Raw genomic sequence first — 72089 nt, forward strand, 5'->3', positions numbered from 1 at the left:
TACGTTGTTAAATTGTTGCTGTACTCAATGATTTCCCATTGTCAAATTGTTAAGCATACTGTTTGCAATATTGCAATGTAAATGAACTGTATTCCACAGAATAAGTTATTTGGCGATCAATCAGCCTTCCCAGAAACCACACAATCCCCCCCCCCCGGGCCCTAGAAGCGGGGTTGCTAGACATCCATTTAGCTTTCTCTCTCGCTCATAATGAAGAAATTCTGCAAACAGATGCACTGTCTGTTATTCCAAATTGTTGTCTCAAGTCATTATAAAGTCAGCTAGCAGGTATTTCCCACTTCCCTCGAAAAGGGAGGAATTCTCATTTTTCCATGCTGCGTCGTATTAACAAGCGCCATCTTGTTTCTTCTTTTATCTTTATCAAGTCTTTCAAGTCTGAGTAAAGCGGCGCAATTGAGTACTTAATTATAAATAGAAGTCCATCTGTACTTTTCAAAAAAATAGGTTTCTTGGTGAGCCTTGGCATAGAAAAACAATTGGAGATATTAAGAAGAGAAAAAAGGACATATCAATCACCTCCGTAATCCAAACACCATGATGAAAATCTCTTTTGAAGTCTGAGCTTATACACCAGGGAATGTGCCGTTTTCTGGTTTTTTCTCAGTCTTCTTCAGTCCAGACTATGTCTGTTTATTGTCCAAATCTAATTATTTTATCAAACAGATATTTCCGGCTTATTAGAGTGACTTCGGAGAGTGCCAGCTGATTTGTGCTCTGGGACCCAGTGTCCTGCCACTTGCACTTTGATGCAAGCTGACAATCTTGGACAATCTGCAGGTCCACGAGACAGTCCTCCCCCACCCCGGGGAGTCTGCCAGGGCTAATTACCCCCATATCAACCCTGAATTACCGGCACGGCTGGGGTCCGATTGTGTGGGAGTCAGCCATTTCTCACCGCCAGAAACAGGAAGCCAGGCTTTGTAGTTTTTACCTAGCAGTTCATAAGCTGGCTGAGAGGGAATGGGAACAGCAAAAGAAATGATGGAAAGCCCAGAGTCCCCTCCAGACTGTTGCTATTTTGAAGGAGGGAATAAATTCCATACTGGCAAATTTAGCTTTTTGAAATTAAAGTGAATTAAAGTGCTCTTGTGCAACAAGCAAACTTTTAAAAAATGGAATAAGGAGTGTGTGTGGGGGGGGGGATACATTCAAACGCGTGGAATAATAATTGCTAGTCATAATTGCTGGTAAATCATAAAATCTCTCTCCAACCAAATAAGGGTGAATGCTCAATAAACAAACGGCATTATATAACCTCTCCACAAGCTTTGTGAAGAACAAATTCTCAATAACCACTTTGCTTGAAGGCACCCAAAGTAGACCATTTAAATAAATTTCACTGATTAATATTAATCTATTTTCTCCTAAATTCAGTGTTATTTTTCTAGAAAAGATGTGCTGGAACACATCATAAATGCCTCTGTTGTTTCCTTACAATGGCAATGGCACCCACCAGGGAGGTGCCCAAACTGAGTTCTGGCAAGTTCTGGCTGGACAACCAACCAAAAGCCCTTCCCAAAATCAGTACCCTTCATATGAAACAACACAAACAATACAAAAGGTGGGAGAATCAAGAGTTCCTTTAATTCTTTCTTCTCCTTAGTTGTTCTCTGCTGTTCAGTTCTGGCTTCAGAACAATGATATAGCATTTAGGGGCAAAGATGCAACCCAATAACCCAGCACTGGAGACCAAGATGGAGAAGATCTCCACAGCCACCATGTATTTCCCTTTTGTGCTCAGAAAAGTTGGGATAAAGGACAACCAAACACTGCAAAATAGCAACATGCTGAAAGTAATAAACTTGGCTTCATTAAAGCTATCAGGTAGCCTGCGGGCTATAAAGGCCACAATGAAGCTGATAAAAGCCAGGAGACCCATGTATCCCAGGCCACAATAAAACATAGCAATGGACCCCTCATTACATTGCAGAATGATTTCTTCAGTTACTGAGTGCATGTCTAAATCAGGGAATGGTTGAGAGGTTGATAACCACACAATACAAATACTTACTTGGATAACACAACAGAAAAGGACAATGGAATGAGACAGTCTTTTCCCTACCCACTTCCTCATACAGGAACCTGGTTCGGTGGCCATGAAAGCTACAACCACAGTGTTGGTTTTGGCCAACACACAAGAAATGGCCACTGAGAAGATGATGCCAAAAGTTGGTTGTCGGAGGAGGCAAGTCACTTTGCCAGGTTGACCAAAGAATAGGAAAGAAGAGAGAAAGCAGAGTAGGAGGGAGACAAGGAGAATGTACGTGAGGTCCCGGTTGTTTGCTTTGACAATGGGGGTGTTTCTATGCTTAATGAATATTGCTAGCACAAAAGTTGTGACTAGAGAAAAAGAAATAGCAATTGAGGCTAAGCTGATCCCTAATGGTTCTTCATAAGAAAGAAAGTTCAGAGTTTTGGCAACACATCTGTTTTTGTTCTTGTTTGGATACTGATCTTCTGGGCACATGAAACAGTCGTCCATATCTGAAAGGGGGGAAAAATAGAACAAGTTCACATTCCAGTGGCAATTTATTTAAGATTCATGGTGAATTTCTCTGCCTCTCACATGGTAGCTACTGCTCCTATTATTTTGAATCCATTTGTTCAAGGGTTAGCGTATTGGAATAGAATGTATCTATTATAGTGATGTACAGCATGTAAGAGTTGTATTAACAAATGGAATACTGGGAGTGACGGGAAGCTGCATAACATCCTTTTTGGTGCATTCTGGCACTCCAACCATGAAATTAGGCAAAAATCAATTTATCAAAAGGTGATGAATAACTTCATTGCCTAACAGACATTTATTCTTTCTTTATGTTCATAACATACCACTCTGGTTTGAAATCTTCCCTTCTGGGCATGGGACACAATCATAGCAGCAAAATTTCCCCTCTTCCTTCCTTTTCTTCTGATTGCCAGGGTGACAGTAGTCATTGCACACAGAAATAGGCACCACCTGTCCACAAACAGAGAAGATGTTTTAAAATAATAATATAAAAAGTTCTGCTGTTCAAACAAAGAAATTACGTAAATACTCAGTAATGCACCCTAAATGGCCTCGGCCCAGTATACCGGAAGAAGCTTTTCCACCTGCATCGTTCTGCCCGGACACTGAGGTCCAGTTCCGACGGCCTTCTGGCGTTTCCCCCTCACCGCGAGGTGTGAGGTTACAGGGAACCAGGCAGAGGGCCTTCTGGTGGTGCTGCCTGGTGGGACGCCCTCCCATTAGATGTCAAGGAAATTAGCAACTATCTGACTTTTAAAAGACCAGATGTCTGACCAGAAGTCAGCCCTGTTTAGGGAAGTTTTTAATGTTTGATGTTTTATTCTGTTTTTAATCTGTTGGGAGCCGCCCAGAGTGGCTGGGGAAACCCAGCCGGATGGGCAGGCTATAAATAAATTATCATCATCATCATCATCACCACCACCACCACCACCACCATCATCAGGATATAGCCTTGATATTGCCCTCTTCCTCTTCAGGGGTAACGAACTTTTTCCCAGTGGTCATACGCAAAAATGCGGGGTTTGCATACTAACTGCAAAATTGGACAATGAATGTAATGCTTACCTTTGTAACTTGCAGTGCAGCTAAGTACACATGCATACACCAATGAGAGGGGGCATGACCTGGTAGGTATTTGAGGACCAAACAGATCTGGTCTGCATTAGCCTCTGGTACTGAGGTTCTCCACACACAATGTCAGAAAGTGTAGCTTCAAGCCCTGCCTGGATATGCAAGGGACTGACATTCTTTCCCCATTCAAAGCTTTGTTCTGGTGACCACAACCCAGTAGAAATTGTGATGGCCAACTTGTGGCATCATAACAATTTTGTTCTGAAATTTGTAGAACCCTTCCATATTTAAGAAAGACACAGCACCAACACTTCACCTGCCAAAAATACAGCATTGTTTTGGCAAGGCAAAATGTTGCATCTGAATTTTGGATGTGGAGGGCAGTAAGATTCTCTAGGTAAAGGTAAAGGTAAAGGACCCCTGGATGGTTAAGTTCAGTCAAGGTGCCTATGGGGTGCAGCGGTCATCTCACTTCAGAGCGCATGGAAACGCCGTTTACCTTCCCCTCACAGTGGTACCTATTTATCTAGGAACGCAGGTGGTGCTGTTGTCTAAACCAAAGAGCCTCTTGGGCTTGCTAATCAGGAAGTAGGCAGTTCAAATCCATGTGATGGGGTGAGCTCCCATTGCTTTGTCCCAGCTTCTTCCAACCTAGCAGTTCAAAAGCATACCAGTGCAAGTAAATGAATAGATACTGCTGTGGTGGGAAGGTGAACAGCATTTCTGTGTGCTCTGGCACTTGTCACGTTCCTCCATGCACCTGTAGCAGTTTAGTCATGCTGGCCAAATGAGTCAGAAAGCTGTCTTTGGACAAACTCTGGCTCCCTTGGCGTGCAGCAAGATGAGTGCCCCACCCTGTATTTGCCTTTGACTGGACTTAACCTTCCAGGTGTCCTTTATCCTTTTCACCTATTTATCTATTGCACTGGCATGCTTTCGAACAGCTAGGTTGGCAGAAGCTGGAATGGAGCAACAGGAGCTCACCCCGTCATGGGGATTCAAACTGCTGACCTTCCAACTGGCAAGCCCAAGAGGCTCAGTGGTTCAGACCACAGTGCTGCCTGCGTCCCCTTTCATATTCTCCATGGTCCTATCCAGTAGAAACAGAAATGATTGTACAGAAAAGGGGATTTTCATGTACCCAAATGACGCATCTGGAAAATGAAGGGAAGCCAAAGAATATCCTAGAATCCAAACCTGGTGAATACCATTGTACCACACAATCATGTCCTCATGAATGATGAATTCTTTTCCTTCAAGAGCCTCAGGATCCACCCATCCAACTTTCACTTGACGGAAGGACTTGTTTGGGAATGTGACAAAATTCATGATGTCAAATCCACCCCCTATTTCTCTTTTATCATTAAATGAAACTGTTTCTTTAGCTGAGTTATTAAAATAAATTCTTTGAAGAAAAGAGTGGAGCTAATTGAAAGAGAAAGAGACAGCATAATAACTTAGTGAACATTTACAAAAACCCACCCTAACCAATATTGTTTAAATAGCTTCATCCAACAAAGATCAATACATAAAAAAGCTATTTTGCAACAACCAAGGAAAAATATATGCTGCAAATGTAAAATGTTTTAAACATTGGTTGAAAACTAAAAATAAAAATTAAAAATCCAGGCCCAATATACTCAGAAAACTTCATCTGTGAATGAAAAATACAACACTATTGCGGGCATTCAATACTAGTTCTACTCATAGTAGAACTCTTGAATTTAATGGACATAACTAAATTAAGTTTGTTAACTTTACTGGGTCTACTCTGAGTAGGACAATTCCAAAATATCAGATGCTCACAATAACTCAGAGTAGGACTTTCATTGGGGCTCCCCGTGTTCTGTACAACAATATTATTGTTAAGTTACTGCGTTCATTATCTGTACTTTCTGGAAATGAGTCAAGGCATTCTTATTTTCCATGTGATTTTCCAGATTGATGAAAAGATCTCTGCCTAGGTGTTCATTTTCTGTTGTTTTTAAGCCTTAACTCTGCTTTTCTTCTTCTAATTTAAAAATCATTGTAGCTTTTTTTAAAAAAAATGATCATCTTGGGAAGGCAGTGCACAAATCCATTATTATTATTATTATCATTACATTAGTTAGTTGTGAGTGGCTATCCATATGTAGTAGCGCCTTGCACAAATTAGTTCATTAAAATAAGGTTTCCTTTCCATGACATTACCTGCCAAGGCTGTGGCTCTTGAAGTTCAAATCTTTTATAGCGCAACATTATCCGGTCCTTCATTCTAGTAGAGTAAATGGCTTGCAAAGCATGAGCCACAACGTAGACAGCATTGTAGATACTGTAGCTGTGGCCAGCCACACTCATTTCAAACAGTGGCTCAGGAAGGCTCTCCAATCTCTCCTCACCAGTACATGTTTCATTTACTTTGGTTCGCTCATGAAGAGTCGGAAATGTACAGTCAAATGCTTGCTCCCAGAAGTCCTTGAGGAAACCATTTCCTGAGGTCCAGTAAGGCTTTGCAACTTCAAGAAAATGCTTGAACCCTGTAAGTTCTTTTGAATGACTTGAGAATGCAATGGTGCCTTGAAAGAACTGGAGATCCCATCCTCTTTGAAAGCCTACTAATACAAAATCAGTCTGGGTTGTCAAGATCCACACTTTTCTTAACGACATGATTTCATTATTTATAGGATCCCGCATAACTATAATTACGGTCAGCCACGTCAGTGTCAAAGATTCTCCATAGATGATAAATGTACTGGCTTTATCATCTGTGAATGGTATATAAATATTTGAGGCTAGGTCAAGAACATCACCAATTTCATTGAAATGGGGTACGTGTGGGATTTGCCGTGTGAAGGCTGAGCACATTCCATTCTGGTAAAACAAGGACTCCATTGTCCGTAAGAAATGTTCTCCACTGTTATCATTCACAGTAAAGAGTCCAATCCATGTCCATCCAAAATGCTTCAACAATGTGATAATCCCCATGTACTCTTGGGTTTCATTGGGCACCATGTGGTACAAAGACGTAACCTGTCTTTTATTGCTCTCCTTTGAAGGAAATGAACCATATGTCAGCTAAAAATAAATGATGAAATAGGGTAGAGATGTGTTAGGGCTGTTATATGTGAGAATGTGCTTGTTTGTCAATGAAATATTTCTTGAAGTTGTTTGTAGGTTCTGTGAGTATTATACTAGGAGTATTTCAGCTAAACTTTCTAGAGATATGGAAGCAGTATACCATTTCTAGGAATTGTCATCCCTCAGGAATTGTAGAGGGAGTGGTTTCTTCAATTCCGCTTTTTATCAACAGTTGTTCAGATATTGTATTCAGGGATCAATGGAACCCCAAACCCCAATAACTCAGAGTCCCTCAATATGAACCTTTTTTGCTTCCATCTGCAGCATGGGAATGGCAGACAAATGACACAGGAACAGTGTTATCTATGGAAATTCCCATGTCTCCAATACATTCCTACCTGTGGAATGCTGTACAAGTCTAAGATGTCTGCCATATGGAAAGATGTGTCAGAGCCAAGTCCTCCAATGATGGCTATGAGGTTTTTCTGGGTGTCACATTTGTAGTTGGGGACAAATCTATGCAACTTGAAGAGCAGACCTAGAGTGCTACAATAGGTCATCCTTGCATCATAGTAGCTGTCATGGATGTGGAACCCAAGTGTGACATTGGGTAAAATCTTTGGATTCTCATTGATCTCTCTCACAGCAAATGCCACAGCAATGGTGTGCTGGTAGAATTTTGTCAGCATTCTGCAAACAAAGCAATTTAATTTACCATTTCAGAAGAAAAGTTTACAATGCAGGAAATAAACATATTATTTATGAGCTAAGAGACACCTTCCTCCTTAAAACACATATAATATAGGCTGCATGAGTGCATTTATATTCTGCATAGTATTTTGACACCTCTTGGAGACTGACTTTCTGCTGCAAACCACAATCCCCTGGAAACAAGTGGGGTTTACTCAGGAATAGGCATATATGTAACTGCATCATATTTGTTACACTTATTCCCATTTATTCCCAATAAATTAATCTGACTTTTTAAAAAGACCCATTCATTTTAGTGGGAGGAAACTTACAGTGCAAGCCTATTAATTTTAAATCAGATGACCTATGATGATGGATGAGTAATATGTAAGATGGCAGTTTTAGTCTGAATACAATCCTTAATCTTTAAGATACCAGAAGGTTCTTCCCTATCTGTTAGGATATTTCCGTTCCACCTTAAAAGGGAGCAGGCTTTGTGAGTCACAGAGTCTGCACATTTCCTGTTCACAGGATGTTTATGTTTTCTATTGCTTTCGTTTCTCTCTCGGTGCCTCAACACTGAAGCAGGCAGTCATGTTTTTCTCTGTTCTGACTAACGCAGAATAAACTTATAAACAATGCTCTCCTGCGTGCATCTTTCGCTGTGCATTATCTGCTGATAAGAGCATGCATCAGCCCTGGAATGTGGCAAGCTATTTTCTGGAGCTCGTGTTGCTAATTGCTGATACTGCGTGTCTACGGGAGATCGATGGACGTCCGGAGGCGACATGGGGCCATGATGGACTTTGTCTCCCTGGCAGTATCCCAACAGTTTTTGGTTAATGATTGGCTATTGAGTGATAGCAATTAATTTCAATGGTTCTACTCTGAATACCACCCAGTGTTTATGTTTCCCCCTTCAATTTTTTGTTACTAGCTGCTTGGGTTCAAGAAACATGAAGTGTGTGTCTGTGTGTGTGCAACAAATAAGCATCCTGCAAAATATCTAAGAATGATGCACAAAAATCAGTGTGTGTGTGTGTGCGCACACACACAGAGAGAGAGAGAGAGAGAGAGAGAGAGAGAGAGAGAGAGAGAAATGAAGTGTCTACTGTCACCTTGAAGACTAATGAACCTAATATGGATACGCTTTTGTTGATTACAATCAATTTCATTAGTTCCAAGAAGTGTTACTCTCAGATATCTCTCCTTGTTTTAGTTTACTACTAAAAATCAGCTTCTAGTTGACTTTCAAAGCATAACAAGTACACTAAAAAAGCAATTAAGCTCAATAAACACAACAGCAACAACAATGACATATCAGCAGTATAAATACACTAAATGCCTGAGAATATACTGAAATAAAGTCCATATGTACTGCCTGAAAGCTTAGCAGAATGCACAAAATTCAAAATGTGATTGAGAATGAGGAGCTGGCCAACAGGATTTCTGTCAGTTATCAAGACAATTCCCCTGTGAACTGACCAAGCCCAGAAGATGGAGAGTGGGGATTGATCCTTACTGTGGAACCTCAAACATTTTCTGTGAAGGGTGCTCCTTGAAAAGAATTTCAGAGAAAACGTAAAATATCTGAGAAGTAATTGCACCAATGATGAGGTCACCTGGCTGGTACCACTCATGGGGAACAAGGAGAAGATTGGTCACATCATCTAGTCTGCACACCATGGGAGGAAGCAGAAACAGCAACACCAATAGTGGCAACATACTGTCAACAAGGTTTCACTCTAAATACAGTCCTTCCTTTCCCCATCCATACCACCTGCCTTAGTTAAATAGGTTTTGTTGAATGATGTCTGACTGTGTCAATACAGCTGCAGAAGAATCATTTATCAGTTGTATTTTTACTATTAAATGATTGACTCTGAACATCTTGATTAACTGCTGAGATTACAAACACTTTGATATGACATTTGACCAGTATTATAGGGGTGGGCAGAAGAAACATCAGGAAGGCTGCTAACAAATCTCTGTCTGCCTTATGCTCCTATGTCCAAGGGGGATTATTTATAAGCACTTTCAGGCTTACTTGTTGATTGTTTCATGATGCCTTCTGGGCAGTCTCTTGGGCTATGCCCATTTTTTGTGATTTAGATAATTGCAGGGGGAGAAAATCACTTATTCAGAGATTGGATCCTGAGTGGCCCTTTTGATAGAAAACATGTTGGTCCATATGCCACCTCTGTTCTTTAGTGGCACAGAAAGTTGTGGATTGGTTACAATTTTCTCCAAAGGGCAAATGCCAAAGGGAAAGTCAGAGTGAGGCCATTTTCTTTGGAGAAACAAAGCATTGCTAAATGCTAAAAATAATGTCTACAGAGGTACCTCGGCTTAAGAACTTAATTCATTCTGGAGGTCCATTCTTAACCTGAAACTGTTCTTAACCTGAGGTACCACTTTAGCTAATGGGGCCTCCCACTGCTGCCGCCATGCCGCCGCTGCACAATTTCTGTTCTCATCCTGAAGCAAAGTTCTTAATCCAAGGTAACATTTCTGGGTTAGCGGAGTCTGTAACCTGAAGCATATGTAACCTGAAGCGTATGTAACCCGAGGTACCACTATATATATATATAGTGGTACCTCGGGTTACATATAATATATGAAGAAAAAGTAGTTGAGGTTTTAAAAAGACTTCCAAACATTCCCATTGTACGTTATCTGTTTTCAGCCTGTAACCTGAAGCGTCTGTAACCTGAAATGTCTGTAACCCGAGGTACCACTGTACTGCCAAAGCCATGTTCAGCTACAATTTATCCATGCAACAAATCACTGGCTAAAAAAAGTATGGAATTGACTATAGGGGGTAAAATTGTAGATTTAATCTCAAAGAATGTCTAGGGTTGGCTTGACATTGAGCACCTATGAAATTTATTTCATTGTCATTTCTAACTTATTAAAAATAAATAAATGAAACACTAAGTGACCTATTTGTTTTATGGTAGCATATACAGAATGCAAACAAACAAGCAAATGCTATGTTAGAAACCCACTTGTAAGCAGTGGCCAGAAGGCTTTAAAATCAGCACATGCATGAGTGGGAAACTGCCTGGGTAGACTGACATGATCACCATGGGCTGATGAAAGAGTTCACTCCCTTCCCATGTAGTTTGGCTCCAATTAATATCACACACATGTGCACACAGATATATATACACTTATTTATGACAAATAAAAAGGATTCAAAGTGTTTGCTGTGATGTATAACATGACATTTTCTTTTAAATTTAAATCCACCGAGAATAGTGCTGCCATTTGCTGACCGAAGACTTTCTATATTAGTCTAAACCTGCATTCATGTTTTAGAACATAATTTGTACCAAATTCTTCTCCACATAAGTAATTCAAAGGTCATTGGCAGGGCAGCTGTGAAAACGCTGGTTGTTGTTCATCATTTTGCTGAGGCCTTTGACTACTTAAGCAAACTATGGGTAGGGGGGTATTATTTTTGTTTGTTACCATGTTATGCATGTATGTGTTTTTAAATTGTAAACCACCCTGTGATCCTCGGCTGAGTGGCATAGAAATTTGACAAATAAAATAAATATAAATAAATTGGTGAGGAAGGAAAGCAATAGAGAACGTCAAATACTTGTTTGACTGCTTTGCTGGACAGCCATCAACTCACTATTGAATGCTAATGCAATGCTTTGTGGGGAGACAACTATGGACGCAATCCAACACCTAGTTATTGTTGTTTTTAATCATAAGCACCACATCTTTAAAAGCAGAGGGATGGAGAAACTGGGTGTAATCCATGGGAAGAAAGGGACAAACTTGGTTTGAACTTGGTTGTTTGGTAGAAAAAAATGGATAAACTATATATATATATATATATATATATATATATATATATATATATAAAATTTTCCATTAATAACATTCCAATTGGTAACAAATCAAATCAAATTAAATCATGCTACGTCATAATGCAAACAATAAAGCCAATTATGCATTCCAAATTTTAAAAAAATTAATAGGACTTCCTTTTTTTCCTCAAAGCAAAATTATGTACAACATAAATTATACATATAAAACCAAAAAGGAAAAGAAAAAACAAAACAAAAACACCCATAATATTCACAATACATAACAAAACATACATAGATTTTGACTTCCTTTCACTGTTTTGGGACTTCAAATTTTCAATCTTTTTCATTGTTGTGTTATATTTATATTACTTCTAGCTTTGTACCTATTACAACCATTTCTTCATTTCTTTGACCCCGCAAAACTCCACTCATTACATACAGTGGTACCTCAGGTTAAGAACTTAATTCGTTCCAGAGGTCCGTTCTTAACCTGAAACTGTTCTTAACCTGAAGCACCATGCGATTTCTGTTCTCATTCTGAAGTAAAGTTCTTAACCCGAGGTACTATTTCTGGGTTAGTGGACTTTGGCAACCTGAAGCATTTGTAACCCGAAGCATCTGTACCCCCAGGTACCACTGTACCGATATTTTTGTTCCATAACAATGTTTTTTTCATGTACTCTTTAAAATCCCTAATAAAAACCCAGATCAGGGCTATACACCTTAGAAAGGCTTTCTTCCTGGGTGTTGTTGAACTACAACTCCCATCATCCCTAGCTAGCTGGACCAGTGGTTGGGGATGATGGGAGTTGTGGTCCAACAACATATGGGGACCCAGCATTGAGAAAGGCTGTCTGAGAGCTAGAGAAGGTGGTACATGGGAGTTGAGGTAGATTGCAGGTTGCTGCCAGAGAATTTTGTGAATGCTTCTGGGATTCCATTCAACAGGCACTATTAATGTGCATTGAAGCAAGGTGAAACTACATCAGAGAGGCAACTAACAACACAGCTATGTCAGCAAAAAAGAGCAGCAGATCCCTAATTGGTTTGTGGCTGGCATTAAGAATATGGAGCTTGTTTTCACTGCAAAGTGCAAGGTTCTTATGAACTGCAAGTGTGCACTGGGAAAGAAAAGGAGCAACGCCTAGCAGAATGTGAGATAACGTTCCAATGACTACTGGTTAAAGCTGTGTCAGAGTCTTCAACTCAACAGGGACAACACTGTTCAGAGGCAACACTGTCATAGAAAGGAACTGAATCAGCATTAGAAGCAATAGGAAAACTGCACCACTGAAAACCTTGCCTAGAGAGATCATCACAGACTGCAGCAAGCAGATGAAGAGATGGGCAGAGATCTATCAAAAACTGTACTTCCTCATGGGAAAACAAAGTTTCTCACACAGCAATTGAAAACATCTAGACTCTGTCTTGGAAGACCTGGATGTCCCCCTTGCCCTTGAAGAGCTGAATCTATGCACATTTGAAAGATGAAGCCTATCACACTCAGAAGTGAGCACCATGAAGGAATTAATCAATAATAATAATAATAATTATTATTATTTATTTATTTATTTATTTATTTATTTATTTATACCCTGCCCATCTGACTGGGTTTCAAATACCACCAGCAAATGCGCCATGGAAAAGGTGACTAGCAAGCAGACTATGTTCCTCTGGCTTAGAGTTAATGAAAGAAAGCAAAGCAGCTAGTCATAAAGAGTTTATTGGACCCCCACCCCCACCAATCTGCCAGGCTGTGTCAATTTGTAGGCCAAATAGGCAAGTGGTTGTCACTTTCCAGAGGTCCACAGTGACACTCCTGTTCATTTGCGGAAGTTTCATTTTTTGTGGGCCTCATGACAGATCTCTGTAAAGGGAAATGAATATTAGAAATCTTTGATAACTCCCAAACAATGGATTACTATCTATCTTTAAATTGTGCAAATATTATTCCACATACAAGAACAATTACCTCCAATAAGTCACTTTTGGTGATATATTTTATTTTCACAGACTCAGTTTTCTGGCTGGCTTATTTTATTTAACGTGCTTTTTTCTATGCTGAGACCCAATAAAACTTTCTTTTTCTCCCTACTAAGTAGGACCACATGAAACTTTGGCTATGATAAAGTAAACATGATTTTCTTTTGCAATCTGATAGAAACACTTCAACTCAGAACTGGCAATTATCTCTTGTGTAATTATCCAATTAATCATAAACATTTCTGCCTCTCTTCTCCATCCCAGGGGAGTGAAAATAGCCACATGCAAACTATGAAGCAAAACTGGAGGAAGCATTCTCCAGACCCTGTACCATTCACAGCTCATGCTGGATCCAAGGCTCTCTCAGACTGATCACTGATTTCCTTACCCTAAGTGGACCACATTTTCGCATGCATTTCAGTGAGACTTTCCTCATCAAGAATACTTGAATGATAATGTGCAAGTTTCCTATTGCTCAGTGTTCTATTATGGATCCACTTCCAATTCTGCACCAATATTATCAGTCTGGGGACTTCATCATTGGTGGCATCATGTCTCAGATTTATATATCTTCAAGTATATTAACCTTCCGTAAACCTCCCTCTCCTGAATTTTTTGATGACATTTTGTAAGGAATTGTGGTTTTTATATATTAAATATATGTTTAATAAGTATATTTCTGCATTTGACATATGATGATTAAGAAGATGGCAATGATTTCTACTAGACTTCTCTCGTTCTTAGTAGTTTAGATGCTTATTGGGGGTGGGGTGGAAGATCTTGAGGTGTACCTCAAAATTCTTTGTGCAAGTTATGCCAACATTAGATTCAGAATTTCAATTTATTAGGTAGGTCAAATTTGCCATACTCATTATGAAATTATCACTAGACAGCAGACACAATATTATTTAATTTCACTTTGTTAAGGTTTTGGAGCTATTACCCATGTGAAACTTTGAATTTGAGAATCCATATTTGACATTTCTGAAACCTGCCATGAATGGTTTATCACTAAGATTTGGAACTGACCTTGTTACCAGCTTTGGGCAGGGCTGTATGAATGGATGACCAGGCATTTTCAATACATTAAACAGTATAATATATTATTACTATCATCATTAGGTATAGTAATAACAACAATGATAGTAGAGTTGGCAGGAACAACTACTTACATTCTGCAACATAAAGTTCATTCCTACTTGAAATATGGCCCTAGGTCACATTCTGTTGTGGTATATGCACAAAATATACAAATACCAACATAACATTGTATTGGTAGAAACCTTTCTATTTCCTAAACTGTTGCCATATTGGTGATCACAATTAAAATAATAAAATTGTGGGGGAAAGTAAATTTTTTGTGATTTCTCCCATGCTCATTACATATTTCACTGGATTGAATCTGTTCAATAAAGGATTCATTGGCAGTATTGTGTGATTTTTGACAAATAGACAGGGAAATATGTTGATACTGAGTTTTCAGGAAACAATAGCAGGGGAAACAGAGTGTTGTGCTTGTATCTGCGCAAAGAGGTTGTTACTTATCAACATCAAAGCCAGTGCATTTTTTTCTAAAAAAAATATTAAGGGGTACTGTCATTTTCCTATTCATATTGAAATACTGCCACTCAATGAGGCTGAAATTAGATTCACAAAATGTTTAGGGGTATGCGTACCCCTGCATACCACGAGAGAAAAAAGCATTGATCAAAGCTATGTACAGGAAATCCAAATGTTCACATCTATCTATCTAATCTGATCAAATTTCCATGGACTATGGGCATACAATCTATTTTTCTGGGCATGCACTGTTATACAATATATTTTGCTTTTCTTTCAGGCCAATGACACAACTATATCAGCATGTGCTGGCCTTGACGTTTGCTGTGAAGGAGATAAATGAGAATCCACATATCCTACCCAATGTCACACTCGGCTTCCACATCTATAACAACCATTTCATTGCAAGTTGGACCTATCAAGCCTCTCTTGAACTTCTATCCAAGCAAGGCAGATTTATCCCTAATTACAAGTGTGATGCTGAAACTATTCCAATAGCTGCCATTGGGGGATCAAACTCAGACTCCTGTCTCCAGATGGCCACCATCCTGTGCAGATACAAGATGCCCCAGGTAAGATGTGTGCCTAGAGCATGGATGGTGGTCTTTGATGATATCCCTTCAGGCTGAATATTGGTACTTGTACCTGAGCATCTTTTAAAATAGGAGATAAATCACAAACCTCAAGGATAAAACAATTTTGGCCTCAAGAGAACAGGGATATTTTGATACTGGCTGAAGCAGTTATTTAAAAAGAATAGGTCATTGGTAATATTTTAATGTATTTCCATGGATACTGAAAAGGGGCTTTTAATATATATGCAAACCTATGTGGAATACCTAGGGGAAACAAGGTAAAACCAAGGTTAAAAAGATAACGGCTGTTCAATTTCCCATGACAGGGTGAGCTCTCATTGCTTTTCCCAACTTTCTCCAATCTAGCAGTCTGAAAGCATAGCAGTGCAAGTAGAAAAATAAGGGAATCAATTCTGCACTGAACACCGTATTAAAAATTAGTATAATTACCTGCACTAATAATGTAGCTGTTTTTTAAGTTTCCACACTCAGCAAAACAAGAGTGGAAACTATCAGCCAACCTCCAACTGCCACCCCTCCTAACTAAGACTAACACACAAACACACACTTTTAAAGGGAGTTAACAAAACAACAAGACAATGATTCAACATGTCTGTGACCTTAATGGGAACCACAGGATTTTGCAGATGTTACATTATATTGCATAGGTTCTCTTTTCCCCAGTACAATTTATTCTTTGTAAAATACATTTTCTAAAAGATAAAGTACAAATACTAACAGTTCCAAAAAGGAATGAAATGGTGGATTATCCCTACTGATAACTACTAATCAAATTTACTTAAATTTACTTTAAAAATGAAATTTGGTTTTCTGTTGAATTGGTGCTTCTTAGCACATTTTTTCAGCACTTTTCTTTTATACGTAGCTCAACTTTTGTTGCCCTTCCTTTTAGCTAATCTATGGCTCTTCTCCCATGATGGAAAACAATGTGCAAACACTTTTCTCCCAATGGATGTCCCCAGATGGGACACATCAGTACAATGGGATACTCCACCTTCTGCTGCATTTCAGCTGGATGTGGATTGGGGTGCTTTCTCTGAGTGATGACACTGGAGAGAGATTTGTACAAAATGTTCTTCCCATGTTTGCACAGAGTGGCATCTGCTTTGATTTTATAGAAAGATTTCCTCAAGTTAAGTTTTCTGGAGAGTTCAGTCAAATGGTGGCTGATGGTTCTGAAATAATCCACATTGTTAAGGAAAGCACTGCCAGCGCTGTGGTGGTTCATGGTGAAATTTTTACCATTATGGTAATGAGAATGGTGCCAAAGCTTGCAGAAGCAGATGATGTACCATTTAAAGCCACATCGAAAATCTGGATAATGACTGCACAGATGGATTTCACATCATTTCCCATTCAAAGAGGATGGGAAATAGATATCCTCCATGGGGCTCTATCCTTGGCAGTTTACTCAAAGGATCTTTTAGGATTCCAGAAATTTATTCAGATGAGAAACCCTACCATAGAAAGAGAGGATGGGTTTCTGAAGATTTTCTGGGAAGAAGCATTCATCTGTTCATTCCCCCATACTCATTTGGATAAGAACCATGAGACATTCTGCACTGGACAGGAGAAGATTGACACCCTTCCTGGGACTGTTTTAGAAATGAGCATGACTGCACAAAGCTACAGTGTCTACAATGCTCTATATACTGTGGCACATGCTTTGCATACCATGCAATGCTCCAAATTCAAACACAGAGCAATGGCAGATGGAATAATGGGGAACCAGCTAAACCAACATACATGGCAGGTAATGCTCTGATTCAATCAATGCAAAAGTTATATAAATATATACACATTGAGCTAATGGTGGGGTCTCCTCTTGTAGATTTTTAAATTATATCTTCAGAGGCCAAGCACATGTATTCCTGCTCAGTGTACCTCCATGTCATCATATATGCAGGAAACTAAAGGTTTGTCTCATCGTGCATGTCCCAAAATGTGTCTCTTGTTCCTTGATTTCTCTCTACTGTCTTTCTTCAGTCTTCCTCTCCATGCAACCTTCTCAGACTTCTCTTTTCATGATCTATCCTGGAATGCCTTTCTCTTTGTGGTCTCCTTCCTTCCAAGCCCATTCTGTAGCATTCCATGCTGATCATATCCCCATCTCCAACACAAACCTTTTATGCCGGCTCCCTCAGCCTGAAAGCAAAATTAGCACCACAACCCCATAGTCACCTTTGAATGGACTCAGCTGTCCAGGGGTCCTTTACCTTTATCTTACCTTTTTACAAAAGTATCCCAGGCTCCAACCTGGTATTCCCCTATCAGCTTTCCTGCTACACATTCTTTCAGAAGATTAAAACAGGTGCACTTCCATCTTCCCTTTGTGTCATCCATTGGGCCATGCCACATTGATCTTGATCATTCACCTAGCTGAAGCACCATCCCAAATTACAAACCAGCAGATAAATCAAAAGACCTGCATCAGTATCTGCCCCCCCCCGCCTTGGACAACAGGTGTGTGGTAGGTAGCTATAGTTTAGGGGAAACTGCATCACAAGCCAAAACGGGTGGCGTGACGTGGAGAGAACAGATGTTCACAGTCATCACTGTGCTTGAAGATGACAGTGGATTGAATGTGTGTTGGCAAACTGAGACTTATATGGAACAATACTAATGTGTTGGGGAATCATTCTATCAGAAACAACTGGATATTTCTAGAGGGTTCCAGAACTTTCTTTTATATATGGGAGTGACACTCTGAGCTTATTTTGTGTCAGCTGCAAGTGCCAATAAAAATATGAAGTATCAGCCTGTAGTTTGCAGACACCTGATGGCAGACGTCTAACCGAAAGGTGCTGCCTGTAAAAGCTACTGGAGGACTGTTCCTGTTATTTACGATATACTCGAGATAAGATAGTGTGTTTTTTGAAAGTGTGCTGTTAATTGCTGTTTATTTTAACAGTTGAAAACTATTCTTTGTTACTGTGATGCTTTTACCCAGTTGGGGAATAAAGAACTTTTGACCGAGACTTCACAGTTTTGGTGAGTCATCTTCAAAACAACTTTTGTCATTGTTCACCGTTTCCAAGAGAAAGAAGACAAACTCTGTTAAACAGTTTGAAAGAAGTTTTACCTACACACAAGAATCTTCACAGCAAAAGGGTGTGGTAGCCTCTAATATAATGCACTGTAGGTCAACTGGTCATTCCATATAATGATGTGTCAGCTTTTAAACAAATCATGAACCAAGCTCTCAGGTGTGAAATATAATCTCACTCATGTCATAAGGAATTCGTTTGTAGATCATCATTATCTTTCCCCACCCCCAATTTAGCTCCAGCACTTTCTGAGAAGTGTCTCCTTCAACAATAGTGCCGGAGAAGAGATTTCCTTTGACCAAAAGGGAGCATTAGTAGTTGGATTTGATATTATCAACTGGGTCACATTCCAAAATGAGTCCTTTCTTAGAGTCAAAGTTGGAAAAATGGACCCACAGATTCCCCTAGAAAAGGGGCTCACAATTAATGATGATGCTATTGTATGGCCCAGCAGCTTTAACCAGGTAAATTCCATTTTAGAGCTTATCCAGTCATTTCCCCAGTGTTTAATCTGCTCTCTTCTCAGATCAGTATAGACTTGGCTAGAAAATCCATTGAAATTGCACTTCTCTGGGCGTCATTTCACCAACCTAAAAATATACATTCCAAATGAGTTATGGCAACTGTGATAGGGAATAATTACAGATTAACACAGGCCTGATAACATCTGGGAACATGAACTCATGAACTGAAATGCATAGTCGAAGTTTGATGAAGCCAAATAATTATTGATTCATTACGATGTTACTAATATTCTAAATAATAGTAATTTTAAAAAGAATCATACATTGTGTATACCTTCACTCACAGTAGTTGCTTGTAAGAATTTCGGGGCCAAGACTCATCTTTTCCACCAACTTCATACAGGTGTGAGTAATTTGTTGGAGTGGTGTTTTCATTTATTTGTTTTAACTGGGTGTTAGTCCAGGAAAGTAAGACAAATCAAGAGATGATGTGGTAAATAGCTGAGGCAGTAGTGAGTGAAGGGCACACTTTCATCACCTTACATTAGCTTTCACTGGGTCACTGGGTGAGCCCTGTTGGCTTGGCATGCAAACTGGGGAAAACATTGAGCCAGTGAGTCTACCTGCTTCTCACAAGAAGGAAGTATTCCTTCAAATTCTTCACTCCAAGGCTGCAGGCATTGCCTGTAAACAGGTCCAGGAGAGTGGAGTGACCTGATCCCTCCTGCCTTAGAGAACTTTCTGTCCAGACTCTATTTTGATTGCCAAATTCAGTTTGATTTGCACATCATTATATTCAATAGATATAAACTTTCTCCCAAAATACTGTGTTTTAAGTCTTCTCTTTAAGATGTGTTGGTAAAGGCAGTGTTACCAATGGTATAATTGATTCTGCCTGCAGCTGCATGAAAAGTGCTATCAGGGGCTGGAGGTGGCATTTTCCTATATTGTTATGCTATTTCTGAACTGTAGATTTCACCTTCTTTGTTGTGCCAGCAAGATGCAATCGCTGAAACCATTATCTTCTTTTATTTTTGTACAGACACCACCTCTTTCTTTGTGTAATGAGAAATGCGCTTTAGGTTACACCCGGGCCAAGAAGGAAGGGAAACCTTCTTGCTGCTATGATTGTCATCCATGTCCAGAAGGGAAGATCTCAAACCAGAGGGGTAGGAGATGTACTGGGGTTCCTTTAAAAATGATATCAGGCTCTGTAAATTAGTACAAGAACCATGAATCTTCCTTGATAAATGATGATTGGGCAGTGCAGATATATTAACAATGGCCATGTATGCTCTCAGCTATGCACCACCATTAACAGGGGGAAAGTGATCACAGCCCAGGAAAGGGCCATGAAAGCCCTTCACATGGATCCAAGATGTTAATTGTTGGGGATCATAACCAAAAGTGGCTGCTCCATATAAGGTTATGTCCTTTACTTACCTATGAGTCATAATTCAAGGCTTTTCAATTTTATGCATTATTTCTGCCAAGCATGACAGAGAAGATTTCCATGTATAGAAACCTGTCTTTTCCTTTCCAGACATGGATGACTGTTTTGAATGCCCTGGCGACCAGTATCCAAACAATGATCAGGATGGATGCCTTCCAAAACAAATAACCTTCTTGTCTTATGGAGAAGCTTTGGGGATAATTTTGGCCACTTTGGCTCTTTCCTTAGCTTTTCTCACTGCTTTGGTGCTCGGAATCTTCTTGAAGAAACGGAATACTCCCATAGTCAAAGCCAACAACCGGAACCTCACCTACACTCTCCTCATCTCCCTCTTGCTTTCCTTCCTTTGTGTTTTGGTATTCATTGGCCAACCTGATGCACTGACCTGCCTCTTTCGACAAACTGCTTTTGGCATGATCTTCTCAGTGGCAGTTTCTTGCATATTGGCCAAAACCAGCATTGTTGTTCTAGCTTTCATGGCCACCAAGCCAGGATCCAAGATGAGGAGATGGGTGGGAAAACCATTGTCCACCTCCATCGTCCTTTCCTGCTTTCTTCTTCAAACCACCATTTGTACTTTGTGGCTGTCAACCTCTCCCCCATTCCCAGATTTAGACATGCATACCATGATGAAGGAAATTGTACTGTTCTGTAATGAGGGGTCAGTCCTCATGTTTTATTGTGTACTAGGCTACATGGGCTTCTTGGCTATTGTCAGCTTTACCGTGGCTTTTCTAGCTTGGAGGTTGCCTGACAGCTTTAATGAAGCCAAGTTTATCACCTTCAGTATGTTGATCTTTTGCAGTGTTTGGCTGACCTTCATCCCATCCTACCTGAGCACAAAAGGAAAATATATGTTGGCTGTGGAGATCTTCTCCATCTTGGCCTCCAGTTTTGGGTTATTAGGCTGCATCTTTTTCCCCAAATGCTATGTTATTGTAGTGAGGCCCGAGCTGAACACCAGGGGACAGTTAGCTAGAAGAAACTAATAATCAGCATAACCAAATTATCTAAATCACATTACCTTTATATTTCATTGATTGGTGAAGAGTGGCACACCCTCACAGCTTACAAAAGCAATGGGACCTCTGAATGGTTGAATCAGCCATGTGTTCCATTAAGTCAGGAATGATGATGCCATGAAAGTTGGGAAATAGTGTATCAAAGTGTCTCTTGGAAGAGTGTTAGCCAGCAATTTTCTTTACTTCTAGTAAGGTTCGATTCCAATAAATCATAATTCTCCAAAAGAACTTTCATGTTTCTTGTATTGTTGCTTTCAAGAGATTTACTGCCCCTTTTGTGTTATATTGTTTGTTTAAAAAGAGGATTAGATAAATTCATGGAAAACAAAGCTATCTGTTGCTAGCTTTGTAGCTTTATTCACAAACAGAGTATTTCTGTCCTTCCCCATCTTTAAGTTGTGAATAGATTATTCCAAGTCTAGGAATAATTACTTAAATTGGTTTTATATTTTCTTTTTATGTACTCAGTTTTCAGAATGACATTTTTCTTTAACTTATTTTTCTTCCCTTTAATGAAACACATTACAGCTTTCTTCCTTTCATTACTATGTAGGACAAACTGAGACATTAACTATGATAAGGTAAATATGATTTTATTTTGGAATGTCATAAAAACCCTCAGTTCAGGAGTAGCATTTATCTCTCTTCTAATAATCAAATTGATTGTAATCATTTCTGCTGTTTCTCCCCATACTAAGGGAGTTTCAGAAGTTGCATGCCAACCACGAACCACAAGTGGAGGTTGCAATTATTAGACCCTGTGCCATCATTGGCTCATGATGGAGATCTATAAGGCTTGCTTAGACTGATCAATTATATTCCAACACTGAGCAGACCAAATTGCCATGCGTTTTCAGGGAGGCCTTCTGAGCACAATTCAAAATGTTGGTGCTGACCTTTAGAGCCCTAAGTAGTCTTGGTCCTGTATACCCGAAGGAGCGTCTCCACCTCCACTGTTCAGCCTGTACACGAAGGTCCAGCTCTGAGGACCATCTGGAGGTTCCCTCACTGTGAGAACTGAGATTACAGGGAACCAGGCAGTGCGCCCTCTCGGTAGTGGCACCTGCCCTGTGGAATTCCCTCCTATCAGATGTCAAGGAAATAAGCAACTATATTACTTTTTAAAGACATCTGTCTTTAATGTTTTTAATGTTTAATTCTGTTTTGTGTTTTTAATATTTGGTTGGGAGCCGCCTAGAGTGGTTGGGGAAACCCAGCCAGATGGATGGGGTATAAATAATAATGTTGTTGTTGTCAAAATCACTTGAAGGACCATCTACAAGGAGATTTCCTAAAAAGTCATTCAAGATCCCAGTATATGTGGTATTTCCATCAGTGTTGCTGCCTCAGGCTGCCTTCTTCACAAGAGTTTGTATGTTTATGCAGGGGTTGTGAAGCTTTGATACCTCAAAACACTTTGTGCAAGGTTAATCAGACTTAGATTCAGAATCTCCATTTGTAAGGCAGGTCTAAAACGAGCATGTATCCAGAATAAAATTATCACAAGTCAGTAGAAACAATAAAATTCACTTTCACTTCTTTAAGCGTTTTTGCTTATCTGCCATGAAATCTGAGATTCCATTTTTTGCTTTTATCAAATCTGTCATGAATGGTTAATTCCTCAGAATAGGAGGGGATCTTTTGATCAGCTTTGGACAGTCTTGTTATGACACTGCCCATACATTTAAGTTGTCCATTATGTGAAGTGTCCTGGGCCCCCCCTCCTTTTCCCGCTTTAATTTTGAGCAGTTTGGCTGCTGGGCTCTGGGTGAAGGATTTTACCTCCCTCTTGTTGCCTATCACTAACGTCTCCTGAATAACATACAAGGAACTTGTATTTGAGGATTGCAGGGGCTTTCATGAACTTCTCCTGCTGTTTGTCTTTGATCACTGCAGAAGGTGGCTATATTGGCAATTCCGATGGGCTCCACCTCTCCTTGCCTTTTCTAGCTGCTGTGGGAGAAGGGCTTTCCTCTGTGCTCCCTGGCAGTGATTGCTCAGAAGGAGTTCTCTGCCACACACATATTTTGGAGGCACAGAGTTCTGCCCCTACCTGGTGCCTGTGTCTCCCTGCCTTTTTCCCCAGGAGATATTTTCTGAGTGCACAATTTATCAGGTAAAGCAGCATGATTAGAACTTAGAAAAGGAGAACTGTGTAAGGGAGAAGGGACAGAATTAATTAATGTTCACATTAATTGGGGTGTTTGGTTGTTCACAGAGGTGTCTGTCCTGAGAATCTTTCAAGTGTAAACACACACATGCACACACAACAGGAAACAAGTTTAAACTTCCTGCTATCTTCATATAGCCCAGATAAGTGCCTCTACAGGCAACAGGGATTCTGAGGACTTCTATAGCTCAACAGCATTAAGTGCAGGCTTTGCATGCAGAATGTTCTTGGTTTGATCCCAGCCAGCTCCCCACTGATTTCTCCAAGTTTGATTCACCAGGGCATTTTTGTTCTTCATAGGACTTTGACACACCTACTTTTCATCTCTTCCTTTATCTTTTCACTTCACTTGATTTAAGAATTGTTCAAATCCTCATATTTCCAACAACAACAACAACAACACCTGAAGGCAGCCAACAGAATATTAAAATACAATGGTCTATTAAACTTTAAAAGCTTCCCTAAACAAGGCTGCCTTCAGGTGTCTTCTAAAAGTCTGCTAGTTGTTTTTCTCTTTAGGTTCATCATCAGTGTATCCAGACCTATGAAAGCTGCAACTCTGTACACTCTGAACTTCAAATAAGTTCCATTGAACTTGAGAGACTAGTAGTACATTTAAGCAGGGATATTTTTAATAGAAACAGTGTGAAGGGTAAAGTGTTTTGGAACAAAATGCCATTGAAACAACGTGCACCGTGAAGCCTCCTCTGTAATGCAGATTTTTTTCAGAATAGACATCAAGTCTTTCCATTTCCCTAATGCTTATCCCCAGCACCTGATGGCGTGAATTCTGGAGTTTGAAAGTCCATCACATTTTGCTATGAAATGAATCAGTGCAGGGTTTGTTATTTTAATTTTAATTTTAATCGTCATCATCATCATCATCATAAAAGGAAACAATATGTATCCACAAGGGAAGAAAATCTTTTAGAAACTGGAAGACAGGCTTTGGCACAGCACTAGTTATCACTGTGCATTCTCACTATGGGAGACCAACCTCCATATTTACAGTCTGTAATTTTCAAAAAATGCAAGAGTCCGGAAGTGATTAAATAGAACTAAAAAGATTTTTTTAATCTATTATTTAAATGATTCTCTGTGAACCAACAAATTTATTTTCTTGAAGCACATTTTGATATGACTCTTCAGCCAAAAGAAATCTCTCAGATCAGTTTATGTCAGTGATAATCTAGGGTCAAGCCTAGGGTTCACAAACTAAAATACCTTTAAAAATGAGAAAGGAGATTTGGAGGGATGTGGATGCCAGGGAATACATTGAAAGGATGATGATGGTGATGATGATTAACAGGCATATCTAATGCTTCCAATAATGCACAAGACTAAGAATGTGATTGAGAAAGAGGAGTGCCCAGAGTGAACCAGGATGGTTTTTTAACAACTCAGATATTTATAGATTCAAGCATTTCTTTGTCTCTCTCTCTCTCTCTCTCTCCACCCGCACCAGACCTCCCGCACCAGCAGATAAATATTAAAAATGTGACACTCCCTTCTCTGAGGTTTGCAATCTAAAAGGCATAACACAAAAGGAAAGGGGATTTGGAGGAATGTAGAGAGGGAAACACTCTTTCTGTGGAACCTCAAATATTCTGTGATGTGTGCTCTTTGAAGAAAACTTCATAAAATACATAAAAGAGCTGGGAAGCTATCCCACCAATGATGAGGCCACCTGGCTGGTATCACTCATGTGGAAAAAGAAATGGATTGTTCACTGAGCACCTCAAAGTATCTTCTGTGCAGTCAACCGGGGATTTCAGAAATATCAATAGCCACAACATCATAGCCTCCCAGCTTTTCTAAAAATGCAGACCTTCCTGTGCTCATCCTTAGCTAGAGCTGGCTATTACTGGTGATGCCAATACAGCTCTACAAGAGACCCCCGTGAACTGTTTTTGAGAATCGAAAGATTACAAAAACATGTTATGAATAGTAGATGAGAGTGCTGAAATTCTGATTTAAATTCTGGTGAATACCGGGGGTGGGGGAGGTCAGAAATGAAACTGATGAGGTATAATTGGCTGTCTCTGCTCCTATTTCCAGCTATCTAAGGCATTTGAGATTATTTTTAATGGCTTTCAGACTTTTTTTTTTTTACTTTTCTAGAGCCTTCGAAAAAACATCTCTGGCTTTGATTAGGTACACCTTGCTCACAGGTCCTCCTCAAGTTAACAAAAATCCCACCACTGAATCCAGTGTCACTTCTCCCATAACCACAGCCTTGGATTCATGCAGGAATAAAAATTTCATTAAAAAATAGGGGGAAATAAAAGAAATTTTTACATCCTTTTCCTTATTAGTTGTTCTCTACTGTTTAGCTGAGGCCTCAGCAAAATGATGTAGCATTTGGGAGCAAAGATGCAGCCCAATAACCCAGCACTGGAGGTCAAGATGGAGAAGATCTCTACAGCCACCATGTATTTTCCTTTTGTGCTCAGATAGGTTGGAACAAAAGAAAGCCAAACACTGCAAAACAGCAACATGCTGAAGGTAATAAACTTGGCTTCATTAAAACTGTCCGGTAATTTGCGAGCTGCAAATGCCACAATGAAGCTGGCAATGGCCAGGATGCCCATGTAGCCCAGGACACAATAAAACATGGCAACAGATCCTTCGTTACATTGCACAATGATTTCTGTGGTCACAGAGTGCATATCTAAATCAGGATATGGGGGAGTAGTTGCCAACCACAAAGTACAAATATTTGCTTGAATAAGACAAGAGGAAAGGACAATGGAGTAGGCCAACCTTTTCCCCACCCATTTCTTTATGTTTGACCCTGGCTTAGTGGCCATGAAAACTACAACAACAGTGACAGTTTTGGCCAAGATGCAGGAAACTGCCACAGAGAAGATCATGCCAAAGGTAGTTTGTCTCAGAAGGCAAGTCGCTATCCCAGGTTTTCCAAGGAATAGAAAAGAAGAGAGAAAGCAGAACAGAAGGGAGATGAGGAGAGTGTAGGTGAGGTCTCGGTTGTTGGCTTTCACAATGGGAGTATCTTTGTGCTTCACAAAAGTACTAAACACTAAAGTTGTAACAATGGAAAAAAACAAAACAATTGAGGCTAAACTGATCCCTAATGGTTCTTCATTTGAAATGAAGTTTAGAGTTTTGGAGATGCATCCATTTTTGTTCTTGTTGGGATATTGATCTTCTGGGCATCTGAAACAGTCATCAATATCTGAAAAACAGAAGTAGGTCAGATTCCAAAGACAATATTATATTATGCTGAGTTTGCTGAGTATATAGCAGTTTAATCACTTTAATATTTCTCTTTTTTAGGTTATCTTAATGTGAAACTGGGACGTGGGTGGCGCTGTGGTCTAAACCACAGAGCCTAGGGCTTGCTGATCAGAAGGACGGTGGTTTGAATCCCCACGATGGGGTGACCTCCCGTTGCTCAGTCCCAGCTCCTGCCAACCTAGCAGTTCGAAAGCACGTCAAAGTGCAAGTAGATAAATAGGTTCCACTCTGGTGGAAAGGTAAACGGTGTTTCTGTGCGCTGCTCTGATTCGCCAGAAATGGCTTAGTCATGCTGGCCACATGACCCGGAAGCTGTCTTCGGACAAACGCCTACTCCCTAAAGAGTGAGATGAGCTCGCAACCCCAGAGTCATCCGCGACGGGACCTAACGGTCAGGGGTACCTTTACCTTTACCTTTAATGTGAAACTAAATTATTCTATCTTCATTGGGGCTTACTCTCAAATCTATGTAGAAAGTATTGCACCAGGAGTATTTGTTTTACTAATTATTCTTGAGAGGATAATGGCGTCAGCAGAGAAACATTTGCAAATCATTCCAAGCAAAGTACAGTGGTACCTTGGTTTTTGAACAGCTTAGTTCTCGAACAACTTTGAACCCAAATGCTGCAAACCTGGAAGTAACTGTTCTGGTTTGCGAACTTTTTTTCGAAAGCCAAACGTGCTACATTTTTAGTCCTCTGCTTCCGATTAGAGTGTTCCTCTTCCAGTTGGAGTGTTGCATTTCTGATTTGAGCCCCCCGCTTCCGATTAGATATTTGGAGCTTATATTTGGTGCTACTGTTTTTGCTATTTATTTAATTTTTTTGCATTTTTGTTTGTGTGGTTTTCCCATTTCATTTGTTTTTGTGACTGTGTAGAACCCAGTACAGCTACTGATTGATTTATTGCATGTGTGACTGTGGAAATGGATAAAAGCTGCAAAGTCAAGAGAACCATTAACAGAACAACAATAGAGGTAGTAAAATTCATGTTAAATTCCTGTTTTAGAGTTGTTTTTAAAAGTCTGGAGTGGATTAATCCATTTTGCATTACTTTCTATGGGAAAGTGTGCCTTGGTTTTGGAATGCTTTGGTTTTGGAACGGACTTCTGGAATGGATTAAGTTTGAGAACCAAACTTAATGTAATATATATATATATAATTTAACATTTGTAAATACAGTATTAGAAAACAAGCCATATTAACACTTTCTAACAAAAAGAAAATATGATTTCATTGTCATATACCATTTTGGTTTGAAATCTTGCCTTCTGGACATGCGGCACAATCGTAACAGCAAAATTTTTCGCCTTCCTTCCTTTTCTTCTGATAACCAGGGAGGCAGTGCTCATTGCAAAGAGAAATAGGAGTCACCTATCCATATACAAGAAAGGAGTCTGAGTTGAGGCTTTTCTGTTTGATGGACAGTATTAGGATCAAAATACACCAGAACACTGGTATCTCTGGAAACAATTATGTCAGTTAGAAAGTTTTGTAATGTAATGTCAAACTAGAAAAATATTTGACACCTATTCCCACACTGAATTGTCTTTATGTTTGTGTAGAAAAATATTGTCTAAGACAGCATTTTGTGTAATAAGGATAACCTTCTTTAAAACACATGGTTTTACAATATTAATTATAGATTTTGGGAGGAAGTACTGGATTATATAAACGTAATTGTGAAAAAATAACAATAAAAATCAGAGAATACTATTATTTTGAACTAACTACATGCATAGTGTATAGAATTTGACAAGTAGACAACATGAATGGATTATCCTTACCCTTCCTATGGCCGAAAGACTAATATTGCTGCATTGGAAAGATTAATGTACGACTCCATTTATTAAATGGACTGAAGACCTAACTATGCCTACCATGTATGAGTGGATTGTTTCTAGATGTCGACTTTAAATAGACATCTGTAATTAAACTTGGAACTCATTTATACAAAATACACTAGCTTTAAAAATGCAATAGTTAACTGTTAACAATTGTTGTAGTTATCCATTATATCCCCTCCCCCCCCTTTAAAAATGCAGTTGGTTAACTGTAAACAATTGTTATAGTGATTTACTATACCCCCGTTCCCCTTTCTCATTTTCTTATTTTCTTTCTTCATTTTTTAAAAAGACTTTTTATATGTGGTATTTAAATTTGCGGGGGTGGGATGATTTGCCACTTATGCAATGCAAATAGAGACTACCCACTACTGGCTCACTAATACATTTTGAAATGCCATATATAAATGAGGTACAGATAACAACTACATTAAATATAGCATTGGGTTCTTTTCTTTTCATTGTTGCACCTAATCCTTCAGTGTAGTAGATGGCCACATTATTCCCATGACCCTGTCCAAAAAAGACAGATTGTATGTAAAAAGGAAGTGATTATTCTGCCAGGCCACATCTATGTAGCTAATGCAGGGGATAACAAGAATGACCAAGGTTCTGGACCTGGTTAAAACCTTTGTGCCACATGATCATGTCCTCATGAATGATGAATTTCTTTCCTTCATGAGCATTGTCATCCACCTGCCCAGCTTTAATTCGGAGGAAGGACCTGTTTGGGAATGTGACCATGTTCATGATGTCAAATCCACCTTCCATTTCCCTTTTAGCAGTGAAGGTCATGGATTCTCCAGCTGAGTTGTTAAAGGAAATATCACCAAGAAAAGGGTGAAGCTAATTGAAGGATAAAAAGACGAAATGAGAGGAAGTAAAGCAGATTTTGCACATAATGCCATGATTTTGAAACACAGTTCTTTACTAGTATTGTTTACTAGTATTGTTTCTCAATAACCAAGAATGAAAAATCATCAATTCTGCTATAGTTGATATTGTTACAGAAGCCCAACACCTGTTTCTCTCTTTGCCAAGCTGTGCCAAAAGCGCATGGGATCTCAGGTGCCCACACAGAGTCTGTGTCCCTTTGAAGAACAGAAGACACAGCGGAGGCTGTCGTGCTTCAAGAAATGTGGTTTATTCTCCTGTTTTCACCCTCAGTCTTTCATCATATCACAAAAAAACTCAAATCCTAGCATTTATTAATGTTAGTGTTTAGGTGGACCCCCACCCCAGTTCTGTAACAATATTAACTCCATAATATGCAAGATGTTTTCACTACCCGCTAAGTTCTATAAATTGGTGGAAAGTTTGGATCTAAAATACTCCTGGAGGTTCAAACATGAGTTAAAATAGATTACACCTATTTCTCAGAACCAAAACTATTTTAAGTAGCATTTGAATAGATGGTTTGAGTAGATAGATGGCTATCTACAGATTTATTGGGGAGAATACATGAGACACAGTTCCTACCAAACACAATTTTGGACCACAATCTGATTTTACTTCAATTAAAACTAGAGTGGAAAGTAGGAATAAGAAGATGGAATTTAAACGAATCACTATTGTATGATGAGAAGATACTAGAAGATGCAAAAGAAACTTTGCAAGAATTCTTTAAATTTAATAAAAAGATTCAGAATCGTGAATAATTTGGGATACTAGTAAAGCAGTCATCAGAGGATAGTTCATAAAACAAAATGCTATACAAAGAAAAGGGTGAGGGGAAAAATAGAATATTGAATGATTTTTTTTAAAAAAAGGAAAAAGAATTAAATAGAAATCCAAAAAAGGAAAATATAAAAACAGAAATTAAATTATTAAAATCGGAATACCAAACAAAAATTGAACAGGAAATGGATTGGAATTTGGAAGCAAAATAATTTCAAATTTGCTAATAAACCCGGCAAATATTTGGCTTGGAAATTAAAAAAAATGAAAAATTGATAAATAGGCTAAAAATAGGAGAAAAAATTATAGATGACCCAAAGACAATAATGAAGGAATTTGTGAAATATTATGAAGAGTTATATAAGAAAAAAGAAGAAAATAAAGATATAGAACAATATCTAAAAAGAAATCAAATAGTTGCCAATATAAAAGAAAAAATAAGAGTTAAATATCCCAATAACTTTACAAAACATCATAAATGTAATGAAAAAAATGAAAACAGATAACATACAATGAGAATGTTTGGAAATAATTTTAAAACCTCAACTACTTTTTCTTCTCATATATATATATATATATATATATATATATATATTCTCCTTTTCCTTTCCTTTCCTTTCCTTTCTTTTCTTTTCTTGTCTTTTCTATTCTCTGTTTTCTTCTTCTTCATAAATTGCATTGTTATGTGTATTGTTAGGTGTACAAGGTATTTTTGCTTCAGTTGCCATCATTTTCTTTTTTGTTACAAACAAAAACAGAGAGTGTTGTATAAATGTTGTATAAATGTATATTTTTAAAAATAATAAAGATCAACATGGGGGGGGTGTGCAAGATGTTTTCAGTGAATAAAACATACCATTCCAGATGAGAACCTGGAAATTGTCTTATATTATACTAATGGACGCAATGTGCTATTTTTTATTTTTTAAAAAATACATTACCTGCCAAGCCTGAAGTTCTTGAAGTTTGAACATTTTATAACCCCTCCTTGTTCTGTGCCTGGACCTAGTTAAATAAATGTCATGTAAAGCATGAGCCACCACATGCACAGCATTGTAGATACTGTAGCTGTGACCAGTCATGCGCCTTTCAAAAATTGGATCTGGAAGGCTTTCCAGGTTTTCCTCTCCGGTACATTGTTCACTGATGTCCACGAGGACACTGGGGTTTGGAAAAGTACAGTCAAATGCTTGCTCCCAGAAATCCTTCAGAAAACCATCTCCATCTCTACCATCCATTTTTATGCTCTGAAGAAATTCCTTGAACCCAATAATTGTATTTGAGTGAATTGTGAAGCAAATGGCACCTTGGAAGAGATCAAGATCCCAGGTCCTTTGAATCCCCAACAATATGAAATCTACCTGAGTTGTTATGATCCAAACCTTTCTAAGTGATGATCTGTTCACATTTTCAGGATCTCGCAGAATGACATTAGCTGTCAGCCATATAGTTGCCATAGATTCTCCATAGATGATGATTGTATTGGCCTTGTCATCAGTAAGATCTGTATAATGACTCGACAATGAATCACACAATTCATTCCACATATCAAAACGGGGTAATTTTGGGAGACTTTGTGTGAAGGCTGAACACATTCCATTTTGGGAAAGCAAAGGTTCCATAGTCTGCAAGAAATTTTGTCCGCTCTCATCATCCACAACAAAGAGTCCAACCCATGTCCACCCAAAATACTTAAGCAGGTTGATAATCCCCATGTATTGGTGGGCTTCATTAGGCACTGTGCGGTAGAAGGAAGGGATGCGACTTGTATCACTGTCCTCTTCAGTGGGAAATGAACCATAAGTGAGCTAAAGGAAATTGTACTCATATTACAGAAGGAAATCAGAAGAATTCTATTTGAGTATATGCTTGTTTATTCAACAAATAGTTGAAGCAATTGGTAGTTTCTGTGTGAGTTAAATTCAGCAACCTTTCTAGTAAAATTTTCTAGTAAAATGGGAACTATCAAAAGGGCATTTTGTGTTCTTTAGGGCTAAAAAATGTCCAGGCCTTAGACACTAATATGAGCATCTTGAATTGGACTCATAAATGAATGGGACCCATAAATGGATTCATAAAGGAACAGGAGAAGTGTAGATCGTGGAAATTAACATATCACCACATTCACAAACCCCACCTGTGGAATCTTGTAGAGGGATATGGTGTCAGCCATATGGAAAGAAGTGTCATAGCTAAGTCCCCCGATGATGGCTATGAGGTTTTTCTGAGTGTCACATTTGTAGTTCAGGATGAAACGATGTGATTTGAAGAGCAAGTCAAGTGTGGTACGATAGGTCATCTTTGCATCAAAATAGCTGTCATAGATATGGAACCCAAGAGTGATATTGGGCAATATCTTGGGGTTCTCGTTTACCTCTTCTACAGCAAATGCTAAGGCAAGGACATGCTGGTAGAATTTTGTCATCATACTGCACATAAAGTGAATTTTTTGAAAATTTCAGATGGGAACTGTAACATACATGTCAACCTACAACAATAAGAGTCAGTTCTATCTCAAACTAATTCAGATTGAAATAATATTATTGTATATGTTTTTTCTTAGCTATGGAACAACAGTCATTAGAAAATGTATGTTTCATCAGGACAGTTGTATACTGTACAGTATTCTGACACACCTGCTGTTAATCTCTTGATTGACCTATAAAACTCATTTGATTAAAAATAATAATAATACTTTCTCTTTTAGTAAAGGTAAAGGGACCCCTGACCATTAGGACCAGTTGTGGACGACTTTGGGGTTGCGGCACTCATCTCACTTTACTGGCCGAGGGAACCGGCCTACAGCTTCCGGGTCATGTGGCCAGCATGACTGAGCGAACTGGAGCAGTGCATGGAAACATCATTTGCCTTCCTGCTGGTACCTATTTATCTACGTGCACTTTGATGTGATTTTGAACTGCTAGGTGGGAAGGAGCAGGGACCGAGCAACAGGAGCTCACCCCGTCGCGGGGATTCAAACTGCCAACCTTCTGATCAGCAAGCCCTAGGCTCTGTGGTTTAGACCACAGCACCACCCGCATCCCTTTTCTCTTTTAGTAGGTGATCACAAAGGAGGTGTGTTCCGGCCGATAAAAGCTGCAGTTCTATATATGCTTAATCTGGATGTAAGTCTCAATGAATTCAAAGGGACTTATCACGTAGTAGACTGTAGCAGAAGGGTCATCCCATTGAGTTCAATGGTGCTTACTGTCAGATAAATGTGTATAGAATTGAAGCCTTACATGTCTGGCTCCAACACTTAATTTGTTTGTTTTAATCCAACTGAAATCCTTTTCAAGATACAGGAATATATTTTTTTTCATCTTCACTAATCAAAAAGGCAGCCAGAACTACTGTGAGGAAATTTTGGTTCATTGTCACAATTGGTCTGCAACCAATTATGAAATTGAGATTCATTCTTCTAATGGAAGATTTATTATTATTATTATTATTATTAATAATAATAATAATAATAATAATAATAATAATAATAATAATAGCCAGTGTGTGGTGTAGTGGTTAAGAGCGGTAGACTCGTAATCTGGGGAACTGGGTTTGTGTCTCCGCTTCTCCACATGCAGCTTCTGGATGACCTTGGGCTAGTCACACTTCTTTGAAGTCTCTCAGCCTCACTCACCTCACAGAGTGTTTATTGTGAGGGAGGAAGGGAAAGGAGAATGTTAGCCACTTTGAGACTCCTTCGGGTAGTGATAAAGCAGGATATCAAATCCAAACTTTTCTTCTTCTTCTTTAGAGAAAAACAAAGTTTCCTACACCAGCTCTTAGGTGTCAGTGATAAGAAATTCCCTATCGCTGGCTTTACAGTCTAGAAGACCTGAAGGAAAAGTTAAGGGGATTTGGAAGGATACAGAAGGTGAGGGAAAACCCTTACTGTGGAAGTTCAAACATATTCTCTGAAGGGTGAACCTTGAAGAACTCTTCATAGAAAGTATAACAGATCTGAGAGGCAATCCCACCAATAATGAAGTCACCTGGCTGATACCACTCGTGTGGAATTGGAAATGGATTTTGAATGGGGCACTTCATAGTATCTACTTTTCCCATAGTAGGAAACAACAGAAACAGAAAGACCAATAGCCACCACATCCTGGCAGCCTATCTTCTTTCCACATCCAGATTCCCCTTTGTCTATCAGTTACAGCTGACTGACTTAAACAGATTGAAGTGGATGATGCCTGGGTCTGCCAATACAGCAGCATAAGGAAAATCCACAAGTCTTATTTTAGAACCAAAGCATGACAGACACATTCCTTAAATGTCACCTAAGAATGCTAACACTCTGATTTCAATTCTGACCTACAAATAAGGGAGGAGAAACATATAAAATTGATAGAGCCCTTCCTTTCTCATGCCCCCACCCTTCATGGTACAGAGACTTATTTATTATAATCACTTCAGGCTTGCTCATTGTCTGATTTCTAATTGTTTCCTCCATTGGTGAACAAATTATAGTGATTTGGAGAACTGCAAAGAAAGAGAACTTCTTCAAAGCTTTAGCTCAAAGGGGCATTTCTTTTTGTAAGAAACATTGGGTTGCGTGTTTTTCTGAAGTCTGTGCACATGTTACCTCTGTTCCTTAGTGGCACAAAAAGTGCCAATTTGTTTACAGTTTCCATTGGAAGCAAAAACCACAGGGAAGGTCAAAATGAAATAAATTTCTTGGGCATTACAAAGCAACAAATCCCAAATTAAAGATCACCGCCAAACTCCAGGTTTACCAAACCCTGGACAGCTCACATTTCTCAGGAGAATAGACATGAAGCACAATACAGTTGTGTCATAAAGGTGAGGGGACCTACAGGGCAATCATACACAAAATAAGCTGATGTAAAATTAAATCACACAGGGATAAAGTACACTAGATGCAAACTCAGAACTTGACTACTGTTGGCAGAGCTGCCCAAACCCTAGAAAAAGGAAAATAAGCCCACCTCTAGTATAGCCAGTCAAGAGACAGGTTTGTGTGATACAAAATCTTTATTGATAATAGAAGTAGCAAAAGCATTCACAATAATTCACTGCACAGAAGCACATGGTTTCAACAATGTTAATTCTTAGATAATAACGTTGGTTAACATAAGCATTTTAGCTACGAAGCTAAATCCTGACTTGGGGGTGGAGAGGGATGGCGGCCTGCCTCAATATTGGGGGATGCATAGCCCCCTGTCCAGAAATATTGAGAGGGCTGAAGCCCTTTCTGCCCCCTATATTTGGTACCCCTGTCCCTCACCATATATCCCAAAACCAAATCCTAAAATGGTTCTGATCCTTCTCAACCTATTTCACCCTGCCACTGACTGGACACTCCCTCCCACATCCAACTCCAACTTCCTTAGCACTTATTCAATCACTATTCACTTCCAACATCCCAGGCACACCCTCTCACATCCTAATACTCATCTAATATGCTTGTCTACATATTTAGCACAATACAAATTAGAACAGACTAGTTTGAAATAATTCCTTAAATATGTCTCTATATCAGAGCATCGCAGCCCAGTTAGATTGGTGGCATTTATATAAGAAAATCATTATTATTATCCCTGCTTTTATTTTCCAAACTACACATCATCAGCATTCTAGTTTCCTAGAGACCAAATCTTCACTGTCAGTCGAACAGCACTCTAAAATAAACCTGTCAAGTAAGAGAGGATTTATTTTCCCTTCTTGCCTTCACGAGAACAGCAAATATAACTCAAATGGAAAGGACCATTGTCTGCATGCACACATTTTGAGGTTTTCTACACACTTTGAGATATGCTACAATCAATCAGTATATTTTATGAAAGAAAACTAAAACAAATTTCCACAGAGCCAGAAAGATACACATTTCATTTTGTTTTGTGCCATCTCCTTGTATAACATAATTTCTCAGTTTTCTTCATACCAGGTCAACCACAGATGATCTTTCTAAACTTGATGATATTTTGAAAACTGCTCAATTTTTACTGCTCAAATTGCATCACAATACAGTTTTTCCTTTTTGCTAGTTTCCATGCCCAGGATCTATCACAGGACTTGAGCCAGTTACATGAACTTGGATTGGCATTGGAATAGCAGCAGGTCCACTATGGGGAGGCTGTAGTAAAATGACCTTTCATATATAACAAAAGCATGGAGAAAAATCACAAATGTTCTTTTTAATTCTTTCTCCTTATTAGTTGCTCTCTGTTGTTCAGCTTGGGCCTCAAGACAATGATGTAGCATTTAGGAGCAAAGATGCAGCCCAATATCCCAGCACTGGAGGCCAAGATGGAGATGATCTCCACCACTACCATGTATTTCCCTTTGGTGCTCAGATAAGTTGGAACAAAAGAAAGCCAAACACTGCAAAAGAGCAACATGCTGAAGGTAATGAATTTGGCTTCATTAAAACTGTCAGGTAATCTGCGGGCCAGAAATGCCACAATGAAGCTGGCAACAGCCAGGAGGCCCATGTAGCCCAGGACACAGTAAAACAGGATCACGGACCCTTCATTACATTGCACAATGATTTCTGTGGTTACAGAGCGCATATCTACATCAGGGAATGGGGGAGATGTCATCAACCACAAAGTACAAACAATAGATTGAATAAAAGAACAGGAAATTACAACAGAGTAGGTCAGTCTTTGCCCTACCCACTTCCTCATGCTAGACCCTGGCTTGGTGGCCATGAAAGCTACAACTACAGTGATTGTTTTGGCCAACATGCAAGAAACAGCCACAGAGAAGATCATGCCAAAAGCAGGTTGTCTGAGAATACATGTCACTTTTCCAGGTTTGCCGAGGAACAACAAAGAAGAGAGGAAGCAGAGCAGAAGAGAGACCAGGAGAGTGTAGGTGAGGGCTCGGTTGTTGGCTTTGACAATGGGGGTATCTTTGTGCTTCACAAAAGTGCCTAACACCAGAGTTGTGAGAAGAGAAAAAGAAAGAGCTACGGAAGCTAAGCTGATCCCAAAAGGCTCTTTATAAGAAAGAAAGCTCAGAGTTTTGAGGATGCATTGGCTTCTCATTTTGTTTGGATATTGATCTTCTGGGCATCTGAAACAGTCATCCATGTCTGAAAAGAATAGAAATAGGTCAGATTCGGAAGACAATTCATAAGCTTTTTTTGCCTTCCATATAAGCATGCTGATTCTTAGTGAGTAGGTGTCAATGTAACATTGTATTTTGACAGACCACCAGGCTCAATATTGCTATTATCAGTACCATTATGTGCCAAATATTCTTGCTGCTGCACCAATTTAGGTTTGTTGAAGAGATAATGGATGAGGCCCCACAGCTAATTATATAATTCATTATTTTACCATAACCCAATGCACCACTTTAACATTCATCAAACTTGGTCAAAGGAAACTTTTTGCTTTTTTTTAATGTCCTTCAGTGATATATCATATATCATCACTCAAACATTTCCTATCTTGAACTAACATCAATCTCTCCTGAATTTAAGATTATTAATAGGATATGACTGACTTCACAGCATTAGTTTTAAAAATTTGAATTAATCAATCCGCACCTACAATAAAATGTACCATGTGACTCAACATCTGCATCACACTGACAGATAGTCCCGTATCTTTGAAATTATGCATCTTATATGAACCAATCACATACCATTCTGAAAAAGATGTGATGCAAAAATAAAGTATAGCAATATTGTCTTATGAAGAAAGTTTTTGTTAGTGGGAAGAGGTTTGTTAAGTTACAATAATAATAGTGTTTCACTGAACATTGAGGATTTAAGAGAATTGGCAATTATGTAATATACATTTGTATTTTTCAAAGGAAATGTAGTATAGCTATCCCATCTTTGGGAATCTACTTGGTCTAACTTTGGGATGTTCATTGCATGGTTACCAGTCTTACCCTTACTGATCCAAGTAGTTATGATTTCACTACAGTTTCTAAATTATCCTTCTGTAAGTTAGATTTTGCTGTTCTTGTTCCTTAACCTAATTTATCTTCTCATCCATAAATGTCAAAAAGTTCTGTTGAGTACATTAATTTTATTTTCTCCACATATATGCCAAAGACCTATCCTTGACTCTTAAATATTATTTGTGCTGATATGTGCTTAATGTGGCATCTGCTTCAGAAGGAAGTGGGGTGAAACAGCTATCAGACCCAGAACCTGCAGCATATAATCAAGTTTAGATCTCACATCTGACCAGATTGAATTAGTCATCACTATCATCATTTCTATTATCACTTGTCTGTTGTGGTTATAATAGTCTTGCTTAAACTGTTTCTATATGTCTACTTTTTTGGATATGGTCAACTAAATAATTTGGTCTTCATTGAGGCTTACTGCCAAACCATAGAGATAGCATTGCACAAGAAATATTAGTTTTACTAAGCACTGGAAGTCAGCAGAGATATATTTGCACTTCATATCGAGCAGGATAGCTTATTTACATGCACAGCATGGCAAATAAACATCCAGTCATAGCTCTGGTAACGAACACTGTTGTGCATTTCCGGGTTACGGACCGCGATGAACCCATAAGTAAACATTTCTAATGAGTTCTTAAGCAGAATAGTAACAATACTTTGTGATGAAAATACTAATGATTTCTTTCTCATGTACCATTCTTGTCTGAAATCTTGCCTTCTGGACATGCAGCACAATCATAGCAGCAAAATTTTTCACCTTCCTTCCTTTTCTTCTGATGACCAGGGGGGCAGTGCTCATTGCACACAGAAATGGGCATCACCTATTCATAAATAGGAAAGGAATTTCAGGTTGTAGAAGTTCTCTTACTGATTTTTTAATAAAATGAATTTTTACATGGAATCTAGCTTTATCTGCCGTCCAACCTCCAAGTCCTCTTGCTTTCTAACATCATCAAAAGTTATTTTTTAATGTTTTCTATTCATATTTAGAGATGCAAAGGATTGGCAGAGGGGTTTCACATGTTAAGGAAGATTTTATTCAATTGCGATTTATGCAATGGAGGCAGAGATAACCCAATGCTGGCTCACTAAACATTTCATTTAGATCCCTCAGATGAGGCTTTAATCTGCAACAAATATACCGCTGATTGCTGGTGGTTCAGTGTTTCAGCTTGGCTTTCAATGTGCTAGTTATCTGGGTCTTTAAGAGCCTGACGCACATATAACATGACAGAAAATACAACTTTGCTTTTCAACTCATTGTTGTGCCTAGGCTTTCATTCTGCTAGACAGCAGCATTATTGAAGTTTTCAATAGGAAGATAGAGGGTTTGCAGAAAAAACAAAAATTTCTGGTAGGACATATTTGTAGGTTACAGCAGACCCCCCAAAACCCAAGAATCACTGTTAGGATCCCGACCTGGTTAAAACCTGGGTGCCACACTATCATGTCTTCATAAATGATGAATTTATTTTCTTCAGGAGCATTATCATCCACCTCGCCAACTTTGACTCGAAGGAAGGACTTGTTTGGGAATATGACCATGTTCCTGATGTCAAATCCACCGCCTATTTCCTTTTTAGCAGTAAAGGACAGTGTTTCTCCAGCTGAATTGTTAAAGGAAATGCCATGAAGGTAAATGTGGAGCTGATTGAAAGATTAAAAGACAAGGGCGGGGGGAATTAAGATTTTGAATGTATAGAAACACAAAAGTGAAAAATCAACTATTTTCCATAGAAGATAAAAACCTACATTATACATTGACGACACAATGTATTTCCAGGCCAGAATGCACAATACATAACATATATATATATATATATATATATATATATATATATATATATACACAAAGCTTTGTAAAAAAAAAATGTGGAGTAGCAGTTCACACATTTTTATTTCTCTATCTATCTATCTATCCATTTATTTATTCATTTATTGCAAAAGATAATATTGACTTATTTTCAGCATATTACCTGCCAAGGTCTCAGATCGTGAACTTCAAATATGTTATGACCCATCCTTGATCTGTGTTTGGATCTCTTTAAAGAAATGTCATGTAAAGCATGAGCCACCACATGGACAGCATTGTATATACTGTAGCTGTGGCCAGTCATGCCCATTTCAAAGAGTGGATCAGGAAGGCTCTCCAGTCTCTCATCTCTTGTACATTGCTCACTTGTGTCCATTGACACATTGGGGTTTGGAAAATCACAATCAAATGCTTGCTCCCAGAAGTCCTTCAGAAAACCATTTCCTTTCATCCCATCAGTCTTTATGCTTTGAAGAAACTCCTGGAACCCCAGAAGCTCTTTTGAGTGAATCGTGAAGCAAACGGCACCTTGGAAGAGAACAAGAGGCCAACTCCTTTGAAGCCCTGTCAACATAAAATCAATCTGACTTGTTATTATCCAAACTTTTGTAACTGATGAAATATCATTATTTTCATTATCCTGTACAAGGAAAACAGCTGTCAGCCATATGAGTGCCATAGATTCTCCATAGATGATAAATGTTTGGGCTTTGTCATCTTTGACATCCTTGTAACCTCTGAATAATACACCATAAACGTCATCAAGGTTATCAAAACGAGCTAGTTTTGGGAGCCTTTGTGTGAAGGCTGAACAGATTCCATTTTTGGGTAACAATGGTTCCATAGTCTTCAAGAAATTTGCTCCACTTTCATCATCCACAACAAAGATTCCAACCCATATCCATCCAAAATGCTTAAGCAAGCTGATAATTCCCATGTATTGATGGGCTTCATTTGGAACCATGCGGTAAAAGGAAGAGACATGAATTTCACCACTCTCCTCCTCAATGGGAAATGAGCCATAAGTGAGCTACATAAAAATGCACAGATATTACTGAAACATATTATGAGCAATGATTTCAGTTAATTTTCTTCAATTACTGAGATATATTCATGATTCAAAGAAAACTTTCATCAATCATAGTAGATGCTTTCTAGGAATATGCCTCTCTTGTTAAAGTTTTGTTTATAGACACTTTCTAAATCTTGTGATAATTCATGCCTGCTCTTCAACATCAGGTGCTGAGGATGCTTACAATAATTTAACATACAATAGAAAAAAGAGCAGCATCATGGCAGCTGTTTCCAGTTACCCTTATCTTTTCCCTTGGAAGCCTCATAAAAAGCTTTTTAAGGTGAAGGAGTGTAAGCATCTTTAAAGGAGGGTTATTTCTAAGACAAAGGTGAAATTGTGAAGCTCCCTTCTTTTTGCTATTGGGTGCTGCATATTAAGTAATTTTGTATGTGTATTGGAATGGGGATGTTTGGTATGACTTCAGGAGAAGGGAAGGTTAAGGAATAAACTGTTCACAAATCTGGAGTCAAGTCCCTAAGACAGTTGAATGGCATCTTGTATGCCTTTCTTCTTGCAACTTCTGTGGCCAAGCTGGTGCCAAATGTATTACTCTGTTTTCCTTTGGACCATATCAGCAAGGCTGAGAGGTCTTCTAGTTTGGGCAGAGTAGGACTGGACATCCATACACACAGCCCAGGTTTGTGCCCTGGGGAGGTTACTTCAGTGTTGCTAGTGCAGCCAAAATAACAAAATAATTATTCAGAGATTTGACTTCACCCCTGTAGGCAAACTCCATTGTCTCTCAAGAAAGACAGATGCCAATAACAGTCACTATTCTTTTTCTGTGTTACTATGAAATTGTTGTTTTTATTGTTTTGTTATGGAATTATGGAATTGCTTTTGTAGTGTTTATCTGAAATGCTTCCGTGTTGCTTTGTGGCATTCCACTTTGAGCATGTATGTCTCTCTCTGTGTGTAGAAGCAACATACAAATAAAATGAATGAATGGCAATCAAGAGAGTAAGGTTGGTCCTAAAATGTAAATATAATGTGAAAATTTAAGTAGAAGAAGTGCATATTTAAAGAGCACATGACAAAAACTATACAATGAAGGCACTAGACATTACCCTGCAGATAATTCCATATTTTAAGGGCAGGCACAGATAATGACTTTTCTTAGGCATCACCCACTAAACAAACTGGCAAGGTACACCTTAAAAAAAAAAAGGTTAAAGTTATGGGAGTTCTAAATGTATAATCTGACCATGGGGCACTTGGGGAGGAAGTTTCAATTTAATGGATTAATAATGGCTGGTAATCCAAATCATAGAATTGTAGAGTTGGAAAATACAAGGCAAAATAGCAAGGGCAAGGAGAGAGGGAGGAAGGGTAGCGGGACTTTGCTCATTGAGAAACAGATATTTGCTTCTAATGGAAGGCAATAATATCACAAACAGCATCATTCAAATTATTGTTCTTGTGGAGAGGGATTTTGAAATAATAAAGACACTGCTTTCTTCCAGCTTGGTCAATTTTCCATGTTATTAACCTCAGAGAAGAAGGGGGAGGAATTCCCCAAGGGCAGTCATCTCTGCACTGACATGGGAACGGTTCCTGAAGAAATGCTTCTCACAGGCAGATGCTCCCTCCGACCATCTGATGCACCTGTTTACCCACCTACCTATTTGGCCTCCCACCGATCCTGACGAAATAGCCAAGCTAATAGCTCAGCTGAAACCGGGCAAAGCCCCTGGGCCCGACCTGATCCCTGCTGAAGCCATCAAACTACACCCACAATGGTGGGCCGGCATCTTGGCCAAAACCTTCGATGCAATCAACGCTTCCGGTCTCATCCCCAAAACATGGAAGGAGGCCATTATTGTACCAATTCATAAAAAAGGTTCTCCAACGGAGCCAGAAAACTACCGTAACATCAGCCTCCTTTCGATCATAGGGAAAATTTATGCCAGCTTTTTGATGACTAAATTATTGCGATGGGTAGATGAGACTAACCAGATTGGCCATGAACAAGCAGGGTTCAGAACTAAACGCTCTACAACCGATCATGCGATAGTTCTTTATCATCTGGCACGGAAGTACTCCTCCCCCCCCCCCCCCCGGGGCTACCTCTGTGCTGCCTTCTAAGATCTAAAGGCAGCCTTTGACAGCGTTCCTAGAAATATCCTTTGGGAGAAACTTGCGAAACAGGGCATTGATAGAAGACTCTTATGGCTCATAAGCCAGCTCCACGAAGGTACCCTTGCCAGAGTGAGATTCACTCCAGCGGGCGACCTTACAAATTCGATACCTATAAACAAGGGAGTGCGCCAAGGATGTATATTGGCTCCCTGCCTATTCAACCTATTCATCAGCGACATGCGAGCACCCCTAGTCAACTCATCTCCAAGTACACACGCGCCTAGACTAGCGGATTACCGCTGCCCACTCCTTTTATATGCGGACGACGCGGTAATTCTATCTTATACACGTGTTGGACTAACCAGAGCTCTGAAGATCTTTGCCACGTATTGTCAACTCAATCAATTAACCATCAACCATGCCAAGTCCAAGATCCTGATCTTCTCCAGAAGCCGGAGATTATACAAATGGAAGCTTGGTGGGGCAAAAATAGAGCAAGTCCTAAAATTTCAATACCTAGGAGTTATTTTTCAATACAATTTGGGGTGGAAAGCTCACATTCAACACCTACTTAATAAGGCCAAAACCTTGTCATATGCGCTCCTCCGATTCTTCTTTTCGGACGGAGCTTTGCATGTTCCCTCGGCCCTAAAGGTGTTCAAGGCAAAAGTGGTTGCCGTGCTTGCTTATGCTGCCCCGCTCTGGGCCGTGATGACAGATCTTGCTCCCCTTGAGACTCTGCAAAGCCAATTCCTACGTCGGCTCCTAATGCTCCCCCTGTGCGTAAGCAACGCAGCCATGCGACTAGAATTGAAGGTCGCATCCTTAGAAACTTGCCTGTGGAAGCAAGTCTTCAATTACTGGTTATCATTGTGGCATAGATTACCAAACCATTACCTTGTCCAATGCTTATGGCGAGATGAATTCTCCAGCCTTTGGACTAGTAGAATTCATGCCAAACTCCTGAGTTATGGAATCTCTCCCTCAGATTCCCTAAAACTAGACCAAATCACTGCTCAGAGACTGATCCGCCAAAGACTGGATGACATCGATTTACAGCGAAATTATACGCTGGGGGGAGGTGTTTGTTCGCCCCAGAACATTGGTATCACTTTAAATTACTGCGTTCCATCATACCTCTCCTCCCTTTCGACTGTTGCACATAGACTGGCCTTCACCAAAGCGAGGTTTAACGTTTTTCCCTCCAATGTCCTGAGACATAGGTTCTCAAAGGGCCAAGCCCCTGCCGTGTGCGAATGTGATAAGGTGACGCCGGAGTCGCTCCAGCACATTATGTTCACTTGCCCCTTGTTTAATGTGCCACGGGCAAATTTGTTGGGATCAATCATACAGAAACTAGAGGGTACCCCACCAAAATTCCACCTTGCCCAAATCTTGCAGGACAAGGATTCCCACACGACCCTGAAGGTGGCTAGGTTCCTAGTTGCTGTCCTTTCCCAAAAGCGACGCCAAGGAGCTCTACAAGCTAATTAAGGCGTAGTATGCCTTTCCATTTTATAGTATTTTATTGTTATAGTGGTGTTTTAGCGATTGTTTTTTTTCCTCCTTACGGCACAAGCTGTTATTTATGTGTTGTTTTTATCTGTATGGGCCTATGGCCGTAATAAATGATATTCTAACCTCAGAGAATGATTTTGAAATATTTTATTGTCCTTTAATTTCATTTGCAGTTTCTTCATTGCATTGCTATCTCAGTTTTTCAGTGCTGGAACTAACTGCTAGGTATCTTGTGCTAGCCCTTCCTTCCCGCTGTATAGTCATCCTACTGGTTAAATATTTAATATCAATGTTTTATATAGAACATTGTCAAAATTCAGCTCCAGAAACAAGATCAGGAGTCTATTCACCCCAGAAGTCATTATGCTGCTTTCTACTGGCTTGGTCAATTTTCCATGTTATTATATGAAATACTTTTCTTTTTCATTTGCAGTTTGTTCATTGCACTGCTATCTCAGTTTTTCAGTGCCAGAACTAACTGCTAGGTATCTTGTGCTAGCCCTTCCTTCCCACTGTATATTCCTCCTACTTGTTACATATTTTTAAAAATGTTTTATAAATTCAATAGAAAATGCCAAAATTCATCTCCTAGAAATCAGTATGCTGCTTCTGCTCTTCAGAAATCCTACCTGTGGAATCTTGTAGAGGCCTATATTGTCTCTGATATGGAAGGATGTATCAGAGCTAAGTCCCCCAACGATGGCCATGAGGTTTTTCTGGGTGTCACATTTATAGTTGGGGACAAATCTCTGTGATTTGAAGAGCATGTCTAATGTGCTACGATATGTCATCCTTGCATCATGATAGCTATCGTAGATGTGGAACCCGAGAGTGATATTGGGCAAGATTGTGGGGTTCTCATTGATCTCTTTCACAGCAAATGCCAAGGCAAGTATGTGCTGGTAGAATTTTGTCACCATGCTGCAAATGAAGTAAATTAGTATACAATTCCAGAGTAGAATTCTGTAGTGCATAAAATCAACATTCCACAATTTTGACCATGTTTGTCTCCAATGATTTTTATTTAAATGAAATTATGCCTTTTGTAATTCATTTTTCTAAGCTAAGGGACAACACATAGGTGATGAAAATGTATGATTCATCAGGGCATCTTCTATTCTGCACGGTACTTTGACACACCTGCTTTTCAGCCCTTCCTCAACATTTGCAGCTCAGTTGATTTTTTCAATTGAAAAAATCTTTCCCTCATCCTTCTCTTTAGGTAGCTGAATACTTCACATATCTCATGAAGTGCTTTCCAACTCATAAATGTCTTTTTGCTATAATCGTTTACCTTGTATAACCTGAACTGAATTCAATGGGACTTTTCTTTGATTGGATGGATATACATAGATGTGTTGATGCTCACTGGCTCTGTATGGGCGATTCTGCCAATTTCATGTTATCGTGTTTATATTTCCAATCTTAGATTCAGTTCTTCACATTTTCACATCAGCCCAATGGACACTTGCTATATGAAATGTTGCCTAATATACTGATTCCTGTAAATACCTCTTTTGAGGTTGTTGTGGGGTTTTTGCAATATTCTCTAACATGAAGTATTGTGATTAATACATGTGTTTTATGTGCACTTAACTGCAACATATTTTTGGAAAAAATATTTTTCTGGAGCACTTTAGTCCAGGTTTCAAGGGGTCCATAAATGCAGTCAAGTGGTTCGAAGGACATTCACATTAAATATCTGTGATTATTTTTATCAGTACTTAATTGAATTATTTTGTTGGTATGTTGTATGTATTTGATTGAATTTTGTAGATTTCGATGCCATTCCAAATGAAATATATTAAAATACAATATAAATATAAAAGAAGCAGAAATGTACAATTCAAAATCTAGCTCAGCAGCTTATAAGTGTCAGTGTACAGTCTCAACCATCAAGCTTTCAATGTTAAGGACATGACAAAGAGAGAGAGAGAGAGAGAGAGAGAGAGAGAGAGAGAGAGAGAGAGACTTGTTGGGTAGGAAGGAAACACTTACTATGAAACATCGAACAGATTCTGTGAAGGATGTTCTTTGTAGAAAATTTCAGAGAAGATGTGAAGGATTTGAGAAGAAATCCCACCGATGATCAAGTCCCCTGGCTGGTACCACTCATGAGGAACAGGAAAAGCATCTTTCATTGGACACCGGATAGTATCTCCTCTGCATACAACAGGAATTTGCAGGAACAGCAACACCAATAGCCACAGCATCCTAGCAGTTTAATTTTTATCCTCTTCCAACAAATCTCTTAAGGAGAGCTGTTTCCCAGTCTATAGCTGTACTGAAATTATATTTAGATGTTTTCAGATGTTTTAGTCATTTTATAGTTTATGTGTTTGCTGACCTAGTGTAGTGGTTAAGAGCGATGTACTTGTAATCTGGTGAACCGGGTTCGCGTCCCTGCTCCTCCACATGCAGCTGCTGGGTGACCGTAGGCTAGTCACAATTCTCAGCCTCACTCACCTCACAGAGTGTTTGTTGTGGGTGAGGAAAGGAAAGTGGATTGTTAGCCACTTTGAGACTCCATAAGGGGAGTGAAAGGTGGGATATCCCTCCCAAACTCCTCTTCTTCCTGCTGCTGGATTAGCCGTATTGGATGAAGCCTAACAATGGAAATAAAAATAGTGATAAATCTCAAAGAGTGAATTGTCAGCTACATATTAGAATCAAATCCTGACAAATGCATGCCTTGATGTATAGATAAGAGTGTCAACACTCATTAAAGTCTTGACTCTTTTCAGCTGCCAACAGAAAGTCTCTTAAGATTTCACCAAGTGAACTACATATAATTATTTGGATAATTGCTGGAAGAGATAACAATTTTCTGAATATTTTGCCTCAGAGTCAAACTTTTTGTAATAAACATGTTTTTCCAAATCTGATTACATATTGCCTCTGCCTCTTAGTGGCCACCAAAGTGGATTTTTTTCAAAGCAAGCAAACTGGAAAGTCATGGTGAAACTATTTACTTTGTGACTGCAAAGCAGGGATTTCTAAATCTCATGATTTAGATGTTACAGCAAAACAGAGCTGACTACAATCAGTTTTCTTATGACACCTTTCCCCAAATTTCCTAACGCTCAAATCACAAGGACCACATCATATAATTAGCACAAGGGAAACTAGGAAAATGATCCTCTGCAACACCCCACAGCACAACTTCTACAGTGCTGAAAGATTTTTAGTCGCACTGACTGCAGCCAAAACCAACCCCAATCTGCCCTGTGAGGGGCAGGTTATCACTCATACCTGTCCTGGATTGACGCCAATACTACTCAACCCAGAACAAATCCCAAAATAGATGTGCCTGGCGAGGCTATTGTTAGTTTCAGGGATAATACTGCTCCACAGCAATGTTGAGGGTACTTAGAATCCATTGATTCAATGGCTGTGTAAACCCCACCATTACACTATGAGGCAAGAGCCTCAACAGGAGTGCTAGGCATGTCAGTGAGAAAATCCCTCATTTCACTGAAGAATCCATCAAATTCTCTCACTCTCAAAGAGTGGCCAACTCAATGGTTCCCCAGCCTTTGAAGAGTATTAACAGCAAGAATAAATAGGGAGGAGGGGAGAGACAATATAAATTTGAAAAGTCTCCCTGATGTCTTCATTTAAATGCTCATAGTTCATGACAATCCAGCTCTTCCCTAACTGGCTTATTGGATAAGGCCTCCTGGCTTTTATTTTTGATTGAAGCATAGGCAGGATGAAATCTGCAGTACGTAAAGATGGAAAAAATGAGGGAAACAAAAGCAAAAACCAGGATACAATTTCCAGCCTCATCAGGTGGTGGATACAAAGCTTCAGTTTTACAAAAGCAATGGGCAGTTTCCATTGTTCAGCACTATGAATGAATTCAGAGCAGAATACACTTGTGTCATCAAGGAAAAGGGTCTTACAGGCCAATCAGATACACAATAATCAAGTGTAAAATTAAATTACATTGCAATAAAGTACACGATGGAGTGGGACTACTGTTTGCTGAACTGTCCAAACCACAGCAGAAGGAAAATAAAATAAAAAATATTTTTTATAATGATAATTTTTATTACTTTTCAATTACAATACAACAATAGCCTCATTATAACATTACCGATAATAAACCATAAAATGGTGTGGTAGGTTCAATCATAGGGAAATGCACTGCATTCTACTCTGATATAGTATGTGTATATCTTGCTCATTGACTTCCATTGCCATGCAAGTGCTTTACTAACACAAATGCCTAACATGTACAATCCCCCCTTGTCACGCCCTTTTCCCTTACTTGTGTGGTTTTCTGGTACCAACTCAGAACTACCTCAGCTCACCTGTACTACCACCTCCCTCTAAGTTGTGCAGTCCTGCACTGGTCTTCTTCTAAGTTAAATCATACCCTCCAACATTTCTGTGATAAAAAGAAGGACATCCTATTCCACACTTTTCTACATTTGTCCAATGAAAATTGGGACATACTAAGCAAAACTGGGATATCCCAGGATCACATCATAAACTGGGATACCTTCTGTAAATCTGAGATTGCCCCTGGAAAATGGGGACACCTGGAGCGTCTGTAATATGACTTTGGTTTGGTATTGGAATAACAGCAGAATCTCTAGAGGAGGCTGTACTTAAAATGTCCTTGGACTTACCAGTACCACTTCAAGTATAGAATACAATGAAGGAAAATCCTTAAGGTTCTATTTAATTCTTTCTCTTTATTAGTTGCTCTCTGTGGTTCAGGGCAATAATGTAGCATCTTGGAGGAAAGATGCAGCCCAATAACCCAGCACTGGAGGCCAAGATGGAGATGATCTCCACCGCCACCATGTATTTCCCTTTGGTGCTCAGGTAGGTTGGAACAAAAGAAAGCCAAACACTGCAAAACAGCAACATGCTGAAGGTAATGAATTTGGCTTCATTAAAACTGTCAGGTAATCTGCGGGCAAGAAATGTCACAATGAAGCTGGCAATGGCCAGGAGGCCCATGTAGCCCAGGACACAGTAAAACAGGATCACAGACCCATTGCACAATGATTTCTGTGGTCACAGAGTGCATATCTAAATCGGGGAATGGGGGAGATGTCATCAACCACAGAACACAAACATTAGATTGAATAAAAGAACAAGAAACTACAACAGAGTAGGCCAGTCTTTGCCCTACCCACTTCCTCATGCTAGAGCCTGGCTTGGTGGCCATGAAAGCTACAACTACAAGGATCGTTTTGGCCAACATGCAAGAAATAGCCACAGAGAAGACCATGCCAAAAGCAGGTTGCCTGAAAAGGCAAGTCACTTTCCAAGGTTTGCCAATAAATAGCAAAAAAGAGAGGAAGCAGAGCAGAAGAGAGACCAGGAGAGCGTAGGTGAGGGCTTGGTTGTTGGCTTTGACTATGGGAGTATCTTTGTGCTTCACAAAAGTGCCTAACACCAGAGTTGTGAGGAGAGAAAAAGAAAGAGCAATGGAAGCTAAGCTGATCCCAAAAGGTTCTTCATAGGAAAGAAAGCTCATAGTTTTGGAGATGCATTGGTTTCTCTTCTTGTTTGCATATTGATCTTCTGGGCATCTGAAACAGTCATCCAGATCTGAAGTACAGAAATAGGTCAAATTCCAAAGACAATTAATGTGCTTTCTTTGCCTTCCACATACACTTGCTTATTCTTGCTTATTCAACCCAGAACAAATCCCAAAATAATTGTGCCTGGTGAGGCTATTGTTAGTTTCAGGAATAATACTGCTCGACAGCAATGTTGAGGGTACTTAGAATCCATTGATTCAATGTCTCTGTAAATACCACCATTACACAGTGAAACAAGAGCCTTAACAGGAGAGCTATGCAGATCAGCCAGAAAATCCCTCATTTCTTTGGGGAATCCATCAAATTCTCTCACTCTACAAGTGACCAACTCAATGGTTCCCCAGCCATTGAAGAGTATTAGCAGCAATAATAAATGGGGAGGAGGGGAGAGACAATATAATTTTTTGGGGTGGGAAATCCTGATTTCTTCTTTTAAATGCTCAGATTGCATGACAATCCAGCTCTTCCCTAACTGGCTTATTGGATAAGGCCTCCTGGCTTTTATTTTTGATTGAAGCATAGGCAGGATGAAATCTGCAGTACATAAAGATGGAAAAAATGAGGAAAACAAAAACCAGGATTCAATTTCTGGCCTCATCCAATGGCGGCTGCCAAACCCCAGTTTTACCAAAGCAATGGCATAGAATCATAGAATCATAGAATCATAGAATCATAGAGTTGGAAGAGACCACAAGGGCCATCGAGTCCAACCCCCTGCCAAGCAGGAAACACCATCAGAGCACTCCTGACATATGGTTGTCAAGCCTCTGCTTAAAGACCTCCAAAGAAGGAGACTCCACCACACTCCTTGGCAGCAAATTCCACTGTCGAACAGCTCTTACTGTCAGGAAGTTCTTCCTAATGTTTAGGTGGAATCTTCTTTCTTGTAGTTTGGATCCATTGCTCCGTGTCCGCTTCTCTGGAGCAGCAGAAAACAACCTTTCTCCCTCCTCTATGTGACATCCTTTTATATATTTGAACATGGCTATCATATCACCCCTTAACCTCCTCTTCTCCAGGCTAAACATGCCCAGCTCCCTTAGCCGTTCCTCATAAGGCATCGTTTCCAGGCCTTTGACCATTTTGGTTGCCCTCCTCTGGACACGTCCCAGTTTGTCAATGTCCTTCTTGAACTGTGGTGCCCAGAACTGGACACAGTACTCCAGGTGAGGTCTGACCAGAGCAGAATACAGTGGCACTATTACTTCCCTTGATCTAGATGCTATACTCCTATTGATGCAGCCCAGAATTGCATTGGCTTTTTTAGCTGCCGCGTCACACTGTTGGCTCATGTCAAGTTTGTGGTCAACCAAGACTCCTAGATCCTTTTCACATGTAGTGCTCTCAAGCCAGGTGTCACCCATCTTGTATTTATGCCTCTCATTTTTTTTGCCCAAGTGCAATACTTTACATTTCTCCCTGTTAAAATTCATCTTGTTTGTTTTGACCCAGTTCTCTAATCTGTCAAGGTTGTTTTGAAGTGTGATCCTGTCCTCTGGGGTGTTAGCCACCCCTCCCAGTTTGGTGTCATCTGCAAATTTGATCAGGATGCCCTTGAGTCCATCATCCAAGTCGTTGATAAAGATGTTGAATAAGACTGGGCCCAAGACAGAACCCTGTGGCACCCCACTAGTCACTCTTCTCCAGGATGAAGAGGAACCATTGATGAGCACCCTTTGGGTTCGGTCAGTCAGCCAGTTACAAATCCACTGAGTGGTAGCATAGTCAAGACCGCATTTTACCAGCTTCTTTACAAGAATATCATGGGGCACCTTGTCAAATGCCTTCCTGAAATCAAGGTAGGCTACATCCACTGCATTCCCTTCATCTACCAGGCTTGTAATTCTGTCAAAAAACGAGATCAGGTTAGTCTGATATGACTTATTTTTCAGAAATCCATGCTGACTATTGGTGATCACAGCATTCCTTTCTAGGTGCTCACAGACTGTTTGCTTAATGATCTGCTCCAGAATCTTCCCTGGTATTGATGTCAGACTGACTGGGCGGTAATTATTTGGGTCCTCTCTTTTCCCCTTTTTGAAAATAGGGACAACATTTGCCCTCCTCCAGTCTGCTGGGACTTCGCCTGTTCTCCAGGAATTCTCAAAGATGACTGCCAGTGGTTCTGAGATCACATCTGCCAGTTCTTTTAATACTCTTGGATGTAGTTCATCTGGCCCTGGAGACTTGAATACATCTAGACTAGCCAAGTATTCTTGTACTATCTCCTTAGTTATTCTGGGCTGTGTTTCCTTTGCTGAATCATTTGCTCCAAATTCTTCAGGTCGGGCATTGTTTTCTTTGTCGGAGAAGACTGAGGCAAAGAAGGCATTGAGGAGTTCAGCCCTTTCTGTGTCCCCTGTTTGCATTTCACCATCTTCTCCTCTGAGTGACCCCACTGTTTCTTTGTTCTTCCTTTTGCTACGAACATACCCATAAAAGCCTTTTTTGTTGCTTTTAACCTCTCTAGCAAGCCTGAGTTCATTCTGTGCTTTAGCTTTTCTGACTTTGTGTCTACACATGCTGGCTATTTGTTTGAATTCCTCTTTGGTGGTTTCCCCCCTTTTCCATTTTTTGTACACATCCTTTTTTAATCTTAACTCAGTTAAAAGTTCTTTAGATAGCCACCCTGGCTTCTTTAGGCACCTTCCATGTTTCCATCTCATTGGTATTGCCTGAAGTTGTGCTTTTACTATCTCCCTCTTAACAAACTCCCAGCCATCATGAACTCCCTTTCCTTTTAGTATTACTGTCCATGGGATCTCACCCAGCACTTCCCTAAGTTTTATGAAGTCGGCTTTCTTAAAGTCAAGAAATTGAGTCCTAGTATGCTTGGCTGCTCCTTTCCGCTGTATAGTAAACTTCAGAAGAGCATGATCACTCGCGCCTAATGATCCTTCCACTTCTACCCCACTAACCAGGTCATCAACATTGGTTAGGACCAGATCTAAAATGGCTGTTCCTCTTGTTGCTTCTCCCACTTTCTGGACAATGAAGTTGTCTGCAAGGCCAGTGAGGAATCTGTTTGACCTTATGCTCTTGGCTGAGTTTGATATCCAACAAATATCCGGGTAATTTAAGTCCTCCATTACTACTATCTCCCTTCCTTTTGCATGCTTGGCCATCTGTTCCAGGAAGGCATCATCTATGTCCTCCGTTTGGCTTGGGGATCTATAGTAAACTCCCACAATGAGGTCACTGTTATTCTTCTCTCCCTTAATTTTGACCCAAATGCTCTCACTTTGGCTTTGAGGTTCTAAATCTTGGATCTCTTCACAGGTATACACATCCCTGACATATAACGCCACTCCTCCTCCTTTCTTGTCTGGTCTGTTTCTCTGAAATAGATTGTATCCCTCCATTATTACATTCCAATCGTGGGACTTATCCCACCAGGTTTCAGTGATTCCTATTATGTCATATTTAGTTTGCTGTACCAAGAGCTCAAGCTCATCTTGTTTATTTCCCATGCTTTGCGCATTAGTGTACAGACATTGAAGTCCATTAATCATTCCCCCGTGTCTCTTATTTAAGGATTTTTTCCTTCCACCACTAGGTCTGCGTGCTGTTTGCTCCATTTCTCAAGTGTATGAATGATTTCAGAGCAGAATACACGTCATCAAGGTGAAGGGTCTTACAGGCCAATCAGATACGCAAGAAGCTAGTGTAAAATTAGATTACATTGCGATAAAGTACACTATGGAGCGGGACTACTGTTTGTTGAGCTGTCCAAACCATAGCAGAAGGAAAATAAGGTTTTATTACTATTTTTATAATGATAATTTTTATTAGTTTTCAATTACAACATCAATTACAGTACAATAATAGCTTCATAAAATTAACAAAAATAAGCTTTTATACTGGTGTGGTAGGTGCAATCATATGGAAACGGACTGCATTCTACTCTGATATAATATGTGTAGTCCCTGCGCATTGCATTGCATTATCTTTCAAGTGCTTTACTAACACATTTTCCTAACATGTACAATTCCCCCTTGTCACACCCTTTCCCCTTACTTGTGTGGTTTTCTGGCACCAACTCAGAGCTACCTCAGGTCACCTGTACTACCACCCCCCTCTAGGTTGTGCAGTCCTGCACTAGTCTTCTTCTAAGTTAAATCATACCCTCTAACATTTCTGTGATGAAAATAAGAAAATCATTGTTCCATACCCTCCATCATTTCTCCCATGAAAATAGGGACATCCTAAGGAAAACTGGGATATCCCGGGATCACATCAGAAATTGGGATATCTTCTGTAAATCTGGGACTGTTCCTGGAATATAGGTTCACATGCAGAAAGTGTTGGTTTGGCATTGGAATAACAGTAGAATCTCTAGCGGAGGATGTAGGTAAAATGGCCTTGGTCTTAAACAATTCCACTTCACATATAGAAGACATTAAAGGTTCCTTTTTAATTCTTTCTTCTTATTAGTTGCTCTCTGTTGTTCAGCTTGGGCCTCAATACAATGATGTAGCATTTTGGTGCAAAGATGCAGCCCAATAACCCAGCACTGGAGGCCAAGATGGAGATGATCTCCACCACTACCATGTATTTCCCTTTGGTGCTCATGTAAGTTGGAACAAAAGAAAGCCAAACACTGCAAAACAGCAACATGTTGAAGGTAATGAATTTGGCTTCATTAAAACTGTCAGGTAATCTGCGGGCCAGAAATGCCACAATGAAGCTGGCAATGGCCAGGAGGCCCATGTAGCCCAGGACACAGTAAAACAGGGTCACAGACCCTTCATTACATTGCACAATGATTTCTGTGGTTACAGAGTGCATATCTAAATCGGGGAATGGGGGAGATGTCATCAACCACAGAACACAAACATTAGATTGAATAAAAGAACAGGAAACTACAACAGAGTAGGCCAGTCTTTTCCCTACCCACTTCCTCATGCTAGAGCCTGGCTTGGTGGCCATGAAAGCTACAACTACAGTGATCGTTTTGGCCAACATGCAAGAAATAGCCACAGAGAAGATCATGCCAAAAGCCGGTTGCCTGAGAAGACAGGTCACTTTCCCAGGTTTGCCAATAAATAGCAAAGAAGAGAGGAAGCAGAGCAGAAGGGAGACCAGGAGAGCGTAGGTGAGGGCTCGGTTGTTGGCTTTGACTATGGGAGTATCTTTGTGCTTCACAAAAGTGCCTAACACCAGAGTTGTGAGAAGGGAAAAAGAAAGAGCTACGGAAGCTAAGCTGATCCCAAAAGTTTCTTCATAGGAAAGAAAGCTCAGAGTTTTGAGGATGCATTGGTTTCTCTTCTTGTTTGGATATTGATCTTCTGGGCATCTGAAACAGTCATCCAGATCTGAAGTACAGAAATAGGTCAAATTCCAAAGACAATTCATAAGCTTTTTTTGCCTTCCATATACACTTGCTAATTCTTAGTGAGTAGATGGTAATGTAACATTGTATTTTGATAGTACACCAGGCTCAATATTATTATTATCAGTACCAATATGTGCCAAATATTCCTGCTGCTGCACCAATTTTGGATGGTGAAGAGATAATGGATGAGACTCCACAGCTAATTATATAATTCATTATTTTACCATAAACCAATGCACCACATTAAAATTTAGCAAACTTGAAATTAAAGGAATCTTAACTTTTTGATATCCTTATGTGTTAGAGTTCACAGCACTCTTTTAAAATTTTGAATTAATCAATTCACACCTACCACAAAATTTACTGACTCCTGCATCACACTGACAGATATTCCCGTATCTGTGAAATTATGCATCTTATATGATATATGATATGAACTAACCACATACCATTCTGAAAAAGATGTGATGCAAAAATAAAGTATACCACTATCGTCTGATGAAAAACGGTTTTTGCTAGTGGGTGGAGGTTTGGTAAGTTACAACAATATAGTGTTTCTCTGACCATCGAGGATTTAAGAGAATTGACAATTATGCAATATACATTTGTATTTTTCAAAGGAAACGTAATATCCCATCTTTGGGGATCTAATTGGTGTACTCTTTGGGATGCTCATTGCATGGTTACCAGTCTTACCCTGACTGATTCAGGAAGTTACAATTCTACTAGGGTTTCTAGATTATCCTTTTGTAAGTTAGATTTTGTGTTCTTATTCCATAACCTAATTTATCTTCTCATCCATCAATTGCAAAAAGTTCTATTAAGTACATTAATTTTATTTTCTCAGCATATATGCCAAAGACTTATCCTTGACTCTTAAATATTATTTGTGCTGATATATAATGGGGCAAACCCTCCCCCTTAATGTGGCATCTGTTGCAGAAGGAACTGAGGTGAAACAGCTATGTGACCCAGAACCTGGGACATATAATCAAGTTTATATCTCACATCTGAACAGATTGAATTAATCATCACCATCATCATTTCCATCATCATTATCACTTGACTGCTGAGGTTATAATAGTCTTGCTTAAACTATTTTCATATTTCTACTTTTTTGGATCTCTTAAAGTACAGTGGTACCTCGGGTTACATACACTTCAGGTTACATATGCTTCAGGTTACACATTCCGCAAACCCAGAAATAGTGCTTCAGGTTAAGAAATTTGCTTCAGGATAAGAACAGAAATCGGGCTCCGGCAGCACAGCGACAGCAGGGGGCCCCATTAGCTAAAGTGGTGCTTCAGGCTAAGAACAGTTTTAGGTTAAGAACGGACCTCCGGAACGAATTAAGTACTTAACCCGAGATACCACTGTATATGGTCAACTAACTCATTTGGTCTTCATTGAGGCTTACTGCCAAATCCATACAGATAGCATTGAAGGAATATTAGCTTCTCCAAGTACTGGAAGTCAGCAGACATATATTTGCAATTCATACCAAGCAGGATAGCTTATTTACATGCACAGCATGGCAAATAAACATACAGACATAGCTCTGGTTACGAAGACTGTGGGTTGCTCATTTTCGGGTTGTGGACCGCAACAAACCCATAAGTACCAGAATGGGTTACTTCTGGATTTTGGCATTCGCGCATGCGAAGCACTAAATGACCTCATGTGCATGAACAGAAGCACCAAATTGCGTCACACATGTGCACAGACATGGCGCTTCAGGCTACGGACACTGTGGGTTGTGAACATGCCTCCCGCACGGATCACGTTCACAACACGAAGTATGACTGTATCTAATTTGCTCTTAGGCAGAAGAATAACAATACTTTGTTAGAAATAAAAATGTTTTCTTTCTCATGTACCATTCTGGTCTGAAATTTTGCCTTCTGGACATGCAGCACAATCATAACAGCAAAATTTTTCTCCTTCCTTCCTTTTCTTCTGATGACCAGGGAAGCAGTGATCATTGCAACGAGAAATAGGAGTCACCTATCCATACACAGAAAAGCAGTTTCAGGTTGGAGACTAAAAAAAAGTTCTCTTACTGAATTTCTTATGAAATGAATTATTGCATAAGATGCAGCTTTATCTGTAGTCTGACCTTCAAGTCCGCTTCCTTTCTAACATTATCAAAAGTTCTTTCTGATGTTTACCAATGCAACTTAGAGATGCAAAGAATTGGAAGTGGGGACTTCACTTGTCAAGCAAGATTTATTCAATTGAGATTTATACAAGGAAAAAAGATATAACCCAATGCTGGCTCGCTAATACATTTGATTGACATCTCTCAGATGAGCCATAGGTTTAATCTACAATTAGTATAACCATTGATTGCTGATGGTTCAGTGTTACAACTAATCTTTCAATGTGCTAGTTATCTGTCTCTTTCAGAACCTGATGCATATGTAACATGGCAGAAAATATAACTTTGTTTTTCAATTCATTGTTGTGCCTAGGGTTTCATTTTGCTAGATAGCAATATTATTCCTGTGATGTTTTGAATAGAAAGATAGAGGGTTTACATAAGAAACCAAAAATTTATATCAGAACACATTTGTAGCTTGCAGCAGACCCACAAAACAAACAAACAAACAAACAAACAAACAAACAAACAAACCACTGTTAGATTGCAGACCTGGTTAAAACCTGGGTTCCATGTTATCATATCCTCATGAACAATGAACTTCTTTCCTTCTGGAGCAGTATCATCCACCTCTCCAACTTTGACTCGACGGAAGGACCTGTTTGGGAATATGACCATGTTCATGATGTCAAATCCACCTCCTATTTCCCTTTTAGCAGTAAAGGATAGTGTTTCTCCAGCTGAATTGTTAAAGGAAATGCCATGAAGGAAAGGGTGGAGCTGATTGAAAGATTAAAAAACAAGGGCGGAGGGAATGAAAATTGTGAATTTAATGTCATGATATAGTGACACACATTTTACTATTAGTGTTTGTTAGCATTATCTAAGAAAGACCAAAAGTGAAAAATCAACTATTTTACATAGAAGATAAAAACCTACATTATACATCGACAACACCATGTCTTTCCAGGTCAGAATGAGCAATACATAACGTAAATATACAAAGCTTTGTAAAAAAATATAAATAAAATGTGGAGTACCAGTTAACACATTTTATTTTACCCCCCCCCCCCAAAATTTACAATATGGACTTATTACCAGCACACTACCTGCCAAGGCTGCAGATCTTGAAGTTCAAATGTTTTATGACCCATCCTTGCTCTGGGCTTGGATCTCTTTAAAGAAATGTCATGTAAAGCATGAGCCACCACATGGACAGCATTATAGATACTGTAGCTGTGGCCAGTCATGCCCATTTCAAAGAGTGGATCAGGAAGACTCTCCAGTCTCTCCTCTCTTGTACATTGCTCACTTGTGTCCATTGACCCATTGGGGTTTGGAAAATCACAGTCAAACGCTTGCTCCCAGAAGTCCTTCAGAAAACCATTTTCTTTTATCCCATCAGGTTTTATGCGCTGAAGAAAATCATGGAACCCAAGAAGCTCTTTGGAGTGAATTGTGAAACAAATGGCGCCTTGGAAGAGATGAAAATCCCAATTCCTTTGAAGCCCTGTCAACATGAAATCAATCTGTGTTGTTATGATCCAAACTTTTGATGATGAAATATCATTTCTTTTAGATTGTTGTATAGTGTCACTCTTTTGAAGATCTTGTAGAAAAAAGAAAATAGCTGTCAGCCACATGAGTGTCAAAGATTCTCCATAGATGATAAATGTTTGGGCTTTGTCATCTTTGACATCCTTGTAACTGCTTAATAATAAATCATACACTTCAGATAAGTTATCAGAATGAGCTACTTTTCGGAGCTTTTGTGTGGAGGCTGAACAGATTCCATTTTTGGAAAGCAATGGTTCCATAGTCTGCAAGAAATTTTCTCCACTTTCATCATCCACAACAAAAAGTCCAACCCATATCCATCCAAAATGCTTAAGCAAGCTGATAATTCCCATGTATTGATGGGCTTCATTTGGAACCATGCGGTAGAATGAAGAGATATGACTTTCCTCAGTCTCCTCCTCAGTGGGAAATGAGCCATAAATGAGCTACAAAAAATGCACCAATATTACTGAAACACATTATGTGCAATGACTTCAGTTAATTTTCTACAGTTATTGAGATATGTTCAGGATTCACAGAAACCTTTCATCAATCGTAATAGACCTTTTCTGGGAATATGCCTACTTAGATTGCTTATAAACACTTTCTGAAGCTTAGAATCACATCAATAATAGTGATAGAACCATTTTATTGGTTTGTTATGTCATTATAAAACTGCTTTTGTAGCGTTTATTTGAAATGCATCCCTGCTCCTTTGTGGCATTCCACTCGGAGCTTTGTATGTATCTCTCTCTCGCTGTAAAAACAAAGTACAAATAAAATAAATGAATGAATGACAATCAAGAGAGTAAGGTTGGTGATAAAATGTAAATATGACATGACATGAAGGCACTAGACATTATGCTGTAGATAATTCCATCCTTTTATGGGCTGGCACAGTTAATGACTTTTCTCAGGCACCACCCACCAAACAAACTGGCAATGACCGCTCCCCGCTTAAAAACGGGGGGCGCCCTTTGCGTGGATGCGTGCAGCCCCTGGATCTGGAGCGGCTCCAATAACTTAGGCTTGGCCTTGCCTTCCCTCAGGTGGGATACGTGGGGTCTCCGCCTACCTCAGTCATTTGCCCAATCCCACCTGGGGGAAGCGTTGCCAAGGAGACCAGTCCAGGTAGGGGAGGGATTACCTGCCCACACAATAGAGGGAGGATCTTACCTGGGAATCCTCACTTGGCTCCAGAGCTTCTCCCACCCTACCCACCCTCAGTTAATGTCTTATTTTGAAGGTTAACTTTTCTTCACAGGTTTCGCAGGTTAACTTTTCTTCACAGGTATGCGGGCGCTGCTACGTAAGGTCGCTGTTAAAGGGCCGGAAAGGAATTTCCCTGCATTGGCAGGTTTCGCCTTTCCCATAGCAAAACGTCACAACTTTGGCAGTATCAGGCCTTGGGCGGAATCCTTTAGTCCATCTTCCTCTTTGCGGTGGCGATACCAGGGTTCCCCGTTAAAGGGGTTTCTGAAGGGAGGCTTTGGCCGTGCGCCGAAAGGTTGTCATTGCTCTCCCCTGCGGCGGCGTAACGGGGGCGGCTGTCTCTGCTTGAACATATGTTCTCCAGAGCCGGCCCATCCCCCCCACACACACTGGATAACCCTGATGCTCCCTAGGTACCCGGCTGGGGACTGGGGAGGGAGAACGCCCAATGCCTGAGCCAAGGTCTACCCACATTTGAAATTCAATAAAGTTGTGGCCAATTTAATCCCATAGCACGTTGTCTCGAGTCGTTATTCCGCATGACGGGGGGACCGCGGGGGATCTGGGGACTCCGCCTGTCCACGCAACATACAACATTTTTTTAAAAAAAAGTTTATGTGAATTCTAATTGTATAATCTGACCATGGGGCACTTGGGGAGGAAGTTTCTATTTAATGGACTAATAATGACCATTAGTCCAAATCACAGAATTGTAGAGTTGGAAAATACAAGGCAAAATAGCCAGGGTCAAGAGGGAAGGAGGAAGAGTAGCAGGACTTTGGTCATTGAAAAACAGATATTTGCTTCTAATGGAAGGCAATAATATCACAAACAGCATCATTCAAATTATTGTTCTTGTGGAGAGGGATTTTGAAATAATAAAGACGCTGTTTTCTACCAACTTGGTCACTTTTCCATGTTATTTACCTCTGAGAATGATTTTGAAATATTCTTTTTCATTTGCAGTTTGTTCATTGCACAGCTCTCTCAGTTTTTCAATGCTGGAACTAACTGCTAGGCATCTTGTGCTAGCCCTTTCTTCCCACTGTATATTAATCCTACTTGTTACATATTTAATATATCTGTTTTATAAATTCAGTAGAAAGTGCCAAAATTCAGCTCCACAAAGAATAGCAGGAGTCTATTCCTCTTGAAAGTCATGAAGCTGCTTCTGCTCTTCAGAAATCCTACCTGCGGAATCTTGTAGAGGCCTATGTTGTCTCTCATATGGAAGGAGGTATCAGAGCTAAGTCCCCCAACGATGGCTATGAGGTTTTTCTGGGTGTCACATTTATAGTTGGGGACAAATCTCTGTGATTTGAAGAGCAGGTCTAAGGTGCTACGATATGTCATCCTTGCATCATGATAGCTATCATAGATGTGGAACCCAAGAGTGATATTGGACAAGATTGTGGGGTTCTCATTGATCTCTTTCACAGCAAATGTCAAGGCAAGTATGTGCTGGTAGAATTTTGTCACCATGCTGCAAATGAAATCAATTAATATACAATTCGAGAGGGAAATTCTACAATACATAAAATCAACATTTCAGAATTTTGACCATCTTTGTCTCGAATGGTTTTTATTGAAATGAAGTTATGCCATTTGCCATTCATGTTTCTAAGCTAACAGACAACACACAGTTGATGAACATCAGGGCATCTGTGTTGTGTGTGGTTCTTTGACACACCCACCTTTCATCCCTTTCTCAAACTTTCCTCTAGTTGAAAAAAGATTACGAAAAACATTTCCCCTCATGCTTCTCTTTAGGTATCTGAATACTTCTCATATCTCATGAAGTGCATTCTAACTGATAAACACCTTTTTGCTATACTCATTTACCGTGTATAACCTCAACTGAATTCAATGGGACTTTTCTCTGAGTGGATGTTTCTCTGAACATACATGTTTTGAAGTTCAGTGTCTCCCTATGGGTGATTCATCCAATTTCTTTTTATCTTGGTTTATAGTTCCAATCCTAGATTCAGTTGTTCACATTTTCACATCAGTCCACTGCACACTTTCCTAATATACTGATTCCTGTAAATACCTCTTTTGAGGTTGTTGTATTTTTATTTTTGCTACATTCTCTGATATGAAGTATTTTGATTAATACATGTGTTTTATGTACACTTAAGTGTAACATATTTCCAGAAACATTGTTTTTCTGGAGCATTTTAATCCAGGGTTCAAGGGAACCATCAATTCAGTCAATTAGTTCACAGCACATAACTATTATTTTTAATTGTATTTTATTGACTCATTTACTTTTTATGTTCTAAGTATTTTAATGAATTTCCTTTCATTTCTATGCCATTCCAAATAAAATAAAATATATTAAATACAATATAACAAATAAAAGAAGCAGAATGTACAATTCAAAATCTAGCTCAGTAGCTTATATATGTCAATGTACAGTCTCAACCACTAAGCTTTCAATCTTAAGGACACCACAAGAAAGTAAAGAGACTTGTCGGAAGGGAAGCAACTCTTACTATGAAACATCAAACAGATTCTGTGAAGGGTGTTCTGTGAAGAAAACTTCATGGAATAAATAACCGACTTGAGAAGAAATCCCACCAATGATGAAGTCCCCTTGCTGGTACCACTCATGAGGAACAGGAAAAGGGTATTTCATAGGACACCAGATACTATCTGCTCTGCGCATGACAGGCATTTGCAGGAACAGCAACACCAATAGCCGAAACATCCTAGTAGTGTAGCTTTTCTCCCCTCCCAACAAATCTCTTAAGCAGAGATGTTTCCAGGTCTATAGCTGTACTTAAATCGTTTTTAGATGTTTTCGGATGTTTCAGTTGCTTTATACTTTCTGTGTTTGCTGTCCTGGTTTCTTATAGGATGAATCGGCAGCATTGGATGATGCCTGACAATGGAAATAAAAATAGTGATAAATCTCAAAGAGTGAATTGTCAGCTGCATATTAGAATCAAAGCCTGAGAAATCCATGCCTTGATGTATAGATAAGACTGTCAAGACTCATTAAAGTCTTGACTCTTTTCAGGTGCAAACAGAAAGTCTCTTAAGATTTGGCCAAGTGAACCACATATAATTATTTGGAAAATTACTGGAAGAGATAATAATCTTCTGAGTATTTTGCCTCAGAGTCACACTTTTTGTAAACAACATGTTGGGTTTGATTTGTTTATCCAAATCTGATTACATATTGCCTCTGCCCCTTAGTGGCCCCAAAAGTGGAATTTTTCCAAGAAAGCAAACTGGAAAGTTACGGTAGAAGCATGAACTATGTTACTGCAAAGCAGGGATTTCTAAATTTCATGATTTAGATGTTACAGCAAAACAGAGCTGACTACAATCAGTTTTCTTATGACACCTTGCCCCACATTTCCTAATGCTCAAATGTCATAGACCACATCATAAAATGAGCACAAGGGAAACTAGGAAAATGGTCCTCTGCAGCACCCCACAGCACAAATTCTACAGTGCTGAAATATATTTAGTAGCACTGACCACAGCTAAATCCACCCCCAATATGGCCTGTGGGGGGTATGAGGCTAACCTGTCCTGGGTTGACGCCAATACTACTCAACCCAGAACAAATCCCAAAATAAATGTGCATGGTGAGACTATTGTTAGTTTCAGGAATAATACTGCTCCACGGTGATGTTGAGGGTACTTAGAATCCATTGATGCAATGGCTCTGTAAATCCCACCATTACACTATGAGGCAAGAGCCTTAACAGGAGTGCTAGGCAGGTCAGCCCGAAAACCCCTCATTTCATTGGAGAAACCAACAAATTTTCTCCCTCTCCAAGAGTGACCAACTCAAAAGTTCCCTAACCAGTAAAGTTTATTTTCAGCAATAATAAATGGGGAAAGACAATATAAATTTGAAAAGTCTCCCTGATTTCTTCATTTAAATGCTCAGAGTACATGATAATGTAGCTCTTCCCTAACTGGCTCTTTGGAGAAGACCTACTGGCTTTTATCTTTGATTGAAGCATAGGCAGGACCAAATCTGCAGTAAAAGTGTAAAAATGGAGAAAACAAAAATTTCAATTTCTGGCCTCATCCGCTGGCAGCTGCTAAACTCCAGTTTTACCAAAGCAATGGCAGCTCCTATTTCTCAAGAGCATGAATGAATTCAGAGCAGAATACACTTGTGCCATCAAGGCAAAGGGTCTTACAGGTCAATCAGATACACAAGAAGCTAGTGTAAAATTAGATTGCATTGCAATAAAGTACACCATGGTGCCGGACTACTGTTTGCTGAGTTGCTGAAACCCTAGCAGAAGGAAAATAAGCCTTTGGATTATCATTTTTTAATAATAATATTTTTATTAGTTTTCAATTACAATCCAATAATAACATCATTATAACTTTCCCGAAAATATAAGGGTGTGGTAGGTACGATCATATAGAAACGGACTGCATTCTACTCTGATGCAGTATGTGTATTCCCTGTGATTCAAGTGCTTTACTAATGCATCTTCCTAATATGTACAATTCCCTCTCTTCACGCCTCTTTTCCCTCAGTTGTGTGGTTTTTTCCCACCAAATCAGAGCTACCTCAATACACCTATACTTCACCCCCCCCAAGCTGTGTAGCCCTGCACTGGGTTTCTTCTAAGTTATATTATACCCTTCAATATTTCTGTGATGAATATAAGAAAAACCTGTTCCATACATTCCAACATTACTCCCATGAAAATAGGGACATCCTAAGGAAAACTGGGATATCCCGGGATCACATCAGAAACTGGGATATCTTCTGTAATTCTGGGACTGTCCCTGGAATATAGGTTCACATGCAGAAAGTGTTGGTTTGGCATTGGAATAACAGTAGAATCTTTAGCGGAGGATGTAGGTAAAATGGCCTTGGTCTTAAACAATTCCATTTCACATATAGAAGACAATGAAGGAAAATCCCTAAGTTCCTTTTTAATTCTTTCTTCTTATTAGTTGCTCTCTGTTGTTCAACTCAGGCCTCAATACAATGATGTAGCATTTTGGAGCAAAGATGCAGCCCAATAACCCAGCACTGGAGGCCAAGATGGAGATGATCTCCACCACTACCATGTATTTCCCTTTGGTGCTCAGATAAGTTGGAACAAAAGAAAGCCAAACACTGCAAAACAGCAACATGCTGAAGGTAATGAATTTGGCTTCATTAAAACTGTCAGGTAATCTGCGGGCCAGAAATGCCACAATGAAACTGGCAATGGCCAGGAGGCCCATGTAGCCCAGGACACAGTAAAACAGGGTCACAGACCCTTCATTACATTGCATAATGATTTCTGTGGTCACAGAGTGCATATCTAAATCGGGGAATGGGGGAGATGTCATCAACCACAAAGTACAAACAAGAGATTGAATAAAAGAACAGGAAACTACAACAGAGTAGGCCAGTCTTTGCCCTACCCACTTCCTCATGCTAGAGCCTGGCTTGGTGGCCATGAAAGCTACAACTACAGTGATTGTTTTGGCCAGCATGCAAGAAACAGCCACAGAGAAGATCATGCCAAAAGCAGGTTGCCTGAAAAGGCAAGTCACTTTCCCAGGTTTGCCGATAAACAGCAAAGAAGAGAGGAAGCAGAGCAGAAGGGAGACCAGGAGAGTGTAGGTGAGGGCTCGGTTGTTGGCTTTGACAATGGGGGTATCTTTGTGCTTCACAAAAGTGCCTAACACTAGAGTTGTGAGAAGAGAAAAAGAAATAGCAACGAAAGCTAAGCTGATCCCAAAAGGTTCTTCATAGGAAAGAAAGCTCAGAGTTTTGGAGATGCATTGGTTTCTCTTTTTGTTTGGATATTGATCTTCTGGGCATCTGAAACAGTCATCCAGATCTGAAGTACAGAAATAGGTCAAATTCCAGACAATTCATAAGCCTTTTTTGCCTTCCATATACACTTGCTAATTCCTAGTGAGTAGATGGTAATGTAACATTGTATTTTGATAGTACACCAGGCTCAATATTATTATTATCCGTACCAATATCTCCCAAATATTCCTGCTGCTGCACCAATTTCGGATGGTTGAAGAGATAATGGATGAGACTCCACAGCTAATTATATAATTCATTATTTTACCGTAAACCAATGCACCACATTAAAATTTTAAATAAGTTGGAGTTCTTGTTATTAAATATACCAAGAAAAATGTTTGATACTTCCAGCTGATGAAGGTGAATACATCGAAACAGTGCCGTGTCCTGGTTTCTGATCCATAATTGACTTCTGACTTCTGCTCAATGATTCAAACCAAGACCTTCATGTCGAATCTGACTATGGACTTACATGAACTTATCTCTATTCCTGTTATTATTGTGTTATACATATCCTTATGAGTTCGAGTTTGTAGCCTCTGTTTGAGTTTGTAATGTCTTTTTGAGTTTGTAATCCTTGTCAGAATACGTACTTCTGAATGGATTAGTTTTTGTTACAATTGATTACTGATTTGCGAGTAGGGACCACTCTCACTGTTGAAACCTATATTGGCCAGACTTCTTCCCACATTAAAATTTAGCAAACTTGGAATTAAAGGAACCTTAACTTTTTGATATGTGTTAGAGTTCACACCCTCTTTTAAAATTTTGAACTAATCAGTTCACACCTACAACAAAATTTACTGACTTCTGCATCACACTGAAGATATTCCCGTATCTTTGAAATTATGCATCTTATATGACCCAATCACATACCATTCTGAAAACGATGCGATGCAAAAATAAAGTATACTACTATTGTCTTATGAAGAATGTTTTTGTTAGTGGGTGAAGGTTTGGTAAGTTTCAATAATATAGTGTTTTTCTGACCACCGAGGATTTAAGAGAATTGGCAATTATGTAATATACAATTATGTAATATATATTTGTATTTTTCAAAGGAAATGCAGTATAACTATCCCATCTTTGGGGATCTAATTGGTTTTATCTTTGGGATGCTCATTGCATGGTTACCAGTCTTACCCTTACTCATCCAGGATGTTACGATTTCACTAGGGTTTCTAAATTATCCTTTTGTAAATTAGATTCTGTGTTCTTATTCCATAACCTAATTTATCTTCTCATCCATCAATTGCAAAAAGTTCTGTTAAGTACCTTAATTTTATTTTCTCAGCATATATGCCAAAGACTTATCCTTGACTCTCAAATATTATTTGTGCTGTTATGGAATGGGGCAAACCCTCCCCCTTAATGCGGCATCTGTTGCAGAGGGAACTGGGGTGAAACAGCTATCAGATCCAGAACCTGCGGCATATAATCAAGTTTAGATCTCACATCTGAGCAGATTGAATTAGTCATCACCATCATCAGTTCTATCATCATTATCACTTGACTGCTGAGGTTATAATAGTCTTGCTTAAACTATTTTCATATTTCTACCTTTTTTGATATCTTAAAGTATATGGTCGACTAAATCATTTGGTCTTCATTGAGGCTTACTGCCAAATCCATACAGATAGCATTGCACAAGGAATATTAGGATAGCTTTCTTACATGCACAGCATGGTAAACATTTTTAATTAGTTCTTAGGCAGAATCAGTGACAATACTTTGTGATGAAAATAAAAATGATTTCCTTCCCATGTACCATTCTGGTCTGAAATCTTGCCTTCTGGACATGCAGCACAATCATAGCAGCAAAATTTTTCACCTTCCTTTCTTTTCTTCTGATGACCAGGGGGGCAGTGCTCATTGCACACAGAAATGGGCATCACCTATCCATAAATAGGAAAGGGGTTTCAGGTTAGAGAGTAAAAAGAAGTTGTGGTTCGAGGACCCGATTCCCCCAAAGTGGAATAAATACCCAAGGACACGTGATATAAGGTTAATGGGCAAGAGAAGGCCACAACTTTATTGATTACAGCAAGTAAAAGGTATTGGCTTAGGCATTGGATTACGTCAGCGGACTGACTCCACCCCCTCAGAGAGGGGTGAGTCAGAAACAAGGGGGCTTTATTCACCAGTAGGTGGAGCCTGTTGATGCTAATCCAACTACAGGCTCTCCCCTGATGTCACCGAGGGTCGTGCCATGGCCTCCCGCCAAGCAGGCATCGGACTTAATACACGACCGCCAGATTCCTTTAACGGAATACCCAAAAACTGAAGGCATAGGCGATGGCCACACCTAGCTCTTCGACACCACAACACATTATTCCAATGCCTAACCTACCCACCAATACCACGAAAGTTGTGACGATTGCTACGAGGTAGGCGAAAAAACCAAAAGGCCTAATGCCAAATGGAAAAAGTCCTACCAGGCCCCCCGGACAACCAGGGCGACCAATCTAAGGTCCATAGCAAGGCCAAGGAAAACTAAGACCCTGAGCTAAAGGGAGTGGAGGGTGGGTGACTCGTGATGGGACGGCGAAGAGTGAGGCCGAGGAGAGGCTGGCGCCGCAGCATATAGGCTGCTGTACACGCCCCCTCGGAGACACCTGTTTGGGTGCTTGCCAATGGGCGTGGGCGCCAGCCAGGTGAGGGGAAGGCAGGGGGCTAACGCCCCCGCTAGAGGTGGAGCTCGGGTTCCCGCCCACAACCACTCCCCTCTCTTCCAGGAGGAGAGTCCTTCTTTTACTGAATTTCTTACATGAATTATTGCATAAGATGCAGCTTTATCCATAGTCTGACCTTCAAGTCCTCTTGCTTTCTAACATTATCAGAAGTTGTTTCTGATGTTTAACAATCCAATTTAGACATGCAAAGGATTGGAAGTGGGGACTTCACATATCGAGCATGATTTCTTCAATTGAGATTGATGCGATGGAAACAGAGATAACCCAGTGCTGACTCGCTAATTCATTTCCCTGAGATCCCTCAAATGATGCATAGTGTCAGGTGGCAGAGCACCCAACCCCCACGTGAAGTCAGCAGGAATGGATAAGACATGGAAAAGTTACCAACTGCTTTTTATTCAACATTCACAGTGAGAGGCTTGGAAAAGAAGACTCTTGGAATAATGGTGTTGCCCCAAGTGAGTCCCCTCTCCCTCGATTTCTCCCTTCATGTGATTTCACTGTGTGTGCTCTCCCTCTGAGCTCTCTGCTCTCCTACTTTCAATGCTCGCCAGGTTCTGGGAGAGGGAAGGTCTGGAATGCTTTCTAAAGACACTGTGTCCATCAGCTGTTCCCCACTTCTGCTTCTTCTTTCTCTTCTCCCATTATTTCTCAGCTTTCCCCCACATGTGCCTCTGAGCTGTGATCTACCCCAAACCTCTGTTGTAATTCTGGACTCTCTGCTCCATCCCTGAAATATAGGTTTAATCTACGACAAATATACCATTGATTGCTGATGATTCAGTGTTGCAACTAGGCTTTCAAAGTTCTAGTTTTCTGGGTCTTTAAGAGCCTGAGGCACATATAGCATGACAGAAAATATAACTTAGGTTTTCAATTTTGTATTGTGCTTAGGCTTTCATTTGGCCAGACAGCAGTTTTATTCCTATGACATTTTTCAATAGAAAGAAAGAGGGTGTGTAGAAAAAATAACTCTTCTGTCAAGACAGATTTGTAGGTTACAGCAGACACCCCCCCCCAAACAAAGAAAGAAACAAACAAAATACTGTTAGGATGCTGACCTGGTTAAAACCTTTATGCCACATTATCATGTCTTCATGAATGATGAATCTCATTCCTTCTGGAGCAGTATCATCCACCTCTCCAATTTTCACTCGAAGGAAGGACCTGTTTGGGAATATGACCATGTTCATGATGTCAAATCCACCTCCTATTTCCTTTTTAGTAGTAAAGGACAGTGTTTTTCCAGCTGAATTGTTAAAGGAAATGCCAGGAAGATAAATGTGGAGCTGATTGAAAGTTTAAAAGAAAAAAGGGGGGGGGGTGAGAGAAATGAAGATTTTTAATGTAATGCCGAGATACGGAAACACACATCTTACTATTAGTGTTTGTTAGTATTAGAAGATAGTATTCTATAGAAGATAAACACCTACCTTATGCACTGAAGACTAAGTGTCTTTTCAGGCCAGAATGTAAAAAACATAACGTGAATATACAAAGCTTTGTAAAATAATATATTGCTAAATACCAGTTCATGAATATATATATATGATGTTTTTGTAAATGACAATGCAGACTTATTTTCAGCACATTACCTGCCAAGGCTGCAGGTCTTGAAGTTCAAATGTGTTATGACCCATCGTTGCTCTGGGTTTCGATCTCTTTAAAGAAATGTCATGTAAAGCATGAGCCACCACATGGACAGCATTATAGATGCTATAGCTGTGGCCAGTCATGTCCATTTCAAAGAGTGGATCAGGAAGACTCTCCAGGCTCTCCTCTTCAGAACATTGTTCACTTGTGTCCATTGGCACACTGGGGTTGGGAAAATCACAGTCAAATGCTTGCTCCCAGAAGTCCTTCAGAAAACCATTTTCTTTTATCCCATCAGGCTTTATTTCCTGAAGAAAGTCATGGAACCCTAGAAGCTCTTCTGAGTGAATTGTGAAGCAAATGGCACCTTGGAATAGACCAAGATGCCAACCCCTTTGAGGCCCTAACAACATGAAATCAATCTGTGTTGTTATGATCCAAACTTTTGTAACTGCTGAAATATCATTTTTTTTAGGATCTTGTATAAAGAAAATAGTTGTCAACCATACGAGTGCCATAGATTCTCCATAGATGATAAATGTTTGGGCTTTGTCATCTTTGACATCCTTGTAACTGCTTAATAATAAATCATACACTTCAGATAAGTTATCAGAATGAGCTACTTTTCGGAGCTTTTGTGTGGAGGCTGAACAGATTCCATTTTTGGATAACAATGGTTCAATAGTCTGCAAGAAATTTTCTCCACTTTCATCATCCACAACAAAGATTCCAACCCATATCCATCCAAAATGCTTAAGCAAGGTGATAATTCCCATGTATTGATGGGCTTCATTTGGAACCATGCGGTAGAAGGAAGAGATATGACTTTCCTCACTCTCCTCCTCAATGGGAAATGAGCCATAAGTGAGCTATAAAAAATGCACAGTTATTACTGAAACACATTACGAGCAATGACTTCAGTTAATTTTCTACAGTTATTGAGATATTTTCACAATTCAAAAAATCATTCATCAGTCATAATAGACCTTTTCTGGGAATATGCTTCTCATGTTTAAGGACTGTGTATAGACACTTTCTGAAACTTGGAAGCACACCAATAATAATGATAATAAATATAGTCATTTTATTTCCAGCCTGCCCTTCAACAACAGGTGCTAGGATATTTACAATAATTTAACATCCAGTAGAAAAAAGAGCAGCATCATGGCAGGTGTTTCGCGCTACCTTCACTTTTCCCTTGGAAGCCTCGTAAACAACATCTTCAGGCAGGGGAATGTGAGCAACATCAAAGGAGAATTGTATGCAGGACAAAGATGAAATTTTGAAGCTCCCTTCTTATTTTTGCTATTGGACTCTGTATATTAAGTAATTTTGCATGTGTATTGGAATAGGGTTGTTTGGTATGTCCTCAGGAGAAGGGAAGGTTAACGAGTAAACTCTTCACAAATGTGGAGTCGAGTTGATTGGTGTCTTGTACTTCTTCCTCTTGCAACGTCTGTGGACAAGCTGGTGCCAAATATATTGCTTTATTTTCCTTTGGATCACATCAGCAAGACTGAGAGGTCTTCTAGTCTGAGCAGAGTAGGACTGGACATCCATACACACTGCCCAGGCTTCTTCCCTGGGGAGGTCACTTCAGTGTTG

The 72089-nt window shown here is 39.6% G+C and overlaps 3 protein-coding genes across 3 annotated transcripts in view; all 3 read right to left on the minus strand.

Moving 5' to 3' along the window:
* Positions 1 to 1603: 1603 nt before the first annotated feature.
* Positions 1604 to 9073, minus strand: LOC128399184 (vomeronasal type-2 receptor 26-like). The gene is made up of 6 exons (XM_053360433.1): positions 8871 to 9073; positions 7057 to 7348; positions 5792 to 6655; positions 4799 to 5026; positions 2854 to 2980; positions 1604 to 2505 (listed from the first exon to the last, which is right to left on the minus strand). Exons 1-6 carry the CDS (start codon positions 9071 to 9073, stop codon positions 1604 to 1606), a joined length of 2616 nt encoding a protein of 871 aa, XP_053216408.1.
* Positions 9074 to 25764: 16691 nt separating this feature from the next.
* Positions 25765 to 34313, minus strand: LOC128399185 (vomeronasal type-2 receptor 26-like). The gene is made up of 6 exons (XM_053360434.1): positions 34141 to 34313; positions 32386 to 32677; positions 31190 to 32056; positions 29190 to 29417; positions 27975 to 28101; positions 25765 to 26666 (listed from the first exon to the last, which is right to left on the minus strand). The coding sequence occupies exons 1-6, from the start codon at positions 34311 to 34313 to the stop codon at positions 25765 to 25767; spliced, it is 2589 nt and encodes an 862-aa protein (XP_053216409.1).
* Positions 34314 to 65318: 31005 nt separating this feature from the next.
* The window catches only part of LOC128399186 (vomeronasal type-2 receptor 26-like), a 7708-nt gene continuing 937 nt past the window's right edge, over positions 65319 to 72089 (minus strand). The window contains exons 2-5 of the mRNA XM_053360435.1: positions 70487 to 71353; positions 69953 to 70180; positions 67967 to 68093; positions 65319 to 66220 (exon numbers count right to left, since the gene is read on the minus strand). Coding sequence (XP_053216410.1) covers positions 65319 to 66220; positions 67967 to 68093; positions 69953 to 70180; positions 70487 to 71353 — 2124 coding nt within the window. The remainder of the gene's footprint in view (positions 66221 to 67966; positions 68094 to 69952; positions 70181 to 70486; positions 71354 to 72089) is intronic.

This window comes from Podarcis raffonei, chromosome 13 (assembly GCF_027172205.1).
Source record: "Podarcis raffonei isolate rPodRaf1 chromosome 13, rPodRaf1.pri, whole genome shotgun sequence".
Taxonomy (NCBI): domain Eukaryota; kingdom Metazoa; phylum Chordata; class Lepidosauria; order Squamata; family Lacertidae; genus Podarcis; species Podarcis raffonei.

What these genes read in the sequence shown, in the direction of transcription:
- LOC128399184 (XM_053360433.1), bottom strand. Translation starts at nt 9,073, where the DNA reads ATGTTGCCACTATTGGTGTTGCTGTTTCTGCTTCCTCCCATGGTGTGC. An exon ending in GGTACAATGGTATTCACCAG is followed by an intron (nt 2,981 to 4,798) that starts GTTTGGATTCTA and finishes GTTTGTGGACAG; the next exon opens with GTGGTGCCTATTTCTGTGTG. An exon ending in GAAGATTTCAAACCAGAGTG is followed by an intron (nt 2,506 to 2,853) that starts GTATGTTATGAA and finishes CCCCCCTTTCAG; the next exon opens with ATATGGACGACTGTTTCATG.
- LOC128399185 (XM_053360434.1), bottom strand. Translation starts at nt 34,313, where the DNA reads ATGGGAAAAGTAGATACTATGAAGTGCCCCATTCAAAATCCATTTCCA. An exon ending in AAGAACTTCAGGCTTGGCAG is followed by an intron (nt 29,418 to 31,189) that starts GTAATGTATTTT and finishes TCCTTCAATTAG; the next exon opens with CTTCACCCTTTTCTTGGTGA. An exon ending in GGCACAAAGGTTTTAACCAG is followed by an intron (nt 28,102 to 29,189) that starts GTCCAGAACCTT and finishes GTATATGGATAG; the next exon opens with GTGACTCCTATTTCTCTTTG.